This window comes from Mandrillus leucophaeus, unplaced genomic scaffold (assembly GCF_000951045.1).
Source record: "Mandrillus leucophaeus isolate KB7577 unplaced genomic scaffold, Mleu.le_1.0 Scaffold5, whole genome shotgun sequence".
Taxonomy (NCBI): domain Eukaryota; kingdom Metazoa; phylum Chordata; class Mammalia; order Primates; family Cercopithecidae; genus Mandrillus; species Mandrillus leucophaeus.
Genome location: NW_012105364.1, coordinates 11409148 through 11481236, shown reverse-complemented (window position 1 = coordinate 11481236; position 72089 = coordinate 11409148). Strand labels below are relative to the sequence as shown.

General features: G+C 37.9%; 1 protein-coding gene across 4 annotated transcripts; it reads left to right on the top strand.

Annotated features, from left to right (window-relative positions):
- The first annotated feature begins 17751 nt into the window (after positions 1-17751).
- Positions 17752-64134, top strand: SPAM1 (sperm adhesion molecule 1 (PH-20 hyaluronidase, zona pellucida binding)). 4 transcript variants are annotated; one of them, XM_011995940.1, is made up of 7 exons: positions 17752-17872; positions 41965-42075; positions 45433-46592; positions 47065-47154; positions 51574-52017; positions 62895-62993; positions 63732-64134. In XM_011995940.1, exons 3-6 carry the CDS (start codon positions 45639-45641, stop codon positions 62943-62945), a joined length of 1539 nt encoding a protein of 512 aa, XP_011851330.1. In that variant the 5' UTR covers positions 17752-17872; positions 41965-42075; positions 45433-45638; the 3' UTR covers positions 62946-62993; positions 63732-64134. The 4 variants fall into 4 exon arrangements, with proteins under 4 accessions (XP_011851330.1, XP_011851333.1, XP_011851332.1 ...); XM_011995942.1 differs by lacking the exons at positions 17752-17872; positions 62895-62993; positions 63732-64134 and adding exons at positions 18363-18572; positions 39809-39893 and having other exon boundaries at positions 51574-52139; XM_011995943.1 differs by lacking the exons at positions 62895-62993; positions 63732-64134 and having other exon boundaries at positions 17752-18062; positions 51574-52139.
- Positions 64135-72089: the final 7955 nt, after the last annotated feature.

Here is a 72089-nt window from a genome sequence, read left to right as displayed (position 1 = left end):
AGGTTGTAGTGAGCCAAGATCATGCCATTGTACTCCAGCCTGGGTGACAAGAGGGAAACTCCATCTCAAAATAAATAAATAAATAAATAAATAAATAAATAAATAAAACTATCATGCATCTGTTATTAGCTTCTAGCCCTGTCTGTCATTTCTAAGTTTTTTTTATTTACCTATAGTCTGGTCTAAATTCTAGATTTTTAGCTCGCTCTTATATTTAGTTGTGACTTTCCAGACCTACATTTCCAATTTTTCTTCCACCTTTCTGACCTAAAATCACTAGAAATTTTAAAATGTGTTTTGGTTAAAGCCCTACAAACTAAAGCTGGACAACTTGATATGAACTTTGGGAGAAATCACTCTAGTAACCTATATAGACAGATGGCCTTCATGCCTATAAAATATGGACTACTAAAGAATTTCACTGACACACCTGATTCAAACTACAATTTAAATAACTCTGCCAGATTGCAACTTTAACTAAAAATGCTTCAGATTAAAAAAACAAAAAACAAAAAACAAAAAACAAAAAACTAGCTTATAAACCACTCAGACACCTATCTTTATCTTTTGCATTCATAAAAATGTCTCTGAACTTAATACTTGTTTGCCTACACAATATAGAGGCTTTACTTTAATAGAAACCTACCTATAACATCATCTAAAATGAGACACAACTGTTTAAGAAAATTATTCTCAGAACTAAGAGACTGATTCAAGATCTCAGATCATATACTTCAATTTGTTCTTTCACCTGGTTCTATATTGTCTCCCGTGTGGTAGGGTGTTTTTGCATTGGTTTAAAGGAATATCTGAGATTGGGTAATTTATAAAGAAAATAGGTTTATTTGGCTAACAGTGTTGCACGTTGTACAAGGCACTGGCATCTCCTTGGCTTCTGGGGAGGCCTTAGGGAGTTTTTACTTATGGCAGAAGGTGAAGCAGGAGCAGGCACATCACAGGGCAAGAGAAGGAACAAGAGAGTAAGGGGAAAGATGCCACACTCTTTTAAACATCGAGATCTCATGAGAACTCACTCAGTATTGCAAGCACAGAACCAAGTGGATGGTGCTGAGCTAATAATGAGAAATCTGCCCCAGTGATCCAATCACTTTCCAAAAGGCTCCACTTCCAACACTGGTGATTATAATCCAATATGAGATTTAGAAAGGATAACATCCAAACTATATCATTCTGCCCGGGGCCTCAAACCTCATGTCTTTATGACATTTTAAAATACAATCATTCCTTCTCAACAGTCCCCCAGAGTCTTAACTTATTCCAGCATTAACTCAAAAGTCTGAAGTCCAAAGTCTCATCTGAGACTCAAGGCATGTTCCTTCCACCTGTGAATCTGTAAAACAAAAAAAAATCGACTGCTTTACTTTCGAGATACAATGGCGATATGGGCCTTGAGTAAACATTGCCATTCTAAAAGGAAGAAATTGGCCAAAAGAAAGGAGATACAGGCTCCACACAAGTCTGCAACCCAGCAGAGCAATCATTAAATCTTAAAGCTCCAAAATTGCCTTCTATGACTCCATGTCTCACATCCAGTGCACAGTGGTGCAAGAGGTGATCTCCCAATGCCTTGGGCAACTCTAACCCTTGGCTTTTCTAGGCTCAGGATGCAAGCTGCTGGTGGACGTATTATTCTAGGGTCTGGAAGATGACAGCCCACCTCCCATAGCTCCACTAGCCAGTGCCTTTGGGGACTCTGTGTGGGGGCTGCAACCCCATCTTTCACCTTGGCACCACCCTTGTAGAGTACTTTTATGGAGGCTATACCCCTGCAACAGGCTTCTTCCTGGAAACCCAGGGTTTTTTTTTATTTTTGTTTTTATTTTATTTATTTTATTTTTTTACACCCTCTGAAATCTAAGTGGAGGCTGCCAATGCTCCTTCATTCTTGTATTCTGAGTTTCTATTAGCACCATGTGAAAACTGCCAAGGCTGACAGCTTGTACCTTCCAGAGTTGTGGTCCATGCTATGCCTGGGACCGTTTGAACCAAGGCTTCTGGAGGGGCCTGGATGCAAGAAGCAGCCTGCTGGGGAGGTGCAGGGTGGTAGTACCCCAGGCCCAGCCCACAAAACCATTCAGTCCTCCTAAGCCTCTGAGACTGTGATGGGAGGGGCGCCTAGAAGAGCTCTGAAATACCTTCAAAGCCTTTTTCCCACTGTCTTGTTTGTTAACACTTGGCTTCTTTTAGTCATTCAAATCTCTAGCAACTGGTTGCTCCAAAGCTGGCTTGATTTCCTCTCCTGATAGTGCTTTTTGTTTTACTCTGCTACATGGCCAGCCAGCAAATTTTCCAAACTTTTACACTCTGCTTCCCCTTTAAATATCAATTCAAGCTTTTAGGCATTTCTTTGCTCCTGCATCTGAGCATATGTTGTTAGAAGTAGCCAGGCCATATCTTGAATGCTTTTCTGTTTGGAAATTTCTTCCACCGGATACCCTAAGTCATCATTCTTAAGTTCAAACTTCTACAGATCCCTAGGCATGAGTAGAATGCAGCAAAACTTTTTGCTAAGACGTAATATAGCTGACCTTTGCTACAGTTCCCAGTAAGTCCCTCATTTTCATCTGAGACCTTGTCATCCTGGACTTCACTGTCCATATCAACATCAGCATTTTGGTCAAAACCATTTAACCACTCTCTAAGAAGTTCCAAACTTCCCATCATGTTCCTGTCTTCTCTGAGCTCTCCAAACTCTGCTAACCATCATTTATTACCCAGTCTCAAAGATGCTTCCATATTTTTAGGTATGTTTGTAACAGTTCTCCACTCCTCAGTACCAATTTTCTGTGTTAGGCTTTATTAGTTCATTCTTGCATTGCTATAAAGAAATACCTGAGACTGGGTAATTTATAAAGAAAAATAGGTTTAATTGACCCACAGCTCCACAGGCTGTACAGGAAACATGATGCTGACATCTGCTTGGCTTCTGAGGAGGCTTCAGCAAACTTACAATAATGGTGAAAGGTGAAAAGGAGGCCACACTTCACATGGCCAGAGCAGGAGGAAGGAAAGATAGGGAGGTGCCACACACTTTTAAACAACCAGATTTCATGAGAACTCCATCATGAGAATAGCACCAAAGGGATGGTGCTAAACCATTCATGAAGGATGCACCACCATGATCTAATCAGCTCCCACCAGGTTCCACCTCCAACATTGGGGATTACAATTTCACATGAGATTTGGGTGGAGACACAGATCCAAACCATATCCTTCCACCTTGGCTGCTCCCAAATCTCATGTCCTTTTCATTTTATAAAATCCAATCATGCCGTCCCAACATCCCCCAAAGTCATAACTCATTTCAGCATTAACTCAAAAGTCCAAAGTCTCATCTGAGACAAGGATAGTCCCTTCTGCTGATGAGCCAGTAAAATATATAAAAACAAGTTAGTTACTCCCAAGATACAATGGGGGTATAGGCATAGGGTAAGTAATCTCATTCCAAAAGGGAGAAATTGATCAAACAAAGGGGGCTACAGGCCTCATGCAAGTCCACAACTCAGCAGGGCAGTCATTAAATCTTAAAGGTTCAGAGTAATTTCCTTTGACTCCACATCCCACATTCAGGGCACACAGATGCAAGGGGTGGGCTTCCAAGGTCTTGGGCAGCTCTGCCCCTGTGGCTTTGCAGGGTTCAGCCCCTATGGCTGCTCTCAAAGGCTAGTGTTGAGCACCTGTGGCTTTTCTGGGCACAGGATGCAAGCTGCCAGTGGATCTAACATTCTGGGGTCTCGAGGCTGTGGTGGCCCTCTTCTCACAGCTCCAACCACTCATTTTCCCTGCACACACCCTAGTAGACGTTCTTCCTAAGGGCTCCATCCCTGCAGCATGCTTCTGTCTGAACACCCAGGCTTTTTTACACATCCTCTGAAATGTAGGCAGAAGCTCTCAAGCCTTAACTCTTGCACTGTGTACCCACAGGCTTAACACCATGTAGAAGCTGCCAAGGTTCATGGCTTGCACCCTTTGAAGCAGTGGCCCAACTGTACCTGAGCTCCTTTGAGCCATGACTGGAACTGGAGCAGCCAGATGCAGAGTGGTGTCCTGAACCTGCGTAGGGTAGTTAGTGGGGCTTTAGGCTTGGCGCATAAAACCATTCTTCCCTCCTAGGCCTCTGGGTCTGTGATGGCAGTGGCTACCTCAAAATTCTCTGAGATGCCTTCTGGGTCTTCTCCCCATTGTCTTGGCAATTAGCACTTGCCTTCCTTTTAGTTATGCAAATTTCTACAGCCTGCTTGACGTCCTCCCCTGAAAATGGGCTTTTCTTTTCTGCCACATGGCCAGGCTGCACATTTTCCAAACTTTTACACTCTGCTTCTCTTTTAAATATAACTTCCAGTTTCAGTTTCAGGTTACTTCTTTGCTCACACATATGAGCATGTGTTGTTAGAAACAGCATCTTGAATGCTTTGCTGCTTAGAAATTTCTTCTACCAGATTCTCTAAATCATCACTGTCAAGTTCAAAGTTTCACAGATCCCTATGGCAGGGGCACAATGCTACCATGTTCTCTGCTAACACGTAACAAAAGTAATCTTTGCTCCAGTTCCCAATAAGTTCCTCATTTCCATCTGAGAATTCCTCAGCCTGGACTTCACTGTTCATATCACTATCAGTATTTTGGTCAAAACCATTCAACAAATCTCTAGGAGGTTCTAAACTTCCCCTCATCTCCCTATCTTCTTCTGAGCCCTCCACACTGTTCGAACCTCTGCCTGTTACCCAGTTCTAAAGTCACTTCCACATTTTCAGGTGTCTTTACAGCAATGTCCCACTCCTTGATAGAATCTCCTCTGTCACCCAGGCTAGAGCAGAGTGGCACAATTACAGTTCACTATAGCTTCAACCTCCTGAATTCAAGCCATCCCCCCATCTCAGCCTCCCAAGTAGCTGGGACCACAGGCACCTGCCACAATCCATCCCCAACTAATTTTATTTACTTTTAGTAGACATGAGGTCTTGCCATGTGACCCAGGCTGGCCTCAAATTTCTGGGCTAAAGAAATCCTCCTGCCTCAGCCTCAAAAAGTGCTGGGATTTACAGGCATGAACCACCATGCCCAGCCCAGGGTATTTTATTTTTCAGAAAAACAAGTCTGTTCAGGAGTGAAGTTCAAAAGCAATGCAAGAATACAAGGGAAATCATTTTTTCCTAAAGTAATCTAACACTGGAGTTGGCTGTGAGATGTCTCTCTCTTCCAGCTTAATTCTATGTCAAGAATTCTTAACTATTCTTCTGCCAGACATATCTAACATACGACACACTCTTCCTAGAAAAACGCACATCTATGCATGTAATGTAAGGGTATTAATAGATCCTGCTGAAGCCCATCCAAGTGGAAATGTAATGCCAGACTAAAGACACCTTTTTGTAGGGGGTGGGCAGAGGACTAGAGGAGTTGTTAGACTGAGATCCCAATTCACCAAAAATAGGCTTTATTAATGCAGTCCAGAATCATGATAACGCTCAGATTGAGTTTAGGTATTTAGTTTGATAAATTACCTCACAGCCTGCTCCTAGCTGGAATATTACCTATGGTTAACCACATCACAAATATTATAATATGAAAAAATGAACTTAATGCAAAACATTTTGACATTGACAGAAAAAAACTAACACAACAGTAAGATTTAGTAGCTCCTTGGAGTCATTATAGATGACAACTTTTACTGTTTTATAGATAGATCTTTTACTATTTGGCTGTCTCTTTTATGTCATTTAGGATTTCTTGTCATTAGCATTTCATTCATGAAATGAGGATCCACCTTCTGAGAAGTACAATGTGGCTTCTTTTTATAAAAAGCTGAGGCAGGCTTTCTATTTTTCCTTTCTGTTTCAGACCCCATTATTTCTTTTCTGTTTTCAATTTTTAGTCACTGTCTTTATCAGCATTTAATTTTTATAATTCAAAACTCTCCTTATGATTTCAGTCAGTAACAGTGAATGTCTCTTAATGTATGAAATAAAAATGAGTTTCTACTCTATTATTTGCGGTTGTCGTTTTTAAAAATCCTGTCACTTCCTCTTTGAGGAATAAGAACCCCAGGTTGTTGGAGTGGGTTGGCTCTTGATCGTACCGGAGATACTACATACTGATATCAAATTAGTTTCCCTAAAGGTTAATTTCATTCAGCGTGATTTTTTGGTTTATAATGCCACTTGCATGCTAGATAAAGGAAAAACTCTTTATCTTATTGTCCAAAGCCTCCACAATTTGATTCCAGCTATCTTTCCAGCCTTATGTTTCACTATTCAAATACTACACTATTTTCCTGGACTCCAATAAAAAGTTTCCCAGGACTACCCCTTCCTAATCCCCAACACCACTTCCATCTCTGTTGAAATCAAAATTGCTATTTTTTTTTCCTTCAAACGTTTATTTACTGTTTGATTTGTATGCCATATCTTTAATCGGGGGTTTATTTAGCATATTGCTTAATTTTATTTTATAGTTTTATTTAAAAATCAAATTTTGTCTTGTTCTCTATTTTTTATATGTGTTCTAAGAACCCAGCAGTACTCAAGTATGCGGAGAATGTCATTCATCTTGTTTGCCTCCCACTGCCCAAAGAGTTACACTTAACCAATGCTCTAATAAATATTTGTTTAATGTAATAGAAGACTAATCAGTTTAATTCAACAAATATTGTGAAGAATTGACTATGTGGAATATATTTAGTACTGTGAAGGTTACAAAGATTAATAAGATTTCATCTCTTCTCTAAAGGATTTTATCATCATGTAAAAAGACAGGTAATTCAAAATAGATTATTACGACAAGTTCTATAAAAGAAATATGAGTGAAATATTATGTGAGCAGAGGTGAAAGGGTGATTAAATTGTTTTTTAATGTAAGTTTAGGAACTGATTTATAGGAAATGGAAGGGAATGGGCTAGACACGGTAGCTCACGCCTGTAATCCCAGCATTTTGGGAGGCTGAGGCAGGTGGATCACAAGGTCAGGAGTTTGAGACTAGCCTGACCAACATGGTGAAACCCCATCTCTGCTAAAAATACAATTATTAGCCGGTGTGGTAGTGTGCACCTGTAATCCCAGCTACTCAGGAGGCTGAGGCAAGAGAATTGCTTGAACCCGGGAGGCGGAGGTTGTAGTGAGCCGAGATCGTGCCGCTGCACTCCAGCCTGGGTGACAGAGCAAGATCCTGCCTCAAAAGAAAAAAAAAAAAAAAAAAGGAATCAGAAGGGAAAATCCATGGTAGGTCATGTTGTTTTTATGTAAAGTTTTACATGATTGTATTTTTATTATTAAAGTTAAATAATCAGATATGATGTGATAGTTCATTTTGTTTTTTTAATATATTTGACATCCCTGAAAGAAAATATAGAACAGTCCCATGACAATTACACATAGAAATATATAGTCTTAGAATATTACCTTCGGACAATTCAAATGTTAGAACATCAGTCTACCAATGTCTGTTTTATAATAACATTTTTGCATATAATTATGTAATCAATTATGCCATTCTTCTGCCAGTATGTTCCTATCCAGTGTCATCTAGATATTTGTTGAATTCAAATGAAGTGATAAGCACTGGTGAACTAGAACTAGTGACCACAAAATATTTTTTTGCTTTCTGGTGCCAGTCACAAGTATATTATTTACTAAGCTGTGATTTATCAGAAAGTAATATAGACTTGGCATGGGCTTTTTTTTTTTTTTTCCTTTTTTCTTTTTGAGACGGAGTTTCGCTCTTTTTGCCCAGGCTGTAGTACAATGGCGCGATCTTGGCTCACTGCAACCTCTGCCTCCCGGGTTCAAGCAATTCTCCTGCCTCAGCCTCCCAAGTAGCTGGGATTTGGGATTACAACCATGCGCCACCACCCCGGCTAATTTTGTATTTTTAGTAGAGACGGGATTTCCCCATGTTGGTCAGGCTGGTCTTGTACTCCTGACCTCAGGTGATGCACCTGCTTCGGCCTCCCAAAGTGCTGGGATTACAGGCGTGAGCCACCGCGCCCGGCCAGCATGGACTTTTAAAAGTGTCTGACATATACGATGTCAGGGAACATTTGGTGGTAATCTCCAACTGATGTGAACACATAGTTCAGCCATATGCCTTATGTTTGATTTACGTTTTTCAAACCTAGGGGACAACAATTTCAAGGTAACTACACTACCTTAGAAAGATAATGGCATTTACCAAGTCATTTCTTAAAACTTCCCACGAGAAGGCCTGATGAAAGTCACATGAACATACATAAGCTTCAGTTAAGAAAAGCAACAATCCAAAAGTCACTGAGCTAAGCTACCTTTCATACTAAAGGACCCTTCATCATTGGACATTGGCAACCTGATGTGTTTATGCTGCTGATAGAAGCCACAGTGCCATAGCAATTACTACTTCTAGTTGCCCTAGTACCAGACCAGATAAGCTCCATGTACCCTTCATGGAAGACTCTAGAAACCCACAGCCTGTGCAAACTGTTTCTTCAAGTGTTAGCAAACATATATTGAATTGATTTTTTTCAGCATGATATTTACCTTACGAGATAAAAATTTTACTTCACAAGAAGATTCAGAAAGAAGTAAAATTAAAAATGTATTTAGAGGAACCTGTGTATTCTCCAAGAAGATAATACTCTGAGATGCTAAAAAGTCAGTATCAGGGATTATTTTCTAGTTACACCAGAAATAGGGCAAGGATAGCCTTTATTATTAATAGTGCAAGACTACATTCTGTGTTCCTTAACCAAAAATGGATCTTTTCAATCCGCTACCTCTTTTCACAGGTCCCCAAGATCTACATCTACAGTTACTGACTTGGCCTTCAACTTACTGAAAACTGACTTTCTCAATGACTTTGGTACCCTCAGGCCTGACTATGAATATCCAGAAAGAGTTGAGGGAGAGAAGGAAATATTTATACATGACTAATCATGAGTGACTAGGTTAGGGTAGACTAAATTTTCCTGACTGGGTGGATTCCTTCTTCTACTTAGTTTAATAATAAAGCCCAAACAAATAGGAAGAGATTTCCACATTAAAATCAAATGCTAAGTTTGAACTTCCCTATTCTTTCCTTACATTGACTCTTGTCCCACCCTTCATTAAGGGACACTTTAGTGCCCAGGCAGATCCCCGAAGTCCCCTTTTATTGCTTGTTGTAAATTCCTTTCCCCAGGTTCGGGGTGCTTCCCTTTCTCCCTCCCTCCCATTCAGTGTGGTTTTGCCTCCTGCAGCCCTTAATTGGATCCCCTGAATGATGAAGTTAAAGCTGCCTTCTGAAGGCCTTTACATACAATTACACATTTTCTTGTCTTCATCTCCTTCTCTGTCCTATTTTTCTCATTCTCTTGAGTTTTTTCCTGAGAAAACTTTCTTAATAAATCATTTGCACATGAAATCTCATAAAAGGATCTGCTCTTGGGGAAACTGACCTAAGTCCAATTTACTCTCCAAATATTTAGAAACAAATTGTATATAAAAAATAAAGGAGGTTGACTTTTGCATGAAAATGATATCATGGGCAAATCAAAATATAAACTAGAAAAACACGTTTGGAACCTGTAACAAAGTACTAATTTCTTCTATTACGTAAAGAGCTCTTAAGCAACCAATTCAAAATGACCGAAAATCAGCAAAGACAACATGAATGACTCAAATTTTCTGAAAATAAATTATGATTAAATTGACAATGAGATACCATTTTTACATTACTCAGGCTGACAGAGACTTTACAAAGTATTGTAATACAGTGTTTGCTTGAGTGTAGGAAAGTAAGTACTCAATTTTTGAAGGAAGTGGTAACTGGATGCAATCTCTTTAAGAGTCAGCATCATCTATTACGCTATAAAATGGACATTATATACCTTTTCAACCCTAATTGCTTTCTCTGTCATTAAAACGAATTCTGCAATATCAGCTGTCACCCTGAAATTGTTTATTACTTGTTTTCTGTGTCCTCCCACTAGAACACAGGCTCCATGAGAACAGGACTAGCTCCGTGTGGCTTATTACAGTATCCTTCAAGCCCGGGGCTTGGCATGGAATTAATGCTCCATTAACATTTGTTAAATTGCCACATCAATAAATTAAGTAGTTGGCACCTATGGCATAATTTGAGATGCTCCACGACACTAAAAATGTCTGACATTCTCACTTAGACAATCAATGAAAACAGAGACAGTCTATTAAAATGCACTAACATGATCATGTTAATATATAACATAAATATATTTATATGCTTATATAAGTATAAATATGTAATATAAGCTATTACAGCATGTCAATCCTCATAGAAGTAAATTAGCTAAGGAACTGGAGCAAAAGAGAAGTATATTTTAACTGTGGTTTTGGGACAGGAAAGATCAAATAATTTGGTAGAATTTAATTAATTGCTAACAAGTAATTTAATTAATCAACTTAATTTAATGGATAGATGCTAGACCTTGGCTATAGAGTGAAGAGCCTTACGTAGGTTGTAGAGATTATAGTCAAGAAGATTCCTAAAATTAAGATTCTTAAGCACAGAGGCGAAACCAGAATCAAAATCAAGGCAGGCAGAGTACTTGCAAGTGTAGTATAAAGAAGCGAAAAAACAGAGAAGTGAAAACACAGAGCAGAACTGAAGGCATCAGTGCAGTCCGAGCACTGAGCAGCAGGTTGCAGTAGCAACCAGAATACCAGCAAACCCCGTGGCGCAGGCGCACAAGGGACGATGGGAAGTCCACGGCATTATTGCTGGATGAGGAAGGGAGGCGATGAAGGTAGCAGCAGATTTAAAAGGACATATGACAAAAATAATGGATATACCCAATGTTGCCATTAGGAATATAGAAGGGGGTAGAGTTGAGGTGGGTAACAACCTCCGTTCCTTCTGGTAACACCGTTTTCCATTTCTGAGGGGCGGCCGGGGCTGCCCTTGACTATGGATCGCGACGCCACAGGAGACTGAGGGTCCTGGGCACAGATTGGTTTTAGCCAAATCTATGGTATGGGTCCTTGGTTCCAGCCACAACCCTTGTGGAGCTTTCTAGAATTTTCTCTCCCTTAGATTCTGAAACGTAGTATCTTTGAAGATGGCCAGAAACATCTCTCAAGCCAGCATTTTGATGGAACACATGTCTTGAACTGAAGAACTCACGTGGCCTCATCTCCACTGGTTTATTTTCCTCATCTGAACTGCTGAACTAAGGCTCTCTAGGGCTTTGCCAGTGGAGTAGATACGGCTCTGAAATCTGAATCCAAGGGATGAGACCGAAACTTGCTTTGTCTGGGGGTAAAAAGTTGAGTAGTATCTGTTAAATGGGGATAATAAATGTGCCTACCTGATGGAGAAGTATTAGAATTAAAAGTGTTGATATATGTAGAGTGAGAGAGAGAAAAATAAGAGAGGGAAGGAAAGAAAGAAAAGTAAAAATGGTGGTGACTATTCAACTCTCTCTTTAGATTTAGGACTTGAGCTAGATCAAAGCTGGTGCCCTTTGTCCTGGTTCCTCATTTGTGCTTTTTTTTTTTTTTTTTTTTTTTTTTGAGACGGAGTCTTGCTCTGTCGCCCAGGCTGGAGTGCGATGGTGTGATCTCCCCAACCTCTGCCTCCAGGGTACAAGCGATTCTCCTGCGTCAACTTCCTGAGTAGCTGGGATTACAGGCATGCACCACCATGCCCGGCTAATTTTTTGTTTTTTCAGTAGAGACAGGGTTTCACCATGTTGGCCAGGCTGGTCTGAAACTCCTGACCTTGTGATCTGCCCGCCTTGGCCTCCCAAAGTGCTGGAATTACAGGTGTGAGCCACCACGCCCAGCACCCTCATTTGTGCTTTATATCACAACAATTTGTAAGCCAGTATGAGTGGAGGAAGACGTCACCCACTCTTCATTGTGTTTTTCTGAGGAAGTTGTATAATAAGTCTGACCTTTAGTTAATCACTTGGCCAGGTTAGAAGGTACTATAACCAGATGATGAAAGATCTCATAAATAATTCAAACTCATCTTTAACTTAGGTAAAATGTTTGTTTCTTAGTTTAAAGGACTTCTAAGTTCTTCCATCCCATGATGTGAGAAGTTAGTAAATATGAGTACAGCACTTCCATTTTCCTGATCAAAATTGAGTTAAGTCAAAACATGAAACATAATTGCCAGACTGACACTTCTAATTATTTGGAGTAAATGAACAAAAAACAATGGTTGAATGAAAAAAATTAAGAAATGAGGCGATCATTTTGTTAAAGTTATCTCAATCACTGGTTTCGAGAAAAGAGTACTATACTGGGATATAACTAAATGTTTAACTTTGAAGATATTTAGACTGTGAGTTCTAATTCCTTTTTTAAAAAAGTGAGGTTGATTCTATCAGCAAAATATGGTGGCTAATTATACAAGCAGAAAGATTTCCATTATCTACATACTGTATCAGACAATTAAAATATTTTCTCCCTTTTCTAGAAAATGTCTGTGTTTGTTTAATATTTTTATCTTTATAAGATGGTAATTTGTCCACTAGAGGACAAGGTAAAGAGCAACCTTAGAATTAGCTAGAACTGGTTTTTGTAGCTTTGGACTGGTAGACAAGTTATCAAATTTTTTCTAATGCTTATTTCCTCATTTCACAAATGAGGATGATAATTCTTACCCCAGAGTGTTGCTGCAATGTTTAAATGTAATAATTAATTACCTAACTACAGAAAATTGGTAGATGACTTCAAAATCAGTTGTTGATTGGCTGATTTTAGAGATTTGGTAGAAATTACTTTAATGTTAACCTGTCTCAATGAAATTTTAATGCAAGAGTTGCTGTTTTTATTTTAACATTTAAAATTATAACAAATATCACCTTTCATTAAAACAGTTTAGTCCATCAATAAATGTTACTTGCAGCTTAGATTTTTGAAATCGTAGCTATTGCATGTTAAGAGCAAATAAGCCACACACAAGTGAATAACAACAATATTTTTTGTCAACCATAAACATTCATTAAGTAGCTAAAGTACTAATTACATGCAACCTTGGGAGACTCACTACTCTGTAATTATCTTTACAACTGAGCATGTGCCTTTTGAAGTTTCTGTTTAGCCCTCTAAAGTTATTTTGCTATTTGCTCTGGTTCTTTTGTGTTGTTTTTAAGCAAAAGAGTAGATTTTATAAAGAACTTGTCTCCATCTCCCAACCTCATGTTTGGTCCAAACTCTTCAAAAATTCTGAAGTGGAACAGCCCCCAATTCTAATAAATATTCTTGGGTTGTTTTTGTTTGTTCATTTGTTTTTTAAGACACAGTCTTGCACTTTTGCCCGGGCTGGAGCGCAGTGGTGTGATCTCGGCTCACTGCAGCCTCCACCTGCCGGGTTCCAGAGATTCTCCTGTCTCAGCTTCCTGAGTAGCTGAGATTACAGGCATGTGCCACCATGCCTGTCTAATTTTTGTATTTGTAGTGGAGACAGGGTTTCACCATGTTGGCCAGACTGGTCTTGAACTATTGACCTCAAGTGATCCTCCTGCCTCAGCCTCCCAAAGTGCTGGGATTACAGGCGTGAGCCACCACCAGGCCTGGCCTTATTGGGTATTGTTTATAGCTGACTTCCCTCAAAGTTCCTTCTTTTTCTGTGCCTTGTCCTAGTTGATGAGTATCAGGGACACTGCTACCTTGTCATCAACTACTCAGATGCTCAATCGCCTGTTGCTTTAGCATTGAGTTCCTGTTTCTCTTGTCTCAGGTGAGAATCATAGAGCACTCCTATTTTCCTCTGTTCTTGGTGAGGAGGCAAACACAATTGTCTGGTCTTCTTATTCATAAGTGTTAATATGCTTAGGTTATCATGGGATGGTGTAGGGGGACAGAGAGAACTACAAATATTAATACATCTTTGTAATGTCATTAAAAAACTGAAGTTGCAGTTAATTTTCTTTTTGGAGGGCATGTGCCATACATTTGTGACATACGTTATATGTTAGATCTATTATTTAATAATAGCAATAAAAGCAATACTTGTTATTAATGTTGCTCGTAACTTATAGATGTAACAAACATGCTAATAGCTAAAGTAAGTTGGTATGAGTTTGGTACTGAGAAATAATCTTGTTAACTATTGCTCGTTTGATTTTTGGTAACTGTTCTTCCTCCCATTTTGTGCAATGAAAGTACAACCAGTCTGTTTGGTCAGACTAATGTATAACTACCAAAAACTGCAAAAATATCTGGATTCTATATTAATAATGTGCTTTGCCACTACTTGTTTTAAATGTCACTTACTTAAATGTCATGTACTTATTCCATTAATTCAGTTTAAAAGACTGAAAACTTTCCAGATAAATCACACTTTATAAGTCAGAAAAATATTTCAACTGGGTTGAGGGAAGGAAGCTTGAAGTCTGAGTTTAAATAGAAAGTATTTTTAGTTGACTCCCTTACAAAGTTGCAAAGAGGTAGTCAAAATAATGCAATGTACACTAAGGCTTGGGTTAATCTGACATGCTGATAGAATCATGATCCATGAAGACTTCCTTGAGTAGGTTCCTTCTCAGAAGCACATATGTAGTGATACTCACCATCATGGAGGCACAGCACCATCATCAGATCTGGCTCCACTGCAGTATAAATTTGTTGAGTACTTCATTTCCACCAGAACAATTCCTTCATAGTTCACATATTTTGGTTACTTTTTGTCTCTTAACTTCTTAGAAAAGTTTTAATGTTAGCAGTTCTGTGAATTATTAAATGGTCCTGGCCGTGGCCCTTCTTTTTTGATACTTTTTACTGCCTTTCATACAGGAGTGGATGGTCACAAGGGACAATATTATTAATAATAATAACAGGAACAACTTACATTTATGGAATACCTTCTTTTGGCCAGGTATAAAGACAAAAAATTACTCTCTAAGTTCTGGGGCTGGGGTCCATGAAATGAGTTGACAAAAGACAGATTAAGAAAATAAAAGCATATACGTTATATTTAATATTTTTACTGCACACATAAGCCTTTATAAGAAAAATGAAGAGCCAAAGAAGCAACTCAGGCCAAGAGCTTATATACTTTTTAAACAAAGAATGCTAAATTGTAGGGAAATGATAAAACAAAGGAAAAGAGTTTAAGCTTCTAGAGGCAGTAATTTGTGGGAAAGCGGCAGAAAATACACAGGAAAATCTAATGGAAGATAAGGAATATTTTAGTAGTTTTGTTTGTTCTGATCCATTTCAGTATTGACCCCCAGTCTCCAGTGATAAGAATGTTCTCTTCCTGAAACAGGGAGAGCCTCTTTCACATGGAAAATTTTCTGTCATACCTGAGGCAGAAAGAGGTAAGTCAGAGAGCCCTTCTTGCCTCTGCTGTTGCTCAATCACCTTCAACCCAAAAAAATCAACATGCCGGGCTGGGCACAGTGGCTCACGCGTGTAATCACAGCACTTTGGGAGGCCGAGGAAGGTGGATCACCTGAGGTCAGGAGTTCAAGACAAGCCTGGCCAACATGGCGAAACGCTGTCTCTACTAAAAATACAAAAATTAGCTGGGTGCAGTGGCGCGTGCCTGCAATCCCAGCTACCTGGGAAGTTGAGGCAGGAGAATTACTTGAATCCAGGATGCGGAGATTGTGGTGAGCCAAGATTGCACAACTGCACTCCAGCCTGGGCAACAAAGTGATACTTTGTCTCAAAAAATAAAATAAAATAAAATAATAAAAATAATCCCCATACCAAAGTAGCATATTTTGGGGTAGCATGTTCTGAATTCCTTCATTTCCCCCATCTGAAACTTTACATAAGTTTCTCATAATAAAATCTGAATTAATGGCTATGGAGAGAAGAATCAGTTTAGTTGCTGAGTGATAGATCTTCAAAAGAAGAATATACAGCTTAGAATGAGAATAAATAACCAGAAAAGTGCAAACTTAAGCACATTTCTTCATATTCCATTAAACCAATCTCCCAACTGTGGGAATAAGTCAGTCTAATAAAATGGTTGAGCCTCATTGTCTTATGGAGAATATTAATCTTTTTTGTTCAAAGGTATAAATCAGACAATATTCGTACCAACTGATTCACAAAGGGGCAGCATTTTCATCAACCACACAAGATAAAATGATCAGTGTTGTTCATGAACAAAAAGTGGATCCTGTAATTCTCCAGATCTAGTGTGTTCCACAACTGTTGTTATTGGTCATATTGATGTCTCCACACCTTCATTTTCATGTGCCTCTGTCAGTTTGTAAAAGCAGAAAATGTCGTGAAATATTTGACATAGGAGACCTGCAATCTGGCTTTGATAGCTAAAAGGCTTGATTTTGTCACCTGACCAAGTTAATCCAGATTTTTGATCTATTTATATACAATTTCTGGTGTTAAGGAGCCTAATCAGGAGAGCAGCTGAGCTACCCCACCCAGGTTGTGCAAGAGTGGCCTATGAACCAGCCAACACATTTGGTGATTTGGCAAAACTTTGTGCTATAAAAGGTAGTTCTAGAATCACTTATTGTTACCGGATGGAAAGTCTTGACTGTGAGTTTTCCAGGTTCTTGGAGTGTTGAACAAAGAATTGAATAAAACGTGCAAACAAAGCAGCAAAAGAACGAAGCAACAAAAGCACAGATTTATTGAAGTGAAAGTAGCCTCCACAGAGCAGGAGCAAGCTTGAGCAAGTGGCTCAAGAGCCTCATTGCAATGTTCTTCAGGGTTTCAAATTAAACTAAAAGACTTTGGTAACACCCCTAAGTACCCTTTAGAGGCCTCCAATTGTTTATACCCTATGCAAATGAAGGATTGGCCTGTGACCAATCAGAGACTGAAGTGGAGGCTTGGTTTGAGACCAATCAGAGGCTGAAGTGGAGGTTGGCCCACAACCAATCAGAGGCATTTCTCATTTGTGACCTAGGGGAGGAGGGTTTTGTAGAGGGCAGGAACTCTGGCCCCTTTTCACTTGGGCATGGAGAGGTGGGGTTTTCCTTTTGGTCTAATTCCAAGAAGTCAGCCACAGTTTGTCCTCAGGCTTCTTGTCTCCCGACCCTATTCTCCTGCCTCATTATGACCTCCATGAAGGGTTTGAGGATGTGGTGTATGGAGTCAAACTACAGGGTTTGATTGCAATATTGTCTTGGCTTGTTACTTGGGAAGAGATCAGTACCATATTTGTTTTTAATTGGAAAGTTTTTTTTTTTCCCCATCATCTTTACTTGAGCAAGGGACAATTGTTGAGCGTGCACAGAGGTTTTTCCTTGCCCGATGAACTCACCAGAAGTAAAAGTAGAGTGACATTGTTTTTCTGGCCATGGATACCATACTCTTTCATTAATTTATCTTCCATAGTTGGTCTACCTGGTACCCCATGGACAGGAATAAAAACTAATTCAGGTTTGTTCATGCTATACAGATGTTGACATAAGCAATAATTATATTGTTTAGTTGACATGACCAAGGTTTGAGAAACTCGTGCAAGGGTGGTGTCAGGTTTGTGTGAAACCTATGAAGAAAAGAATGAGGTTAATATGAAAGAGGCAGCATTTGAAAGAAAGCCCATAGTGGAGGATCAGAGAGAGAATAGGATAGATTGAGACAAGTAATCTCTAGTGAGCTTCTCAATAAATGGGAGGTTTTGTTGAAAAAGATCCTCCCTTTACTCCCCCCACACACCAGGAAGGAGAGAAACTTAAAGGGGGAAAATAGATGAAAGTAAAGTTTTTTGATCTGTGATCTTGAGGAAAGCTGTTTGCTTTGTGGTGTCATCTTGCTTCTAGAGCCTTGACTCTGAAATCCTTACTATGAGGTCACCTGTAGGGATGGTCTTTCAGTTGTCCTGAGAGTGATGACTGGCTCTACCTTGATGTGGCTCACATGAATTCAGACAGTGTGATAGCAGTGTAGGTGGTTAGCAGTACTTCATAAAGTCCTTCCTAATAAGGTAATAGTACACACTTTTTCTAAAAATCTTGATGTATACCTGATCTCCTGGTTGAAAGAGATGGTTTAATGGATTTTTTCCTATAAGTTCTTTTTATGTCTAGATTTTTATGTTCCACTTGCCCTGATGATTGAGGATGGTATGAAGTAAGAAATTTTAATGAGTAATCCAGAGATTTGGGGAGTGAGTTGTTTATTTCTACTAAAAAATGAGTTTCTTGGTCTGATTCAATCTATAAAGAAATGCCAACATGAGGAATAACCTCAGTTGTTCATTTCTTTACCACTATCATGGTGTCGCTTGAACCTGGGAGACAGAGGTTGCAGTGAGCCGAGATTGCGCCACTGCACTCCCGCCTTGGTTACAGAATGAGACTCTGTCTCAAAAATGTTACAATGGAGGAATTGGTTAATAGGGCCTGTGTACAGGTGGTCTGCTACTGTGCTGAGAGGTGCGGTGTCTTATTAAGTCATAAAAGAATGGACACAGAATGGGGGAATGGGGAATGTGGAGGTAAAGAAGGGAACCTAATATAAGAATACTGAATTTGCCAACTAAGGTACCAGTTGTGACTACTTCATGCAGGAATGGGGACATGCCTGATGCCATAGAGTCTAATTGACTTGAGAATGCGGGAAGAAAATAAAAACTCAGGACCCCAATTCACCATGCCAAAAGAAAAAAAAAATTAAACTGAAATGTGAGTTGCGCAAGAAACTGCCTTTTTTTTTGTTCCTAAGCAGATAGTTAGAGATAAAATGTTAAATAACTCCATAGGTAGTTACTCTGTGTTCACCTTATCTTATGTAAAGTGCAGATTTACTGAGCGCTGGATGAATACGTAATTGACTATTCCCTACCTACTTCTTTTCCCTTGCAACATGTGGATTATCATACCCTCCTTTTTTCCACAATGGCCTGCCTTTCCCCTTTAAATACTGAGGCCCTCAAATTCATTTTTGGAAAAAGGCATGGACCACAGACTGTTTCTGTGATTCCATGTTTATTTCTTCTGGGCATATGCTTAACTTTGGCAAAATAACCTTCTAAATTGATTGAGACCTGTCTCTGATACTTTCTTGTTTACAAGAAATATAGTATAGGATATCTGTTGATGAAAAGAGTCAAACTGTAAAATATTTGAAGAGATTTATTCTGAGCCAAATATGAGTGATCATGGCCAGTGACACAGTCCTCAGGAGGTCCTGAGAACATGTGTCCAAGGTAGTTGGGGTGTAGCAGGACAAACCACAGACAAAACCCCTCAGACACTGAGTTAAAGAAGGAAGGGCTTTATTCAGCCAGGAGCTTTGGCAAGACTCATGTCTCCAAAAACTGAGCTCCCCGAGTGAGTAATTCCTATCTCTTTTAAGGGCTTACAACTCTAAGTGGGTCCACGTGAGGGGGTCGTGATTGATTGAGCAAGCAGTGGGTATGTGACTGGGTGCTGAAACAGAACAGGACAGGGATTTTCACAGTGCTTTTTCACATAATGTCTGGAATCTATAGATAACATAACCAGTTAGGTCAGGGGTCAATCTTTAACCACCCAGGGCGTGACGCCAGGCTGTCTGCCTGTGGATTTCATTTCTGCCTTTTAGTTTTTACTTTTTCTTTCTTTGGAGGCAGAAATTGGGCATAAGACAATATGAGGGGTGGTCTCCTCCCTTATTTATACAGCTTGGTTTTACGTATTTTAGGAAGGCATGAGACATTAATCAAATACGTTTAAGAAATACATTGGTTTGGTTTAGAAAGGCAGGACAACTCAAAGTGGGGGCTTCCAGTCTGTAGGTAAATTTAAAGATTTTCTGGCTGACAATTGGTTGAGGTTGTCTGAAGACCTGGGATCGACAGAGAGGAATGTTCAGGTTAAAGATAAAGGATTATGGACACCAAGTTTTATTGTGCAGAGGAAGCTCTTAGATAGCAGATTTTAGAGAGACCAGGTTGTAAATAGTTTTTTTAATAGGACTTAAAAGTGTGCCTGGCTCTTAGTTGATTATCTCCTGGATCTGGGAAGGAAGAAAGGAAAACAAAAGGGAAAGGGATTCTCTATAGAATGTGGATTCTTCCCACAAGACACTTTGCAGGGCAGTTTTAAGGTATGGCAAGGAAATATATCTTGGGGTTAAACATTTTTTTTCCTTGTCTCATAATGTTATGCTAGAGTCAGATTGAAAAGTAAGCCACAATATATACGGTCCAATAAAACCCAACTGATGAGAATTTACAGTTTGTAGGGCATGACTCCCTAGACCCCTTAGGTAGAAATTTGGGTAAGAAAAAAATCAGAGCTTAGTCCTCATATCCAAGAGGCAAGAGGTTGTTCTGAATACCCCAAACAATCCTATTCTTTTCATGGTAGTATAGGTGAAACGGTGTGCCAAAGTTGGGTAAGCCAATAGCTGGCTATGTGAGAAGTGCTCATTTTCAGGCTTTGCAGTTCAATGGCTCCAAGAGCCAGGAAATGAACTCTGAAGTAGCATCGGGAGGAGGGCATCTATAGAGGTTTAGCATGGGCAGCAAAAGTAGGAATTCATTGGTGACAATAGTTAGCTGCCCCTAGGAATTTATACAGCTGCTTTTTGTTTTTGGGAGAGAGATGGGCAAGGCTGATTCAAGGCATTTTGTGCTATTTTTAGTGCCCTGAGATATCTCATGTCCTAAGCAGGTAACAGTTGTTTGCATCCACTGATGTTTAGATATGAAGGATTTAAGGCCTCATTCAGCTAGTTATTTTAGGAGAATGAGGGAGTCTATAAGATCACTCTGTTTAGTTTGGCTATAAAGAAAGAGGTTATTAATGTATTGAAAAAGAGTGAAGCCTTGAGTAAAAGCTACAGGGTTGAGATTGGTTTTACGGACTTAGAAAAATATTGAGGGGAACTCATAATATCTATGAGGTATGCATCTATGTTGATTGTCTTCCTCTAAACATAAATGCAAAGATAAATTTTGAGTCCCAGAGTAATGGAATTAAAAAGAAAGCTGACCAGAGGTTAATTACTATAAACCAGACTGCATCAGCAGGAATTGAGGTCAGAATAGTGGCTGGATTAGGAATTATGGGGTGATGGGGCATTATAAGAGTTTATGACTCTCAGATCTTGTACAAATCTAAGATGGGATTTGATTCCCATCTAAATCAAATTTTACTTTTATTATTGGCAAGATTAGGGTATTGCAGGGTAAGAAGGTATAAGAAAACCCTGCTATAAAATAGTCGATTATAGGTTCAATTCCTTATTTTTCATCTTGAAAGAGAGAGTATTGGGCTACTTATAGGAAAGGTTTATTACTCTTCCAGGTAACGCCCATTGACTGTGCACTCAGTAGCTATCCAGTCTCATTTATATGTGAGGCCCAAATACTAAGTGGGATATCTTTTAGGACTGCATCCTCTTCAGAAGATTTTAAATTGATATGGGTTTCCCTTAGGGAAGGTAGGAAGCTTGAGGTTTGGTCTGAAGGTAGGAAAATAAAAAACATCTTTATAATTATACTCTATGGTGGCATTAAATTTACATAACAAACCTCTGCCTAAAAGGTTTGCCAGTAAGAAGTCAGAAACTAGAAAGGCGTGATGGATGTTAAGAGGGCCTACAAATATTGGGTGGCCTAAGAGGTAGGCAATGAAACAGGCTTCCCTGGAGTTCCAACAGCTGAATAGAATTAGAAGTGATAGATAGAGATGAATACTTTGAGCCAGTAGTAGAGAAAGTCACGTCAGTGTCAATTTAAAAATTCAGTTCTTGATCTTCTATTTTAAGGATGGAGGATATGCTTCCTCTCTCAGAAAGAGGAAAATGGATCCTCTGAGGAAGTTGGGGTCCGGAGAGATTGTTTAAGCTTTCCTTTCTTTTAAGTGCAGGACAATTGTTTTTTTCAATGTCTGGCTTTGTATATAGTACCTGCAAACATCTTGAAATGAATAGGGGAGGCTCTGGGGCTGGTAAGAAAAATGGGTGGGACTTGAATTGCCCCTAGAGTCATAGGTGTGTTTTTATAAAGACTAAATTTGCAAGGCAAGGACAGTTGATGTTAATTCTTCCCCCCTCCTCTTTTCCTGCAAGTCTTTTTTCAATGAATGGGGTAGAAGCTTCAATCATAATGTTGAAGAGACTGTCCTGCCCAGACAAAAAAGCTACTGTGGATTTGCTTCCTTACTCCAGACGGAGGATTTCCAATAAAGGTGGAAATAATAAGATTTTTCTGTTCTGGGGCTTTGAGGTTAAATGCAGCATGCCTTTGGAAAGTCTGTATACAACATTCCACAAAAATCTTGGCATCCTTTTCTTTCTGAGTGTACTTTTCAACCTTAGACCAATTCACTTTGGTGGGAAAGGTCTCTACTATCACTTTTATGAGGCCCTAAATATCAGCTGCCAGCTGAGTCATTTCCTCGTCATTTGCAGGAAGGCCTGGGAGAAGTTCTGGCTACCTGTTTTCTTCATGTGTGTTTGCTGCTGGGGAGAGGTAGTTGTCCCTAGGGGGTTGTCTGGCTTGTCTGGTAACCACAGTATTACCCTGGGTAGGAAGAGCCAATCAAAATCCCTAGGAGGGGAGTTGTATATTGTCACTAACTTTTCTAACTTCTCTCTAAGTTTGATAGGATCTTCTGAAAGGTGTGCATTTTGGGGGTGGGGTGGGGTGTGGTATAAAACGACTTTTTATTTTAAAAGATCTGCTGCTGTCCAGAGGACATGAATTCTTTGCTGTGGGCACTAAGGATACATCCACAAAAGGAATTTCATGGGAAGACTTGCAGCTGATGGGATCTGATTATATCAGCCCAGAAAGTAGATGGAATTATAAGGGACAATGAAATGAGCCCTGCTGTGTATCCCTGGGGCCTCTGGCAAAGTTATTTTCTGACTATCAGCATTTACATAAGTAACTTGTATTCCCTGGCCTGGAGATTAGGCCAGAGTGCTTTCTGCTATTCTTGCAGGGAAAAAGAATTTAAAGAAGGAAGCTGGGTGTTTAGGGACTTTTTTTTTTTTTTCCTTAGAAGTCAGAGGAGCTTCAGGGATTATAGGAATTTGCTTACGAGTCTGAGCTGGATTTGAGGGAGAGAAACATAAGTCAGGGTCTGGAGATTCAAAATACCTTCTGGAAGGTTAGGGATATGGAATTGAGAGTAAAGAAGAGCACAGTTGCAGGGGAAAGGAACATGTACAGTAGATGTGGATTTTTAACTTTTGTTCTAAGCCTAATTTCTGTTCTTAATCTTGAGGGAATCTCTAAGCCTAGCCATAATGCTCTTTTTTGTCCTACTTCCGATTTCAACTTCCCGTAGGTACCAAAAAATCATTTGTTTAGGATGAGATTTCTCTAAAAATCTTTTCTAAAAGTTTTTCTAAATCCATGAATTCATCATGTAGCCATTGCAAATAGGATCTCCAAGCATATATCCACTCTAACAGCAACTCAATCCAATAAATCTTTTCATGAAAAAACCTGGAGGTAACTTTCTAGGCTTAGAATACATTTTTATCATGAATTCAAGAGGTATCCCCAAAGAGGTGCAGAAGATGCAGCTCCAATGACCCAAAAAACACTCCCAAAAATAGCCTAAGAAAGCAAAAACCCTCATTGTCACAGGCAGTAAGAATAATGTTTGTGAAAATTAGTGTTTCTGGTGTCCTACACAAGTGAGATGCATCCGATTACAGACTCTCTAATCTGTGAGATTGGACAGGTGATGCTGGATGGGACTTCTCGCACTGGCAAAGCAATAAGGGTAGAGACAACAAAGACTCCGTATAGAGTGGGACCTTGAGAGCAAATGAGACATAGGATTTACTGGGGGAACTTACATACAAGGATGGTCTGGTCATGGAGAGCTGGACAGGACAACTGCTCCCATTTGTAAAAAGCATGCAGATTATATAACATTTTTACTTAGCACCTGCCACCTAGCAAGCTCCATCTAACCCAAAGCAAAGGGCCTTGATTCCCTGTATGGCCTATATTCTAAGGGATGGGTCAGGGGTTCAGATGTCCTTCCTAGCTAAGGAGTGAAACTCTGGGTTGGCTACTCCTGGATTCTTAGACTACAAGGTCATTGTCAGGGTGTTCTTAAGTCATAACTTTCAAGTGCATCTGCCATACTGACCCCTCATTAAAACAAACTCTCCTGAAAGCTGGCATGGTTGGACAATGAAAATGCTGCTTGCACACTTCATGTTGTTGGGACTCAGAAAGTAATACCCCATAATGAAGGCCTCAGAAGCAAAAGTTTTTATCTGACCTTCTTCTGCCCTCCTGTCTCTCAGTCCCATTTGCCTCCAAGGCTAGCCATAAAAACTAGAATTTCTGTTCCCCTGAACAGGTCATAGATATCAGAACCCCTTTTACCCAAGTCAGCCATAAAACCTAAAAATATTACTCTAACTTTCCCTCTGTCTTTCTATATAAAAACTGGCCATAAAGGAATTATGTGACCTACCTTGTTTGACTGTAGGTCATAAGACCCCCATTCCAGAGAGATTCCTGTCCCTTACCTAGAAGGAAGGAATGCATGCACAGAGAGGCCAAGAAAAATCTAGACAGGTAGGCCTGGCTGGACTTCTCTCCCTCAGTCTATTAGCATTAGATCCTACCCTTTTTGTGCAGTCATATTACTATATGACTGTTCATACTTTGCTGAACTGAAGCGTAAAAATAGACAATTTCCCCTCTATCCTTGGGACTCCATTCTGAAGGCTCCTGTATGTACACGTTAAATAGATTTGCATGCCTTTTTTTCCAATTAATCTGCTTTTCTCCAATTGATTTTTCAGCATACCCTCCAATGTCTAGGGTTCCTAGCCTTATGGTAGCCACTTGATGCATCCCTGATAACCTGTACCCATCAGCTGGCAGAAACCAAAGAGCATATCCTCACTGGTTACAAGCCGAGATCTCAGAACATAAAAAGTGATGAAAGGAGAATCTCATCTTTTTTAAAAAATTGATGACCCACAGCAAAGTTTGTCCAAACACCTGCCCAATGAGGACAGTAAACCCATCAGTCTATAAAGCCAGTTTTAACAACATGCCTTATAGGACATATGCCTGTGATTCCCTTCCATATGAAAAATTACACAAAAGACAGAGACATAGGAAAACAATGACCATCTCTGGGAGGGAAAGGATGAATTAAAACCAAGAGTACTTCAAATAAAAATCACAAGGAGTCCAGGTTGAAAATGTCCAGGTTGATGTGGTAAAAATGTTTACCTTTTCCTAACTTTGCTGGGTGCTCCCAAGATCTCAGTGGTAACCTCTGGAGTGTGCACGGTGTCCCAGCCAATGATATCTCACTCTCATTGCCAGAACCCACTTGCATTCTGGGCTCCTCGGCTATGGGATCAGTCCAATCCCAAATTGGGGCAGCCACATCAAGTGGTATCTATGGCTAGGAGTGCTCAGCTAGTATGTGGAAGACCCTCACCTACTTCGTTGTGCTCCCTTGGATGGGAGTGAAGATGATAATTGTCTTCTTGAAGTTGCATCATGGAGAGCACAGGAGACCTGAGTTGATTCCTTACCCCCATCTCTGCATTAGATCCAAGTCTTTTTCTTGAGGAGATGGTAACCATACTCTATTTCATAACCTTCATGTGAATCTGTTTCTAACTGCCTGTGAAGATGAATAAAGAGAATCTGAACCATTACAAATCTACTGGGAACCACAGAACTGGTTTGAACCATTACTCTGCACATGGACCAGAAAAAGTGTACAAGACCCTAATCTCACCTTCTTTATTTGTATATAATGATGACCAGTAAACTGATTTGCCATCTCTTTGCTTGTGGCAAAATGTAGCTTAAAGAAATTAAATTTTGATTGGTCACACGCAAAAAAATCATAAGTATCTATACCCAAAGAACTAGTTCACACAAATGGTTTCTCCTGCTAATCTGAATTTGAAAAGGGAAAGACAAGGATAGTCTCTTGCCATTTTCTTTTGACCAGACTCTACAGGCAGAGATTAGGAGGTTGATGTGGTAAAAATGTTTACCTTTTGCTAACATTGCTGGGTGCTCCCAAGATCTCAATGGTAGCCTCTGGAGTGTGCAGGGTGTCCCAGCCAATGATATCCCATTCTCATTGCCAGAACTGTAGGGAAAGAAAAGTAACTTTCCTCTACTCCTGAAGTTCTGTGGGTGAGGCTCATGAATTGAACTGACAAAAACACAGATTAACAGGAGAAGAGCAAACAATTTTTAAAATATTATTTATTATATATAATAAAGGTATTTCTTATTCTATCCTACCTATTTTATTCTATCCTATTCTACACTATTATAGTCTATTTTATGGGCTTTTTAAAAGTCTTATTACAAGCAATTAAATTTACTTCATGACTCACTAATAGGTTGTGACCTTCAATCTGGAAAAAATGCTAGGTATAGGCTTACTTAATATCACTTTCTTGTATTACTGTGTTCTCAATTACTCTCTATTGTGCTTCAAATGAATTGCACTACTTAAGTGAAATTTAGTTGTGGCTTTGCTGTAAGACCAACGGGTTCATATGCTTGCTGCACAGTAACAGTGCAATACACTGAGACAGCAGTGTTTGCAGCAGAGAAAGAGTTTATTGATTGCAGGGCAGCCAGGTGAGGAGATGGGAGGAGACGCTCAAATCCATCTCTTCAAGGATTTCTGGGATGAGGTTTTTAAGGGGATTGTAGAGGACAACGGGCTGGAAGATTGGGGTTATTGATTGGTCGGGGTAAGAGGGATGAAGTCATTAGGATGTGAAAACTGTATTATTTGGAAAAAGGAGACGAGTTAGCTCCTCATGTGGTCCCTAGACCAGCTGACATCAGTAGTTTCACTGGTATGCAGGACTTAAAATACATCTCAAAGGGAAAACTTACATTTAATAATGTTCAAGTTGTCATGTAGAGCAGTTAGGGGGAACTACAATCTTTAACAGTCTACGTGATTCTGGAGCAACAGGGAAACACTGTTGGGAAGTGGGTCAGAGAGCAAGCTAACCTAACGTTTAATGCTGAGTGTGCTGCAGGCTTGGTTTATCTTAGTTCTCCCCCTCCCTTCTTCCTTGATACATTTTATAAACTTTATGAGAATTCTTTCACTCTGTAATGCTCTTTCTAAATAGACTTTAGCCACAGATGGTCTCAGAGTGGAGGGGCTGACTGAATTCTGCTGTGGAAGTGTTGTTTTACCTTTCCAATTTCCCTTTTAATGAGCAGCATGTGATCTCTCTGGAGGCAAAACACCAGCAGTGTCTCAGTTTATTGGTGGAGATAAAGGGACAATTGTAAATACATCTTGCTCTGAGTTTCTACAATTTGAAATGAATTTTGCTATGTATAACCCTTCGTCTTCCCACCTCACCTTTCTTATTAACCACATTCTTTACAGAAGACTTAGATTATTGTTATTACCCCCAAGCATCTCTGTATTGTCTAAATCAGTATCCATGGCAAATATTTCTTTAATGTTCTTAGGGTAAGGGTTTACAATCTGTAAATTTTTATACAGATACCCCTATTTGAATTATATATATTGGTTTTTATGGCTCCCAAAATGTCAAAAAGAATCCTCTCCATACCTATTACAGTTATCTTTCTTGTAGTTTGGAATAAATGCAAATGAGCCATAATAAGCAAGATTTAATAATATTGGTAGTCCAGGGGAAATAACACTACACTTTAGATTTACATAGTTCCGTAAAAAAACACGTCAGGTCGGGTGCGGTGGCTTATGCCTGTAATCCCAGCACTTTGGAAGGCCCAGGCGGGCGGATCATGAGATCAGGAGATTGAGAGCATCCTGGGTAACACCATGAAACCCTGTCTCTACTAAAAATACAAAAAATTATCCGGGTATGGTGGTGGGTGTCTCTAGTCCCAGCTACTCGGGAGGCTGAGGCAGGAGAATGGCGAGAATCCGGGAGGCAGAGCTTGCAGTGAGCCAAGATCACGCCACTGCACTCCAGCCTGGGCGACAGAGTGAGACTCTGTCTCAAAAAAAAAAAAAAACCATACACTTCATACGTATCATTTTACTCATTATCCCAACATTCCTGGAATTTAGACAGATTTAGGAATTACTGATGTATTTTTAAAGAGTTAAGTCATGCTTAAAGATTGAATAATTTGAATCTTTCAGCTGTTTCGTAATAGAACTACAAATGGAAATAAAGCCTCAATTCTTTTCTGGATCTGAGTTCCTTAGTCTTTTTAGACACGTGTTTCATCAGCTTCCACCTCCCATAGGCAAATGGAGGACAGTAAAGACAGAAAGTAAAAGGTAAAAAGTGGATGTAAGAAGACAGGAAAAAAAGTCATTGTCAAGAAAGACATTAATAAATGTTTCTAGTGTTGTTTTGTGGCACAAGTATATTCTAATCTTATACTATATCACATTAGTTAGAAAGAATGGTGGCAATTGGTGCTGGGAAGATATTTGATTATGTAAGACTTTAGTCATAGTTTTGCTATCACAAAATGAGCTTTTTTTTTTTTTTTTTTCTTAAAGAGATGGAGTTTCACTGTGTTGCCCAGGCTAGAGTGCAGTGGCTGTTCACAGGCATGATATTGGCACAGTACAGCCTCAAACTCCTGGCCTCAAGTGATTCTCTGGCCTCAGCTTTCCAAGCAGCTGGAACTACAGACACATACCACCATGCCTGGCTGTACAAAATGTGCGTTCTTAAGGTAGACTTCAGGACATAGCTTTTTAGGAAGATAAATAAAAAGCCACTTAACACTCTGACAAGATTTTTAAACAAGTCATCTATCCCAAGGAAAAATTCAGTCTGCATCCTAAGTGCTCCATGTAGAGGCCTGATATCTCTCTAGGCATCAGATACCTTAAATAGATAACATGAAAAATACTTGTTGCATTATCTTTTGAAGATGAGCTAATATAGATTTATTGGCATTTACCTTCAGCATTGGTTAATATGCTTAGTTACAATTGATGAGATTGGGTCCCTATTACCTTTGGACAAAGGTGTTTTCTGTTTGTGTCTGACTATAGTGGCTATTTGGATCTTTAATACAATCCCATATGTAGAAGATTTAGTAACTATGACTTTGGCAAATCATAGAAATAAATCCCAAAAGTCATCTGACTGGTCGAGAGAAGAGAAACACTGCTTATTGCTAATAGACAGTTAATTGCAAACCCATAGCCCTCATTATGGTTATTATACTTTTGTGAACATCATTGTGCAATGCACCAGTAGTAATAAAGGTGTTTGTCATTCTTCTTAAACTTTAGCCTAACTTGGTACCGAGCCCTTTGCCTTAGTGCTAGGCAGCTGAACCACTGTAATCATAGAACCGGGATTGGTCCTAGGTTTTTTTTTATAGTGGGATGTTGGGTTGACTGAAAGTCAAGTATCACTGATCTCAGCCTGGGGTTTGACAAGAGACATTTGACAGACAGCATCCTCAGCAAAGCTATTATGTTTTTAATTAGCATCTTGCATTTAGATGCTCTTCAAGTCTTTTTTGAGATGGAGTCTCGCTCTGTCGCCCAGGCTGGAGTGCAGTGGCGAGATCTCAGCTCACTGCAAACTCCGCCTCCCGGGTTCTTGTCATTCTCCTGCCTCAGCCTCCCAAGTATCTGGGACTATAGGTGCCCGCCACCATGCCCGTCTAATTTTTTGTATTTTTAGTAGAGATGGGATTTCACCCTGTTAGCCAGGATGGTCTCCATCTCCTGATGTCGTGATCCGCCCGCCTCAGCCTCCCAAAATGCTGGGATTACAGGCGTGAGCCACCATGCCTGGCCTCAAGTCTTTATTCAATTACTTCATTTCAGTCATATTTGGGTGCGTCAGCCTTATGCTTGCCTGCGAAAGACATACTAGTCTTCTGAATAATGCTTGTGTTCTGTGGCTTCTGGATGACATACTTGGTTTTTCTTTGAATATTTTGACTTTAAGTTTCATCATCAGCCATAATTTTGAGTTTACTTAAACTCAAAGGACATCAAATTCATTTAGTTAATTAACTAATTATGCACAAGAGGAGAGACAATGATATTCTGCTAATCAAACTCTAATCAGGCTCATTTGTGCATTATTTTTGTCTAAGTTTCAAACTCTGGGCTTGGGTGTCCTTCCTTTCGGAGTCCAGTTCTAGCAAGAACCTGCAAGTCAGTTTAGCAGGAATTCCCCATCTTCTATTTCAGATTACTCTTGGGGGTTCCTCATCCTCCATCATCCCCCAGGAGATGTCTGATCACCCCGAGCAGCCTTCAGTAAGAATACTGTTAGGTTGTTTTCACCAGAACCTGCCTTACCTGAGATCTTTCCTCTTAGTAATTTTCTATCCTGCTGATCCCCACCCTGCCTTTTGGCTACAAATTATCGCTTTTCCTTGTTGTTTTTGGAATTGAGCCCAGTATTATACTGAGGTTTTGTTTCCCCTATTGCAATTGTTTTTTTCTGAATTAAATCTGTTTTTACTGCTGTAATTACTGCTTAGTTCTCTTTTTGTTTTTGTTTTTGTTTTTTTTTCTTTGGCTTCTGATTGGTGGATTTAGTTTGTGTTTGAACATCTTCATTTTAAAGTGTCACCGTTGGTCATAATTTTGAGTCTAGTGAAATTTAAAGTATATCAAGTTCATTTATATAATTTACTAACTAACTCATTTAGCACGCATCGATTGAGTACCAATTGATGAGTGGCTCTGAAAGTTTAACAATAAACTAATCCTAATATTAAAGGTGTATTATATATATTCTTTAATAAGCTCTGAAACCTACAAAGATATTTTGGACATAAAATGTTATTCACATTTTTTCCCCAAGGGAATTATCTTCCAAGAATAAGATGAATTATTTTCTTATTTTTAATACAGCATAATTAGTATTGACTTATCATACTTTTTTTGTTTTTTTAATTTAAGAGATGGGACCTCACTGTCATCCAGGCTGGGGTGTGGTGGTGCAATCCCAACTCACTGCAGCTTTAAATTCCTGGCTTAGAATGATTCGCCAACCATAACCTCCCCAGTAGCTGGTACTACAGGTTCACACCACCATGCCCAGCTAACTTTTTTATTTTCTATTTTTTGTAAAGATGGGGGTCTTCCTATGTTGCCCAGACTGGCCTCAAACTCCTGGCCTCAAGTGATCCTTCCGCCTTGGCATCTCAAATCTCTGGAATTACAGTCATGAGCCATGGTGGTGCTTAGACCTATAATGCATTTTTAAAATGTGAAAGTACTAATATTTCTTATAATACATCAATAATACTGAGTCATTGCTGAAGGATTCAGTATTTCCAATTCATGTTTAGTCAGACTGTGATTTTTCTAGTCTCTTAGATATATTAATTCCTAATTACACCATTACAATAGGACAAGTTTGCTGTACAAATTGGACATGTGTGAATTATATCTCTATGTTTCCAAATAGTAATTAAATAAAATTTTATTTTGGGAACTGCTCTTGAAGGATTTCATCATTTTATTCTTCTTTTTCTCCCTCCCCTCTTTCTTCCCATCTTAAGGAAAAGAAGCAGGATTCTGTAAACCAAAAGGTATCTGAGACAGGTCTCAAAACATTTAGCAACTTTATTTTGCTAAGGCTGTGGACACACCTGTGACGCAGCCTCAGGAGGTCCTGACGTGTTCCCAAGTTGGTCCGGGTACAGCTTGCTTTTACACATTTTAAGGAGAAGTGAGACATTACTCAGTATGTGTAAGATGTACATTGATTTGGTCTGGCAGGGCAGGACAACTTGAGGTGGGAGCCACCAGGTCATAAGTAGATAAGAGACAAAAGGTGGCATTCTTTTGAGTCCTTGATCAGCTTTCCATTGACTATACAATTTAGTCTGACTCAGTGAATCTGCATTTTTACGTAAACAATAGGGCAAAGGAAGCAATCAGATATGCATGTCTCAGGTGAGCCTCAGTGGGATGACTTTGAATTCTATCTGTCCTTTGTTCATGAGGAATTCCCTTGTGGGCAAATTGTGAGGGAGGTATGTAGCTTTTTATCATTGTAGCTAGCTCATTTAGGAATAAAATGGGAAGCAGTTTGCCTGACATAGTTCCCAGGTTGACTTTTTCCTTGACTTAGTGATTTGGGCCTCCCAAGTTTTATTTTTCTTTCACATTTTCCCCTTTTCTTTTAAAAGTCTTTCAGAAAAAGCATTTTAGAAGAAAATGGGCCTTCGTGTCAGGTTATGTCTCATCCCTTGTGGTTAGGACAGTTTAATCCTAGACAGGTAGGTCCCACATTATTAGGAAAGCTCATTTTTAGCAAGTTGTGAAATCTCACGTTTTACAGAAAGGATATAGGGAGAGGAAGGGAGAAAAACAAAGAAGTGAGCAATACTGGAAAATTGATATAGGCATTATTACTCTGAACTTTGTGAATCAGTAGGCTGGTATGAAAGTGGTTTATGTATGTAAATAGGTTCCTGTCATTTTCTTCTAAAGTTTAATTTGTCTAGCTTCAGTCTGCAGGACTTTAAGAAAGCACAGCTTAATTTTTAGTGATTTCAAATCAGGAAAAATGGGGAAAAAAAGGAATAGAAGAAAAAAGAGAATAGATTATTTTGTAGACCAGTAGTCAGGAAAAATTTTAGAATTCAGTCCAAACTATAAGTTCAGTCCAAATAATAAAAATTGAAAAATATTTGGCAAGACTAGAATCTAACAACAGGTGTACTATAGTTATTTATTTACTGCCTGAGAGACCTTTTTTCTAAAGTGTAGCTTAAAACAAAGGTCTCTGAGATAGTTTGAAACATATTTTTTCTTTCTCCAGTCCTATTTTCACTAAAGACAAGTCATAAGAAAAATTCAGTTGCAAAGTAAGTTTTAGTCTTATTATATTTGGCCGTAAAGGCCTGACAGTATATGCATAAAATCGGCAAGAATAATTGTTTCTTTTTTTAAAAAATTGGCTTTGCTGAAACTTTATTCCATAGGGAATCTCAGATTTGACTTTAATGCCTTAAGCCCAGCCTGTGCCTGCAAATACCTGTATTAATGGAGTGAATTCCTCACCTCTAGGTCCCAAGGAATCTTGGGGCTCCTGGGACTGTCAGAAAGTGACATTCTTTACTTGCCATAGATCAGGAACCTGTACAGGGACTGCGTAGACAAGATAGAAGACCAGCTTTCTGAAGGGACTTTTATTGCTCTTTAATTCAACTTTGATTCCTTAAAGGAGTCTGTATCTGAAAGAATTCAATTCCAGTAAAAAAAACCTTGGTAAAATAACTAGTGTCTACAATTATGTCCTGTTACAAAAGAAAACAGATTCTTATTATACTTATGCAAATAACTATATTGCTATAAGTTAAGCATACTTGCAACTGGTTTCCAAATTTTGGAGAAATCACGTAGAGAGGAATATGCTCCAAATTTTGTTTATAGGCATGTACTTTACTCAATTACTAAAAGCTGTAAATATTGCAAAAGAAAAATTTTTCTTACCTCTGATAAATGAAGGATCAGTAACATTTTAAGCAAAAAGTAATAAAAGGATTTATTTCAGTCTTCCATGGGGTTTAGTCTATGCAGTTAACTCCTGTTCTGCTTGATATTCATGAACATTTCAACTCTCCTTAAGAATCTTGGAAGTTTTTCCTCTATTCTAGTGTCACAATCTCCAAAGTTATCAGAAACCTGCCTTCAAGAGCACCTGTCAGAATCCTGTGCTGGTTATAATGCCACCTTTTGAAAAAGATAAAAATAAAACTGGATGACAAAAGTCTTAGAACAGTCATAGTTAAATACACAATTTACAAGAAAATTGGTTACTTCTGTGAAACACAACAATTTCACGTAATAATCATAATTATTACTGATAACATATGCTTAGATGTATTAGAAGCACAGGAATTTTGTACAACTCCAGAACACACACTAATAACACATTTATATAAATATAATTCAAAGAAGGTTAAACATTGTTTCATATTTGACAATGCTTCCTGTATGATTTTATTGTATCAAATAAACCAAATATCTCTTATAAATTTAGGGAACTAATATCAATAAATTTATGAGGACCAAAATTAGAATTTGATTTTGGAAGGTTTTTCAAGTATAAAATGTTTAGAACACTTCATATCACAAAATAGGATCACAGTCATTATAAAGTAAGTCATTTATTTAGCCAAAATGATAACTCAAAGATTAAAAAAACAAAAGCAGAAACCTTTGTCTTCGAGAGAGGAGACTTAAATTCCCAAACAATAAGCCTTAATGAAGACAGAAGGAGGTCAATTAAATATGTCTCTCAAATCTTATAAACTGCCTATAAAAATTTAATTATCTTGACCATAAGATATGATTTCCATAAGCCTTTTTGTAACCTTTATAATCTTTTATTAAGAAGTGGGTTAATGCTCCAAGAAAACCTTGTTGACCAGGTGCTGTGGCTCACACCTGTAATCCCAGCACTTTGGGAAGCCAAGGCGGGTGGATCACGAGGTCAGGAGATCAAGACCATCCTGGCTAACATGGTGCAACCCCATCTCTACTAAAAATCCAAAAAATCAGCTGGGCATGGTGGCAGATGCCTGTAGTCCCAGCTACTCGGGAGGCTGAGGCAGGAGAATGGTGTGAACCCAGGAGGCGGAGCTTGCAGTGAGCCAAGATCACACCACTGCACTCCAGTCTGGGTGACAGAGTGAGACTCCGTCACAAAAAAAAAAAAAAAAAAAAAGGAAAATCTTGTTACTCTAACACGGGGGTCCGTATTCTGGTCTTGCCTTAGCATGCCTTCAACATTAATGGTTAATTTATAGAGAAACTGAACTTATTTTCTCTCAAAATCAGCCCTTATGATCTCACATGCCTAGCTCTTCTGCTATAGTCCCTGGGACTTGAATTGAATAGTTTTAGTTTCTGGCCCTGTGTCTCATGAACACAGTTTATTTTGATTGGCATCTTCTACTGGGTCTGAAGATGAGGCTTTAACTGCCAAATCTTTAGCAAGATTTGGGGTCCTTTTTTGAGTCAGAAGTCAAAGCCCTGTACTCAATGACACAAGGACTGTAAAAGCACATGCAGAAAGTTACAGGGATGTAATAACCTTAATTAAATAAAAATTTAATCTCAGTTTTTTCCTAAGCAAACCCAAACTTAATAATAATGACAGAGAAATTTTTTTGATAAAATGTAAAATCTGTTTGTTAGGTCCAATTACCAAAAGGCAAAAAAAAAAGACCTTCTGCAATGTGACTGCTGTTCATTTAGACAATTTTCATGTCAGATCTAATGAGAATGGTACTTGAATTAATTAGACATAGGAGGTGCTTCCTGAGCAGTTTAAAGCCAAGAGCACAGAATATTATGTTGGAAGAAAACATTTCCTTTAGACCTTCAAGATAAAACATTATTAGCATCAGGACAAAACAATTATGACCCAAAGAAAAAACCTACAGTAGTTGAAAATGAATTGAAGGACAGAATTATTATTTCAGTCCATTTAAAAGGGGAGAGAGACCTGAAAACACCGAGACGCAGTAAAAGTTGAACTTTGCATACAAAAAATTATAAAGTCTTGTGATTTTATTGAGTAAAGCAGTACCTTAAGAAAATCTCATTATTCTAATCAATTATTTAGCTTGTAAGTGGGGTTTTAAAAATATTAAATATAGACAACTTGATCATATAAAAGTTTTTTCTTTTCATAAACCCTCTTATTATGACTTACACAGACCATTCATGACATGCTTGAACGTGGTTGTCCTGAACATCCCTCTTTCTTTAACAACCAGTCATTTTATTCTAGGACAAAAATTTAGCATACAAGATTGTTTTGCATGTAAAATTATTTTTCTTTAAGCTTTCTTACCAAAAATACTACTTTATTTCTTTAACTTGCTTTACATCTCTCTTATTTCCAGGTTAGTTTTACCTCGTTTTATACATAATCTTTAAAATAGCTTTGAATTAGACAAAAAGTATTCATCTTTGAACAAGAGCACATCTTTTTTTTTTAGAAAGAATGTTTTCCTACTCTACATACTTTTTAATTGGAAAATACCCATTTAATAAAATATCTGTTATTTAATTTAATATAACTTTAGGTTCTAAATTATGATATTTATCTACAAGTATTTATCCCATTACATCTACCCAATTATTTTATTTTAATAGTTTACCTGGGTTATTTATGAAAACTGTGATAGTAATCATTTAAGGTTATTTCCCTGTCATCATTTTACAGCATGTGAATTTCAGGAGTTTACCTAAGTAAGAACCTTAAGATTAAATATGTGGTTATTTTACTAAGTAATTCAAGATTTAGCTGTTTTCATTAAACCAATATTAGCATCTTATTTATAAAAAATTATAAAAGCAAAGATCATTCCATTTTGGGCTGAGTTTATCATTTAATTACCCTTATGCCAATGTTGACACCTTATGAAAGGGATAAGGGATAAGTACGAAATCTCTTGACCAATAAATGCAAACAAAAATATACACTGACAATTTTTAAGACATTTCTAATATTACTTACTAATAATTTTAAAACTAGCTTATGAAAGGTTTTACTTAAGTCATGTGAACTTGAAAAGCATTTGGACTTATTTTTTCATTTATAAGTACTCCTTAACTTTAAACCCAATTTGGTAACTTGTGGCCAAAAACGTAACAAAGTATGTGTACATACACACAAACACACATACACACTCACACACACAAAGATCCTACAGCTTTTACTTCAGAAATCTAGCCATGAGATATTAATAGAAACCCATTGGTTTGCAAAACAATAACAAAAATGTTTGTATGTGAACAGTGGATTTTATCTCAGTAGGAAAGTAACAGCAGACAAAGCAGGCAGGAAAAAAAAACAGAGATAGAGAATTTAGGAACTTTATAGCTGCAGGTTGACCTTAGGGCTCTGAATTTTCCTTGACATAATTTGCCTGTAAGTATAAAATGTGCACAAGAACAGTCCTAATGTGTAACCAGCTTGAGTATTAGAAAACCTAGCATGCCCTTCCATTTATACTGCCCCTTGCAAGTAGAGACATCATAAAACCAAACAGGGTGCCTGAGAGGAGGTCATCCTCCTTGTCTTTCCTTTCTTAGATGATTTGTTTCCCACATTTTTTCTTAAAAGGAGGAACTTAGCTGTGATCTAAGGTTTGGCATGTGGGAGTCCAAGTGTGCTGGTTGTGGGTGGGACTCCACATTGTACCACTGCTGAGTCGTTTCTGCCCTCTTATTGTTGCAGTTTCTGTCTCCAGAGGTCTAGCACCTCTGGGAGAGCTCGAAGTGTGAAGTGGTCAGCTTCCATATGCACTTACTGGATGAGCCTTTTTAAACTAATTTTGTTGGTGGTTCCCTATAAGGCCACTACATGTCACAGGGGGTTAACCCCTAGACACTCCAACTTGGCCCCTGGTACCCAGGGGTGCTTTTTGGCTAGGAACTTGAGAGAGCAAAATGCCCTTTCTCTTCAGAGCTGAGAAAACTCAGTCTCTCATTTATCAATGACAATGACAGTTCAGGTTCTCATGGAAAAGCACAGTCAAGCCAATTTCGATTAATTTTGGGAGTAAAGGTAATGAAAAAGATTCTTCAGAATGCACCTCTGAATTAGAATGAGGATCCTAAACACCAACTTCCTAGGAGGAAAAAAAAAAAAAATCAGTGAAGACCACTTCCTGTAACTGTCCTCAGCCAGCTTTAACTTTGTTAGCTTTTGTCCACCATTACACATGCCAAGGTCAAATCCTTTCACAGTACAAGGTAATCTTTGGTACCCTCCAAAGCCAAAGAGGTCAGGTAATGCAAATACAGGAAAGTAGACCTTTAGACCTAGGAAGAATCTGCCCGTGACTTTTGAAACTCTACCAAGAAAGCAGAACACCCCAAAAAGGGGCAAGTGGTGCCCATGTTCTGAGTTCTTCTAGGGGTTTGAATCATTAGAAGCTTCTTTAGATTTTTCCTGGTATTGAAGATAGTGAAAGGAGAGGAAGGAATGGGGTGAAGAAAAGTAAACGAAAGAACAGTTGTTTTTTTAAGAAAGGAAACAAACACAGAAACCAAGCACTTTTTTCCCCCCTCTCTTTTGCAGTTATGAGGAATTTTAGCCAATCCATACAGGTCTTGTTCCCCATAATTTGGAATTCTCATTCAGATTTGACCAAGTCAGGTAGAGTTGGTCAACTCTGAGACCAGAGAGAAAGACCAGAACAAACAACAAAAAACCCCACAGTATCATTACTGAGCACTCTAATGGTAAGGAGAATTAAGACTAGCTGACTGTTAATCATAACTTTATCCAAGACAAAATCCCAATTCAGCTACTTACCTAGGAGTGGGTCTCAGGCTGAAGACAGCTCTCTACCATCCTAGAAGCAGGAAAAAATTCAAACTGGCCTTCCCTGTTGGAAAGCGAGCTCAAACTCCAGACATGAGTTACCTGCCTTCCATTGTCATGAAAGCAGAAAAACTTGCCTTCCTTGTTGGAAGAAAGTAAAACTCAGAAAAAGAGTTGTATAGCAAAATAAAGTTTAGATCTCAACCCAATTTTGGGTGATTGGGGATTCTCTGGAGGGAGGGAAGCTTCCAGGCCTCAGCAAATTGTCCTGTTGGTTGGAGCCATAAAAATTCAAGCTGGTACCAAGCCAGTTGGAGATTTGTCAAAGGTCAGGGGCCACCTCCATGTAGAGTCCCTTCCACTGATCACCAAATTGTAAACCAAAAGGTATCTGAGATATGTCATACTACATTTAGAAAGTCTATTTTGCAAAGGTTAAGGACATGCCTATGACATAGCTTCAGGAGGTCCTGACAAATGTCGCCAAGTTGGTTAGGGTACAGCTTGCTTTTATGCATTTTAAAGTGACATGAGACATCAGTCAATATGTGTAAGATGTACATGGGTTTGGTCCAGCAGGGCAGGACAACTTGAAGTGGGGGGTTTCCAGATTTTAAGTAGATAAGAGACAAAAGGTTGCATTCTTTTGAGTCCTTGATCAGCCTTCCACTGAATACAAAATTTAGTTTGGTTCAGTGAATCTGCATTTTTATATAAACGATAAGGTAGAGGAAGCAATCAGATATGCATGTCTCAGGTGAGCCTCAGTGGGATGACTCTGAATTCTGTCTGTCCTTTGTCCAGGAGGCATTTTCTTGTGGGCAAATTGTGAGGTGGGTGTGTAGCTTTTTAAACTTTGTAGCTAGCTTATTTAGGAATAAAATGGGAAGCAGTTTTGCCTGACATGGTGCCTATGTTGACACTTCCCTTGGCTTAGTGATTTTGCGGTTCCGAGATTTATTTTCCTTTCAAAACTCTTAAAAGTAGTATTTTTCTATCATAAAAAAATGTCAAACTTGCTTTATCATTTTGAAAATGTTAATTTTAATTTATTTTATTAATTTTTAAAGGAGAAATTACTTTTTCTTTTATAATCAATGCTTTATTTTCTTGAAAACAGTTCCATGAAGTGTATGCTTCATTTGTATTACACTATAGAAATATATTATTAATTTAACCAAAGCTGAGCAATAAGTTCAGGTGCATGGCTCAAGCCTGTAATCCCAGCACTTTGGGAGGCCGACGTGGTGAGATCACTTGAGCCCAGGAGTTCCAGACCAGCCTGGACGTCATGACAAAACTCCATCTCTATAAAAAATTTTAAAAATTAGCCAGGTTTGGTGGTGTGTACCTATAGTCCCAACTGCTTGGGAGGCTGAAGTGGGAGGATCACTTGAGCTTGGGAGTTGGAGGTTGTAGTGAGCTAAGATTGTGCCACTGCACTCCAGCCTTGGCAACAGACTGAGATTGTGTCTCAAAGATTGAATTTGCTGAGATTAAAACACCACACACACACACACACACACACGCACAAACACAAACACACAGACAGGTTTCCCTACCACATTACACAGTAACATTTCAAAAGATTAAATCTTCCTTTAATTGACTGGGCAAAGGGCTGTTTTTTCTCACCCAACAGGTTAAATACTGCAGAGCTAATAGACTGGAGTGACTTCTGACATAATCACATCTTAAAGGAAAACTTTTCAGTTTTTACTTTAAAAGTAAGTTGCCTTTTGTTCTTTCTACTGCACAGCTTTGTAGCAAAAGGCAGTTATGGTTTTGTAAAAAAAAAAGATACAAAGTTCTGTAATGTGCCACATTTTAAGCAGTTTCTTTAACCTCAAGAATCTCTGGCTTGTTCAAAACTTATCTGGGTGATACTGAGAAAGTTAAGATGAGGCTGAAAGAACCAAAGGAGAGGAATAATTATGACAACAACAATAAAGAGGAAAGAAAAAAAGAGTTGATGAAATGCCACCTACAATGGGATTAACTTCTCTTGTTGAATCAGGTTTATGATAATCTATTTCTGGTCAATTTATTTATAAAATACAATAGTTTAAGAAGTTTCCTAGAAAATAATCTTACACAAAAGCTCCTTTCATTCATGAAAATACTTGTAAATATTTTTACTTTAGGAGAAAAAATACGCTTTTGGGGATATTATGCTGGTCTCTTAAAAGTTTCTTTAAAACTCTTAGCTTGGCGTCACTGTTACTTGTAACTGGAGGTATTAGTCAGCCTTTGGGTTGGATTTATGAACTATGTACCTTGGAAATGCCACACATCCTACCAAATGCGATGAGGATACGAGGGCAATCAGCTTGGGACCTACCACTCATGTGGAAATTTGCTTTTCATTTTTCATGTTAAAGAATGATTCCCACAGTATGTACAGAAGTAATTTAGAACACTAAAGTTATCTCAGTATCCTCAGGCTTCCTGAGGCTGGAGGCCATTTTCAGTATTGTAACAAAATTTGGTAGTTTTGAGTGAGGTCTGTAGAGAAATGGAAACTGAGGAGGTGTCTTGTGAATGACTTAGATATGGGACTCTCTTTGCTCCTCCCCCTTTGGTAATGTTATGGTTTGCTTTCACCAAAGTTATAGTCTTGCCTTTTTCAATATTTGTCCATATTTCTGAATTTTAAAAAATATTTATGATCATAATTTATATTCAAAATATATAACAATTTTAATGGTAAGAGGATTTTGTCTAAATTCAGTTCTTAATTCCATTGAGATAATGTATACATAAACTCACAGGAAATGGGAACTCCAAAAGGTAGATTCTGAAGGCAGTGTCTTGACTGACTTCTATATCCGTTATGATTCTCTAGAGAGAAAGCATTTGTCATAGAAATAAAGCGTTTGTTGTGGAAAAGAAAAGCAGAGGACTAAGCCAAGAAATTTGGCTCTTTTTTTCCTGTCTGATACTCTCCTCTCCTTACCTCAAAAATCCTAATCTTCCCATAACATCATGTTGTATACCTTAAATATACACAGTAAAATTTATTCGAAAAAAAATTTCACAATCATCAACTCCTCTTGCTCTTACAAGAACAAGAATCCCCTGTACAAGCATCCTGGTAGATAATGTGTGGAGAGGTTTACGGTTATTTGTCTTTCCTCACTGAAGGGAAGCTGAGATTCAAATTTGTTCTGGCAAACTATTTTCTAACATTAAAATTTTATTCATTTCCACTTTTTATTTGAGAAACAGTATGATAGTTGGATGAAAGAAGATTAGAAGATCAGAAATATATAATGGACACTCAGAAAATAAAAATATTCTTTCACATTTTTGAATAGTTTTAATTCCTTAAGCATGCACATACATGTTTTTGCATACTTCAACAGTGTGTAGTTTTGTGCTTTATTTCACTTCGTATTTTAGGCAAACATATTTACATGTTGCATCATTATCTTTGTAACTAGTTCTGATATCTGCATACATTCTTTCAGGTTGAAATACCATATTAAATCATTTCTTATCATTGGGTATTGAACTTGCTTTTTATTTTTTCTCATTTCATAGATGCTACAATACATAGTGGTGAATACTACATGTGTGAATAACTACACGTAGCTACATAATTTTTATTACAAAATCATTTTGAACTTATCCTTAGACAAGTGATTCCTAGTTCAAAGGATTTAGCTAGCATGTGTTCCAGTGATAAAATGCCTTTACAACAGGAATAAGAGTTTAAGTAGAATTTTAGATATATTCAGAATTTAAAGTTTCTAAATCTATTTTGAGAGAAAATAATCTTTTTTATTTTTTTCAAAGGGATGCTAATGACTAGTCAGTGCTCTAGGAAGACATTGAGACCAGCCAACTTCTTGCCTTGATACTACTGAAGAGACATTGGGTGGCTGGACTTTGAAAGCAGACTTCTGGGTAAGTGCTATTGTTTGGGTTTGGGGGATAGCAAAGACTTAACAGAAGTGCTTTAAGAAGCAATTATCTACACAATGAGCAAGGAAGACACTTAAAAATGCAACTTTAATAGGTATAAATTGAATATAGAGCTTAGGAATACTAGTGGAAAGATAAGGTCAGGCATTATTACCTGGGGTTAAATTAGTTAAGATTTTCCAGGAAGATGAGGTTCTCTATTAGGGTATCTATGTATTTATTTTTATTTTTTTAATGGTATCTTTTTCATTAAAAGATATTTAAATTTAATTTTATTTTAGATTAAGGGTTACATGTTCAAGTGTGTAACATGAATATATTGCATAATGGTAGGATTGGGCTTCTAGTGTACCCATCACCCAGATTGTGACCAATGTAACCAACAGGTAATTTTTCAATCCTCATCCCCCTCCCAACCTGCTCCCTTTCAGAGTCCCCAATGTCTATTGTTTCCATCTTTATGTCCATGAGTACTCATTGTTTAGCTCTCACTTAAAAGTGAGAACATGCAGTTCTGTGTCTGAGTTATTTCACTTAGGATAATGACTTCCAGCTCTATCCATGTTGCTTCAAAGAACATGATTTTATTTTTTTTATGGCTGAATAGTATTCCATAGTGTATATACACTTCATTTTCTTTTTCCAATCCACCAGTGAGGAACACTTAGGTTGATTCCATGACTTTGCTCTTGTGAATAGTGCTACAATGAAGATTTGAATGAAGTTGTCTTTTTTACATAACGATTTCTTTTCCTTTGAGTAGATATCCAGTAATAGCATTGTTAGGATGATTGGTAGTTCTATTTTTAGTCCTTTGAGAAATCTCCACGCTGTTTTCCATAGAGGTTGTACTAATTTACATTTGCACCAAAAGTGTATAAGTGTGTCCTTTTTTCTGCATCCATGACAACATTTTTTTTGACTTTTTAATAATAGCCATTCTGACTGGTGTAAGATGGTATCTCATTGCAGTTTTGACTTGCATTTCTCTGGTGGTTAGTGATGTTGAGCATTTTTCATACATTTATTGGCCTCTTGCATGTCTTCTTTTGAAAAATGTCTGTTAATGTCCTTTGTCCACTTTTTAATTGGGTTGTTTGTTTTCTTCTTCAATTTTGTTTGAGTTCCTCGTAGATTCTGTGTATTAATCCTTTGTCAGTGACATAATTTGCAAACATTTTGTCCCATTCTGTAGGTTGTCTGTTTAGTCTGTTGATTATCCTCTTTGCTGTGAAGATGCTTTTTAGTTTAATAAAGTCCAGTTTGTTCCATTTTTGTTTTTGTTGCATTTGCTTTTGGGGTCTTAGTCATAAATTCTTTGTCTAGGCCAATGTCAGGTTTTCTCTGTAAACAGGTAAAGTTCTCTATTAGATACTTTAAACAAAAAGATGTTATTCTTGATGCTAACTTCTAGGTTTATCCTCAATTTTGTGCCAATTCTCTGTTCCAAGGCTTTGCCTTAGATTTATGCTGAGGAAAAGATATTTCACTGATTAAAATTTTAAGCATAGAAGTGTCCATTCTTTTTTGAAGACTTCTGTGGGTAGAGACATTCTCAACAGGCTCATTCTGCCCCATGTTTTTCATTTCTTTTCTTTTTTTTTTTTTTTTTTTGAGACAGAGTCTCATTCTGTCACCAAGGCTGAAGTGCAGTGGTGCTATCTCGGCTCACTGCAACCTCCGCCTCCTGGGTTGAAGTGGTTCTCCTGCCTCAGCCTCCTGACTAGCTGGGATTACAGGAGCCTACCACCACGCTTGCCTAATTTTTGTATTTTTAGTGGAGATGAGGTTTCACCATGTTGGTCAGGCTGGTCTCAAACTCTTGACCTCAGGTGATCCGCCCACCTTGGCCTCCCAAAGTGCTGGGATTACAGGCATGAGCCATTGAGCCCGGTCCCCCATCTTTTTCTTACATAAAATGAACACGTGTAAATAGATTTAAATGTTAATTTCAGTAGGATTAGCTTACTCCTTCCCTGAGATACAGGGAAAGTTAATCCTTTATTCCATTTTCTTTTCCCTGTCCCTGCCATTCAGGCATTAGTATTGACAGTTGGTATTTAAAAGCAATTCGTTTTTCCCCCTAATATTATTTTAGGTGAAGATTATCTAGGTCCTGAATAAAGAAATTTATGAGTATTTAAGCTACAAAAATCTTTAGGTACTTTGTATGTTCTAAACATGAAGGGAAAAATTCACTATCTTCAAAACATGAGACTATAATAGTCTTTATAATTTTATTTTATTCTGATATGGTGATCTCTTTAGAGTCATATATTTTTCAGCAATGGAAATCACTGGATAATTTGCTATGGTAAGGACACATGTTCCTGGGAAGAATAGTATAATTCTTGTTATACTTTCATAAAGCAGTATACTACTAATCTAATTTAAAAGAAAGTTTCCAATTCCCTCCTAGAATCACAGAACATTTAAATATATCTTCTTGCAGGTAATTTTTGCAAATCCTAAATGCTGAGTATATACATAGTTTAATTTCTTGAGCCCAGACCATTTTATTGTACCACTTTTGTGGTTTAATACAGCCAGAGTATGTGCTATAACACCTTGCTTTGTCACAATCAGAATGACAAGACAATCTTACTTATCAAACACTATAAAAAGACCAAAATCTATATATTGCTTTTCTTAAGTTAGGCTAGAGCCAATCCTTTTAGTAGAAAATGGAAAGTAGTAAAATGTTTTATTAACTTTAGACATGAGAGTACATTATTGTAAGATGTGATTGAGGAGTGTACCAAGGAGCCTTTCAACTTGTTTGGTAGAAGTTTTTGGTTGATTCAATACATTCAGCCAAACTGTTGATTTACTACTTCTGGCAGAAGTGAGTTTGCTCCCCTTTGATAAAAAAAAAAAATGTGAAAAAAGAGAAAAAAGAAGAAAGAAAGAGAAAGATGAAATTTCAGAATTCTATGAAAGGTTGTTTTCAGTATATGGAAGACAGCTAGCAAGTGGTCTTTCAGGAAGCAATAAACAGAATGAGAGGATCAACTTGGAATTTATTTTCCTCCAATGGGCTTTTGCTAAGGCATTGCTTGGTACAGCATTATGTACAGCCAGAAAGGCAAAAGGAAAATAGCTACAGTCTCCTTTCTGTAGGCCCAGTAGTGATTTGGAAAGATGAGAAAAATGTTAACTAGTATAGAGTTTGTATCATACATGAAAGGAAATAATTTCATAGATTCAAACACAGGAGTGGGTCCTCCATCTTCTAAGATGAAATTAAACCCCCTGCACTTAAAGTTGAGAACTTGGTGAAGCTTACATTCTTTATTATGAAATGCATCATAACAATGTATTCTGTATTTCTTTTTTCAGTTATAGGTGACGCAACTTGCAAAACAATCCTGAAACATGAAACAAGAATAATAATATTTAAATGTAACTTAATCATTATACCTCTTTATCCACCAAAGTGAATTCATTCCATTCCCTTTCATCTGTGCTCACACTTTGCATCAAATATTGGGTAAACCAACGTATGTAGGAAGAAATAAATGTTTTCATAGTCATTACTCTTTACAATGGGAGTGCTAAAATTCAAGCACATCTTTTTCAGAAGCTTTGTTAAATCAAGTGGAGTATCACAGATAGTTTTCACCTTCCTTCTGATTCCGTGTTGCTTAACTCTGAATTTCAGAGCACCCCCTATTATTCCAAATGTGCCTTTCCTCTGGGCCTGGAATGCCCCAAGTGAATTTTGTCTTGGAAAATTTAATGAGCCACTAGATATGAGCCTCTTCACTTTAATGGGAAGCCCCCGAATAAACGTCACCGGGCAAGGTGTTACAATATTTTATGTTGATAGACTTGGCTACTATCCATATATAGACCTAACCACAGGAGTAACTGTGCATGGAGGAATCCCCCAGAAGGTTTCCTTGCAAGACCATCTGGACAAATCTAAGCAAGACATTCTTTTTTATATGCCAGTAGACAATTTGGGAATGGCTGTTATTGACTGGGAAGAATGGAGACCCACTTGGGCAAGAAACTGGAAACCTAAAGATGTTTACAGGAATAGGTCTATTGAATTGGTTCAGCAACAAAATGTACAGCTTAGTCTCCCACAGGCCACTGACAAAGCTAAACAAGAATTTGAAAAGGCAGGGAAGGATTTCATGCTAGAGACTATAAAATTGGGAAGATCACTTCGGCCAAATCACTTGTGGGGTTATTATCTTTTTCCGGATTGTTACAACCATCACTATAGGAAACCTGGCTACAATGGAAGTTGCTTCGATGTAGAAATAAAAAGAAATGATGATCTCAGCTGGTTATGGAATGAAAGCACTGCCCTTTACCCATCCATTTATCTGAACACTCAGCAGTCTGTTGTAGTTGCTGCACTCTATGTGCGCAATCGAGTTCGGGAAGCCATCAGGGTTTCCAAAATACCTGATGCAAAAAATCCACTTCCGGTTTTTGTCTATGCCCGCCTAGTTTTTACTGATCAAGTTTTGAAATTCCTTTCTCGAGTAAGTAAATCAAGGTATGAGGGCTATGAAATGAAATTCACAAAATACGTTTATTGAAATTTAATATTATTTTCGAAGGGAGTGAAATCTAGTTTTTAATATTAGGAATGTATACACAAGTAGTTCTACATTATTTTATGAATGCAAAATAAGAATATGCTTAATCTTTAATGTAATGTCTTTATCTCTTAGTAGGCAGGGAGAATTAGGTAGTATAGACAGTGTCTGAACTCAGTTTCTTTTTTTTTTTTTAATTTCTTAGGCCTGCTGTCTTTTCAATAGAAGTGATTGAAACAGTAATAGTATCTTATTTGTTTTATAGTAAGGCAATGGCTGTGTAAGAGATAGAAATAATGGGGAAATATTAAAATTATTATTATTGGGTCAGCATGCTTAGCTTCGGTGTTACTGTCCTATGTATAGCACTTTCATTTCGTTTTTATCTGCTAACTCTTTCTGTCACACTTTCCAGGAAGAACTTGTGTCTACGCTTGGTGAAACTGTTGCTCTGGGTGCTTCTGGAATTGTAATATGGGGAAGCCTCAGTATAACGCGAAGTATGGTAAGTTGAATTGGTAGAAAATAGGTGAAAATATTTCTATGTTTAACGTTTTTGGGGATTGTTTTGGTATTAAATAAGAAAATAAGTAGTACTATGCTTAGCAGGCAGTAATAGGTGCTGAAGTATTACTGGCTGAATCAAAATACATTTGTGTGGTGGTTGTAAGGCAGAAAATAGTATACCCGTTTTCCAGTGGGGAAATAGAAATTCAGTGAATAATTGATTTTCTCTAGGCTACATGACTATTAAGTAACAAAAACAAGACTACAATCTTAATTTTCTGGCATGGTGTTTTGTATCGGAAGATAGATCCTTGTTCCTTTATTTTCATTCTTGTTTAATTCTGTATATCAGATCTTTATCCCCCACCTCATCAACCTTCTTGACCTAAGAGGAAAGCTGTCCTATGGACATTGCTGAGTTGAAGCTGAATTTTTTCTTCTCTGGTGGATGTGGAAACACCAATGATGAACATGCCATGAAGAATGCCAGATGAAGCTCATGGCCCAAGGGTCCTATCTTAGGATTTTAGCAAATAGTCTACACTCTAGTAGTCTAAGAAAGCCTTTGAGAAGCATTGTATTCATCTCTTATTGTTTGGATAGAATAGACATAGTCTTTATTTAAAAATACTTAACAGCAGTTACATTTATGAGAATTTTTTAAGGTAATCGGAGCCCATCTGCCTATTTTGTATAACTCTTTTGCCTCTAATTGGATCTCTAATATAAAGGAGTAACAGAAAATGTAAGTTAAGAAAAGGGTATGTGACCCTTGGTAAAGTATTTTATGTGTCAGAAAATCATTGTAAAATGATAATTTTCTTAAGTAAATTCTTAATTTTTATTAGTTGTTTCCCCAAATCCATAAACTCCCTTCTCAAATGTCCTATTATTTAAAAACTTATACATATTTATAAATTCTCCATACTATTTTCTTTTCTTTTTTTAAAAAAACTGAGAACTCCACTCTTACTCTGAGGAGGAGTGAATCAGGCATTCCTCAATGAATAGGATGACATGACATACTATTTAAGTGTCACACTTGTTTTTTAGTGGCCCTTTAAGCTTAGATTCAAATTCTACTACTATGTCTCTCAAATCATCTTCAGTATTATCCATACCAGAGACAATCCTTCAACTTTTATATGATTATTTTCTTCTTAGTGGCATTGTCCCAAAATTGTCCCTTATAGATTCTGTTGTATATATTTCTGCTACCTTTCTCAACTACTGATTATTTTAAATAATAGATCTATCATTACTTCCCCTTTTTTCTATGTCATTTGCAATCAATAGTCATGGATTACTTGTCATGTTTTCTCTGATTCATTGACAACTTAAGAAACCGATAATTGCAGGTTTACTTGCAGTTACTGGAATTGACATAAAACAAATGCAAATGAGCCATTTCTTTTCATTCCATTTTATTAGATCTGGTGGTGTGACAGAGTCAGCCCTACTGGTCCCAACTGAGACCTAATTGTTAAATATTCAGGGATTTTGTGAGCCAGTTGTTAATCACTGCCATTATTAAAAATTAAATGATAAAAACTTACAATAAAAACTATGTTAAAAACAGGTGACACATTTCAATATATCAATTATTTTACCTCATTTTACCATGGTCCATGCTCTTGAGATTATTTACATCTTTCATACCTTTATAAATGGAAATACTATGTAATAATGTGCTACTTCATGGCATGCTACCATAATGTGTAATGGTGGTATACTTGATTCCCAGATCTGCATTCAGTAATGTTTGGGAGGTAGCTTGAAATTGGCCATGGCAGGAGGATTTACACCATGGAGATATATATATATATATACACACACACACACACACACACAAATGATAAGAACCAGGTCTTATCTGTTAGAGAGCCACTTTTAATGTATTTCCATAGACTACAAAGTAGGCAGGTTAACGATTCTCAAGTCATTCTCACCCTTTTACTCCTCTTTGTGTAACCCTTGTCTCTGTGGAGTTGAGAAAGCAGCTGCAATGTTATTTGAACTTGGTATAAATTCTCATTTCCCTTGTACTGGGAACATTGTGTTGAAGAATATTGAGAAAGTCTATGTACTCTTGGAACTTATGAGTACTTAAAAAGTACACAAGTAAGAAACATTTTTGATATGGTAAGTGCTACACAGAGAATTAAAACAGAGATGTGGAGAATTTAACAAGGAAGATATCAGAGAAGGGCGTTGTCTAATTTGAAGCTGCCATCTGAATGACAGGATGAAGTCAATTGTGGTAAAAATTAGAGGAAAGACCATTCCAAGCAGTGGGAACAGTAAGTGCAGTTTGAAATGAACCTGCCGTGCTAGTGAAATAGCTACTATGTCTAAGGTAGAATGGATGTGGGAAGGTTGTACAAGAGGAGGAAAGGATTATACCGTGTCACATTGTGCACAAGTCAAGAGAAGAAGTTGAATTTCATTCTAAACACCATTCAAAACTATTGGATTGTTAAGAAGATGGATGGTGTATTAGTTTTCTATTGCTTTCATAAAAATTACAACAAACTTAGTGGTTTAAAAAAATAAAAGAAATTTGTTATCTTATAGTTCTTAGATCAGAAGTCCAATATGAGTTTCAATGGACTAAAATCAAGGTGACAGCAGGGCTGAATTCCTTTCTAGGAGAAGATACTTGCTCATTTGGGTTGTTGGCAGATTCACTTCCTTGTGCTTGTAGCAATGAGATCCCCATTATCTGGCTGGCTATTGGCAAATGGCTATTTCCAGCTTTTAGAGGCCAGTACATTCCTTAGCTCAGGGCCCTCTTCTATCTTGAAAGTCAGCCAAGGCGCATTGAATCTCTCTTACACTTTGAATTTCTCCTTCCTTCACTTCATCTTTCTAACTCAGCTTGAAAACTTTCTACACTTTCAAAGAGTCATGTAGTTACATTGAGTCCATCGTGATAATTCAGGATAATCTCCCCTTCTCAAGATTCATTCCTTAATCACATCTGCAAAGTCTCTTTTGCCATGTAAGCTCACATTGTCACAGGTTCCAGGGAATTAGGATGCAGACAATTTTGGCAATCAGTTATTCTGCCAACAATAGATGACATCATCTCAAGGAAGATGAAAAGAAATATATTCAGATGGAAGCTGCCGAGATTCCTTCACATGCCTGCATATCTACCACCACCACTTCCTTTGGCCTGAAAAAGGACTAGCACAACTACCTCATTCAATGGAACTGTTGAATATGAAAAAAAGTGATCAACTTCAATATTTCTTAGAGGATAGTGTCCAGGGTTTAGAACATGCCAGTCTCAAGATGAATCATTTTAGTTAGTCATCACTCATAGTCTGCCAAATCTGTAAAAGAGTTGTCATTATTCACCCATAACTTGACTATACAAAACATTTAGTAGAAAGTATACTCAGTTGAACCTGTTTAACGTATTTGAACCAGCAATTTATAAGCCAAATTATAAGCCTTTTCCATGCTATTTAAACTTGTCTGGCAGGCGAGGCATGGTGGATCATGCCTGTAATCCCAACACTGTGGAAGGATGGGGTGGGAAGATTGCTTGAGCCCAGGAGTTCGAGACCAGCCTGGGCAACATAGTAAGACCTCACTTCTACCACAGAATAAAACCAAAATTAGACAGATTTGGTGGCATATGCCTATAGTTCCAGCTACTCAGGGGGCTGAGACAGGAGGATTGCTTGCATCCAGGAGATCAAAGGTGTAGTGAGCCAAGACTGCACCACTGTACTCCAGCCTGGGCGACAGAATGAGAATTTGTCTCAGGAAAAAAATTGTCTGACAAATGTAGTGTTTCTTACATTTATTTGTAATTTATTGAGGGTCAACTGAAGATATGGTATGCCCCTGTGTTCAGCACATTTATATGTATTGTTCTTTTAAAATCTATTTTCATAACAACTTTATGAGGTAAGCATCATAATTATCCTTATTTTCCAGATGATAAAGCTGAAGCATAATCAAGTTAATCAACTTGCCCAAAGTCACCCAGATAGGAAACTAAGACTTAGAAAGCTTAAGAAATTCCCAAGTTCCTACAGCTAGTCACTAATGGAACTGGGACTCCAATCAGGGCAAATGGATCCTAGAGACCATACTCTAACATACTGTAACAGCTGTAGCATTCTATCCCCGGATAATGTTATGAATTATGGAGGAAGAGCAAGGGAAAGGAATATTAAGCCTCAATTAGTCAGTAATTCAGTGGAATGAAGTGGCATGTGAAACTTGTAAGTCTTACAAAAAGCAATTGGAATAATCTTGTTGGTTAAGGTAAAAAAGAAATTATCTTCTACTTCTTGCTACCTCTGGTTTTGCATTCTTCTGTAAAAAATTGCTTAGTACACTAAATTAATTCACATATCAACTAACTTGTCCTTTGATATTCTGTCTTATAATTTTACAGAAATCTTGCATGCTCCTAGACACTTACATGGAGACTATACTGAATCCTTACATAATCAACGTCACACTAGCAGCCAAAATGTGTAGCCAAGTGCTTTGCCAGGAGCAAGGAGTGTGTATAAGGAAGGACTGGAATTCAAGTGACTATCTTCACCTCAACCCAGACAATTTTGATATTCGACTGGGGAAAGGTGGAAAGTTCACAGTACATGGAAAACCAACAGTTGAAGACCTGGAGGAATTTTCTGAAAAATTTTATTGCAGCTGTTATACCAACTTGAGTTGTAAGGAGAAAGCTGATGTAAAAGACACTGATGCTGTTGATGTATGTATTGCTGATGGTGTCTGTATAGATGCCTCTCTAAAGCCTCCCGTGGAGACAGAAGGATCTCCTCCAATTTTCTACAATACCTCATCCTCCACAGTCTCTACCACAATGTTCATTGTTAATATTTTGTTTCTTATCATTTCTTCTGTGGTGAGTTTGTGATTGCACAGGTTAGCTGAAATGAACAATATGTCCATCTTAAAGGGTGCTTTTTCAACTAATTAAATCTCGGAAAAGAACAGCTCTTGTTGAAAGATCATTTTTGGAAAGTTCTGTCTGAATAACTATACTTAGAAAATGATAATTTCCTTTGAACTTGACAAACACTGCTATATTTTATGAATTCTCAACCATGAGTTCAGGGATTTGTATTCCAGGAATCAATAGCTTATGTAAATACTACAGTTTAGAGTGCAGAAACTCATATTATGCGTTTCACCTGCAAAGCTGCCAGAATTGTTTCAACACTATCATTCTGCACAAGACACTGACATTTTGATAAATAAAACTTGATATAGAGTGTTTAAGAACTTGAAAGTGAAAACCCTTTCAATACAACCCATCAATAAGACTTAGAGTGCTTGGATATTTATGTTTCTCCTCTGCTCATAATACAGAGAGAGAGGGAGAAGGAAAAAGGATGGGTGGAAAAGAAATCAAAAGGAGGGAAGAGATAAGAGAAAAGAATTAGTATTTTTTTGCTTTCTCTGGTGCCATTGAAGACTCTAATTTGCACAGGAATGAAAGGAATATCTTCAGTGTATACAATTAACCTTCGACTCTGTTAAAGCGCAGAGCAGTTGTATTTGAATTTCTTGCCTAGTCTGATCTGTACAAATATTACTATCTCCTCCTTCCTTTCCACATGCCTCCCTAGAAACAAAAAGAGATGAAACCACATATTCCAAATCCAGTTGTCTAGATACTCTCAAATGATGGCACAAGTTTTCAGGATCTTAGTTTTTTTGAGGCATTACATTTTTCATGAGAAAAAAGGAGAATGTTTTACTTGTTACAGATCTCATTTCTTTATTTTTTTATTTTTATTTTTTTTTTTTTGAGACTGAGTCTGGCTCTGTCGCCCAGGCTGGAGTGCAGTGGCCGGATCTCAGCTCGCTGCAAGCTCCGCCTCCCGGGTTTACGCCATTCTCCTGCCTCAGCCTCCGGGGTAGCTGGGACCGCAGGCGCCCGCCACCTCGCCCGGCTAGTTTTTTGTATTTTTTAGTAGAGACGGGGTTTCACCGTGTTAGCCAGGATGGTCTCGATCTCCTGACCTTGTGATCCGCCCGTCTCAGCCTCCCAAAGTGTTGGGATTACAGGCTTGAGCCACCGCGCCCCGCTCTTTATGTTTAAGCTTTGTTTAATATCTGAATTGAGACTGAACTCTAAAAAGCAATAAAAATAATTCAAATGATTATGCATTTTTTAAAAATTAAAAAAAATTATGCATTTTTAAGCTTGAAGTTTTTAAAACTGAACCACTTGTACAGTTTTTTACATTAGATTAGCCTAAAATCTTTTTTATTCTTTTTTCTCTTTTAATTTTAGTTGACATGTCCTAATTGTACATATTTATGGCATAGAGAGTGATATTTTGATACATGCATACAATGTGTAATGATCATGGTAATAAGGGTAACCAGCGCCTCAAACATTTCTTTGTGTTGGGAACATGTAAGATTCTTTCTTCTAGCTTTTTGAACACACACAATGTTGTTGTTGATTATAGTCACCCTGAAGTGCTATAGAACACTAGGATTTATTCCTCCCCTCTAGCTGTTTTGTACCCATTATCTGGCCTCTCCCTATCCTTCTCTCCTCCCATCTTTCCTATCCTCTAATACTCATAACAATAATTCCGCTGTCTATGATTTCAATTTTTTTAGCTCCCACATATGAGTGACAACGTGAGATACTTGTCTTTCCATGCCTGCCTTATTTCACATAAGATAATGGCCTCTAGTTCCATCTGTGTTGCTGCAACAAATGACAGGACCCCATTTTTCTTATGACTGAGTAATATTCCATTGTGTATATATACCACATTTTTTTTTAATCCATTCATCTGTTGATGGACGTTTAGATTGACTCCATACCTTGGCCATTGTGAATAGTGCTGCAATAAACACGGGATGCAGATATCTCTCTGATATACTTATTTTTTTTCCTTTGGATAAATAGTGGGATTGTTGTATCCTATGTGTATTAGTCCATTTTCACATTGCTGATAAAGACATACCCAAGACTAGATAATTTATAAAGGAAAAGAAGTTTAATGGACTCTTAGTTCCATGTGGCTGGGGAGGCCTCACAATCGTGGTGAAAGGCGAAAGCCATTTCTTACATGGTAGCAGCAAGAGACAGTGAGAGACAAGGGAAAGGGGAAACCTCTTATAAAATCATCAGATCTTGAGAGACTTATTCACTATCACACGAACAGTACGGGGGATATCTGTCACCGTGATTTGGTTATCTCCCACTGGATCCCTCCCACAACATGTGGGAATTATGGGAGCTACAAATCAAGATGAGATTTGGGTGGGCTCACAGCCAAACCCTATCACTATACTAGTTCTATTTTTAGTTTTCTGAGAAATTCCCTATCTTCATAATGTTTTTCATAATGGCTGGTCTAATTTACTTTCTCATCAAGAGTTCCCTTTTCCCACATCCTTGCCAGTGCTTGCTATTTTTTGTCTTTTGATAATAGCAATTCTAACTGGGGTGAAGGATATCTTATTGCGGTTTTGATTTGCATTCTCTGGTGATTAGTAAAGATGAGTATTTTTTTTCACAGACCTCTTGTTCACTTGTATGTTTTGAGAGATGTCTACCCAGATCCTTCAGCAATTTTTTGATTAGGTTGTTTTTTGCTGTTGAATTATTTGGGTTCCTTGTATATTTTATATATTAGTCAATTGTCAGATGCATAGTTTACAAATATTTTCTCCCATTCTACAGATTTTTGCTTTATTCTGTTCATTGTTTTTCCTTTGCCATGTAGAAGCTTTTCAGTTTGTTATAGTCCCATTTGACTATTTTTGTTTTTGTCACCTGTACTTTTATAGTTTTACCCATAAAATCTTTGCCTTAACCAATGTCCTACAGTGTTTTCTCAGTATTTTCTTCTAGTAGTTTTATAGTTTTGGGTCTTAATATTTAAGTCTTTAATCCATTTTGAGTTGTAATTTTTTTTAATTCTTATAAAGTCATTGCTGCTCTTTATGAAACAATACAAAGTTGAAAACTAAATGTTTCCTTCTCTCTTCCTTCTGCGAGTGGCAACTCCTGGTTTCAGTTTTTTTGTATATAATTCCGGAAATTTGCTAATAATATGGAAGCAAATGTGTGCGTATATATACGCAAATAACAAATTGGGCTCTGGTGCCATAATTTTTGGTAACTTGCTTTTTCCATGTAGCAATATATTTTGGGTGTCTGTCCATATCAGTACATTTTTGTACTGACCACATCATGCTGTGATACCACTATATGACAATTTTAAAGGAAATTTCTTGTTGGTGAATATTTATTTTATGGAAATTTTTTTCTCTACCAAAAATTTTATAGTTAATATCATGTACATATATACCATGGCATACTTTTGCCAGGATTAAATGGAATTGCTGATGTGAAGGGTACATACATTTTAATTTAGATAGATATTGCAAAATTATCTTTCAAAAACTTTTGTTCCAATTAATGGTCTCACTAATAGAGATGAACAACACTGGCCTTTATAGAATTCTGCAGTCATTGTTCACCTGATGGGTGAAAATGACATCTTGTTTTAACTTGGTTTATAATCAGTAATGTTGACATTTTTTTCATAGTTTATTATGGGTATCTTTTATTTTTCTTTTCAGAGCAAACTTTGTTTTCTGATTTATACTTAAATTCTATTTTAGTAGACTGTTACCATTTCTAAAATTTAAGATACGACTTTTTAGACACCTGTAGATTATAGTATGAAAACAGAAACCAAAGTTTAGCATTAAAAAGAACATTTTATTTTTTATCCCTTTTTATTTTATATGTGGCATTTGTCTATAAGAATCATCATTATATTTTTAATGTACGTCAGTTACAAGGAATTACAAATTCATCTATCTACTGACTCTTATTGCTTTTATAAGGGCATAGGGCTATACAAAGTTTTGGCAAATTACTTTTTTATAAGAAATGTCATTTAAACAAAATTCAAAAGTTAATGAGCTGTTAGTTTTTCATGGGAAGCCTAATTCTTGGCAGCAGGATATAGGGGGAAGAGCAAGCTAATCCCAGTTTAGCAATTTGCAAGCCGCTGACTTTGGGAAACTTGACTTCTCTAAGTTTCTTTCCTCAACTAGGTCAATTGTTTAGAAGACTAGAAAAAGTAAACAAAAGTTAGCTAGTACAGTGCTTGTTATAAGAATGGTAGGTGCTCAATACATAGTAATGGTTATTTATTTGAAGAATGTATCTATCTTCCAAAATTTTTCCTCTATTAGATGATTTAAGGTTTACATTTGAAATATAAAATTGACAATATTTTTATTTTGTAAGGTAGTATATTAAGTAAAATTTATTTATAACATCTTTAATTTGACTGAAAACTACAAATTATCTCATTTAAGCACTATGTGCCATTTTTTAAGTACTATATTACATGTACATGTCAATTATCAGAAAAATATTGGGACCTCCGTGAAGGTGTTTATCTTATGACTGATGTGTTACATCTGTAATTAGACTCTATAAATGTTTAAAACATTATGCTAATACAACTTTGTTCACTTACTTGCTTTCTAATCATTTCAATACAGGATATATTTAACAATAAACCTCAAAGTAGGTAGAATATATAATTTTTATTGAAGTATATCACTTCTTTTATTCTAATTTGCTAATCCTAGATAACAGATATAAGGACAATGATGGGTTTGGATAAATATACAATTATGTAATTTTTAGACTATATCATTATAAATGATTTTATTTTTCTCTGCTAGGTTTTAAATTTTTGACTTTTTAAAAATGTTTAGTTTAAGAGACAGGATATTTTGCCATTTGACTGTGTTGCTCAGGCTGGGATGCACCAGCATGGTGATAGCTCACTGTAACTTTGAACTCCTGAGCTCAAGTGATCCTCCCGCCTCAGCCTCCTTAGTAGCTGAGAGTGCAGGTGTGACCACAGCTGTGACCCATCACATGTGGCACTGCTAGGTTTTAATTAAAGACTGGAGGTAAAGACATTTCTGGGTTCAATATACTGTGCTTATAACTTTGTAAAAGTAGGAAAAACCATTAAAACTGCAATATGTATTATACAAATGTTTTTGAGGGCTGAGCAGCCAAAATTAAATATATAATTTTTGTATCCTGTAGAAACCTTAATTCCCGAATAGTTAGGGTTGCCTTTAGTGACGAATACTTTTAGTGATGTTCTGTTTCCACGTGATGCTGCCAATTAGTCTGACTGAAATTGTTAATCACCACTTTACAATTCTTCATAAATAAGAAGAGCTTCTGTTTATTATACAACAATCACATGCTTTACATACAACTTCTTATTTAATAATTTTTCTTCCAGTTGAAATAGCTACGCCTTAGATAAGTGACTTGCCCTGGGTCAGACAGCTAATAAGTCCTGGAGGCTGAAAGAAGATCGGAGTGGGTGACTTTGACTCCCAAGCCTGTGCATTCCACCATTATACAATACTGCTCCTGCAAGGATGTGAAGTCAAGTAACATTATAACACAAAGGAACTAGTTCTTATTTCTTTTCACTCCAGGCTTCAGAGTAGCTTCTGACCATGGGTAAAACAAAAGAAACGAATTTTTCTTTTGTTGCATTCGCTTTTGGCGTTTGGGTCATGAAATCTTTGCCCTTGCCTATGCCCTGAATGGTATTGTCTGGATTTTCTTCTAGGGTTTTTATAATTTTGGGTTTTGCATGTAAGTCTTTAATTCATGTTGAGTTAATTTTTGTATAAGGTGTAAGGAAGGGGGTCCAGTTTCAATTTTCTGCATATGGCTACCCAGTTCTCCCAGCACCATTTAAGAAATAGGGAATCCTTTCCCCATTGCTTATTTTTGTAAGGTTTGTTGAAGATCAGATGGTTGAAGATGTGTGGTCTTATTTCTGAGTTCTCTATTCTGTTCCATTGATCTATGTGCTTGTTTTGTACCAGTACATTGCTATTTTGGTTACTGTAGCCTTGTGGTATAGTTTGAAATCAGATAGCATGTTGCCTCCAGCTTCACTCTTTTTGCTTAGGATGTCTTGCCTCTTTGGGGTCTTTTTCCATTCTTTGTGAATTTTAAAATAGTTTTTTCTAATTCTGTGACAAATGTCAATGGTAGTTTAACTAGAATAGCATTGCATCTATAAGTTACTTTGGGTGATACAGCCATTTTAGCAATATTGACAAATGGGATCTAATTAAACTAAAGAGCTTCTGAACACAAAAGACACTATCATCAAGTGAACAACCTACTAGAATGGGAGAAAATTTTTGTAATCTGACAAAGATTTAATGTCCAGTGTCTACAAGGAACTTACACAAATACACAAGAAAAAAACAAACAACCCCATTAAGAAGTGGGCAAACGATGTGAACAGATATTTCTCAAAAGAAGACATTCATCTGGCCAAGAAACAAATGAAAAAAAGCTCAACGTCACTGATCATTAGAGAAATGCAAATAAAAACCACAATGAGATACCATCTCACATCAATCAGAATGGCAATTATTAAAAAGTCAAGAAACAACAGAGGTTGGGCTGGGTGCGGTGGCTCACGCCTGTAATCCGAGCACTTTGGGAGGCAGAGGCAGGGGTATCACGAGGTCAGGAGATTGAGACCACCCTGGCTAACACGGTAAAATCCCGTCTCTACTAAAAATACAAAAAATTAGCCCCGTCTCTACGAAAAACACAAAAAATTAGCGGGACGAGGTGGCGGGTGCCTGTAGTCCCAGCTACTTGGGAGGCTGAGGCAGGAGAATGGCGTGAACCCAGGAGGCGGAGCTTGCAGTGAGCCGAGATCGCACCACTGCACTCCAGCCTGGGCGACAGAGTGAGATTCCATTTCCAAAAAAAAAAAAAAAAAAAGAAACAACAGATGCTGGTGAGGTTGCAGAGAAAAAGGAACACGTTTACACTAGTGCAAATTAGTTCAACCACTGTGAAAGACAATGTGGCTATTCCTCAAAGATCTAGAAGCAGAAATAATATTTGACCCGACAATCCCATTACTGGGTATATATCCAGAGGAATATAAATCATTCTATTATAAAGACACATGCACATGTATGTTCATTGCAGCCTTATTCACAATAGCAAAGACGTAATCAACCTAAATGCCTATCAGTGGTAGACTAGATAAAGAAAATGTGGTACATGTACATTATGGAATACTATGCAGCCATTAAAAGGAATGAGATTATGTCCTTTGCAGGGACATGGACGGAGCTGGAAGTTGTTATCCTCAGCAAACTAACACAGTAACCGAAAACCAAACACCACATAGTCTCACTTATAAATGGGAGCTGAACAATGAGAATACATGGACACATTGGGAAAAACACACACTGGAGCCTGTGTAGGGGGAGAGCATTAGGAAGAATAGCTAATGGATGCTGGGCTTAATACCTAAGTGACGGATTGATCTGTGCGGCAAACGACCATGGCGCACATTTACCTACGTAACAAACCTGCACATCCTGCACATACACCCTGAAACTTAAAGGTTGAAGAAAAAATAAATATTTTTTTTTCTGGGTGCTGTATCATAGGGAATAGGTTATCAAGGGTCATCTGTTAATTTTTTACATGCTTTCAATATGGCTTTTATGGATTAAAAGAGACACTGGCAATTGAGAAAAGAGGAAGCTTAGGTTATTAGAAGGTTGCATCACTTTACAATTTCCTGGGCCTCATTTATAACACACAATAATAGCAGCAGGGGGCAGTAAGATAACGGCATCAAGTCCCCTGTGCTTTTTCAGCAGTAACATTTCTGTGTCCTTGAAGCCTTTTGGTTTCAACAAACAGAAATAATAGCTAGTCACAGTGCTAGTCACAGTATGTATCCTGAAGGAAATCAGTCAGCTTATATTTCAGATAAATCTGGTATTACAATGTAAAAACAGTATATGAATAATGTTACTGTTTGGTGATTGTCTGCAAGTTCTTCAGTGTCCTTGAAAGATAATTTTTTAAAATTACTTATAAAACTGATTTAAACTTTTTTCTACAAGTAAATTAATTTTGTGGTTATTTTGTCAGTGAGGGAATTGGTAGGGTAGGAAGTAAGTGATTATATATTCCCTGTGATTGTTTTATATATTCTTAGGAGTTATGCTGATAATTTTAAAACACAGACTCCAATATAGTATTTGTGAAACAGCACGGTGTCTGTGCATGTGTGTGTGCATGTGTGCACATGTGTGGGTGTATGTGTGTGTGAGAGATGGAGAGAGTGTAAGAGCCTCTGGAGATTGCTGAAATGCAAGAAGGAAGGGGGACATGGTGCAAGATGGGAGTTGGGGCTGGAAAGGTAGGTGTCAGATATGAAGTGTCTTCTGGATGATGTTAGTGAAACAGCAATTAATCCTTTAGCCCAGATTGAAATGCTCAGATTTGTATTTTAAATCTGCAGAGAAAGTACGTTGTGGAGAAATTGGGTCTTTGAGTCTAGAGGCAGGAAAACTAGTTAGAAGGCTATTGCCATTATCTAGGCCAGAGAGGATAAAGTCTTGAATTAGGGAAGTATTAGGGATAGAGAGAAAAGGATAGAATTAGAAATCAATACTTGGATGATTGGATATGGGAGGGTCAAGGGAAAGCAAGGAACCTAATTTTTTGCAGGGCAGGTAAGCCCCCAAATTGGGTCTTAGCCTCGGAAGGTTCTTGGCTTTGCTCAGGAAAGAGTTCAAGAGTGACCCAGTGGCAGAAGAAAACAGCTTTATTGAGGTGGCAGTGTTAGAGCTTCATGACCGCTACTGCCGAGCAGGGCTTGAGAGTAGCTGCCAAGGGGCAGTTCTGCAGTCATATATACACCCACTTATAATTATATGCAAACTGAGAGCAGGTTATTCAGAAGTTTCGAGAAAAGGTGTGGTAACTTCTGAGCTATTGCCATGGAAAGAGAAGGCAACTTCCAGGTGTTGCCATGGCAACAATAAACTGTCATGATACTGGCAGGTGTGTCTTATGGAGAATTGCTTTTGGTGCCTCTTTCATGTTTCAGCCAATCTTCAGTCTGGTCTGGAGTAAAGTCTTGCCTCCTAACCTCAATCTGACACCAAGTCCCTTGCCAGGACAATGTCATCGAGTCCTGAGAAAGGAGCACAGGTGGAGAAGCAGGTTTGGGGGATTAGGTTTTGAGCATGTTGTATTTGAGGTGTCTGTAGGGTATCTTGATAATTTTTTTTTCAAAACCATGTGATTTCAAAGCTCAAGAAAGAGATAAAGGCTGTGTCTTTAACAATGGATAATAATAGAGATAGTATGTCTAATAGTTTGAAAATATGGTTTCTAGAGCCAGACTACCTGAGTTTGTTCTAGGCCCTTTGTTCATTGGCTGTGTAAACTTGAGCAGGTTACACAACTTGTCTGTGCCTTTGTTTCCTCATCTGTATGGGAATGAAATTAATTGATATGTGTAAGTTCTTTGATCAGTACTTGGTACATAGTAAGCACCATATGCTTGTTTGTTGTATTGCTGTTATTTTTATTTTAGCTCTTATTTTTTGATTACTCGCTCTGGGCCAGGCCTGTGTTAAAAGATTATAGGCATTTTCTCATTAATCTCCATAATACCCTGTGATGGTGACACTGTTATTATCTGAAGAAATTGAGATTTTACTCTGACCAACTTTCCCAAAGTAACCCACTGGGAAACAAGGGCTAGGGTCAAGATGCAAACCAAGGTTGGAGTGCCCATTTTTAAAATGGGATTATTTGTTTTTTCACTGTTAAGTTGTTTGAGTTCCCTATATATTCAGGATATTAGTCCCTAGTCAGATGAACGGTTTACACATATTTTCTCCCACTCAGCAGGTTATCTCTTCACTCTGTTGATTGTTTACTTTATTGTACAGAAGCCTTTCATTTAACATAGCTCCCTTTGTCTATTTTTGGTTTTGTTGCTTGTGTTTTTGAGGTCTTAGCCATAAATTCTGTACCCAAGCCAATGTAGTGAAGCATTTCCCCTATGTTTTATGCCAGTAGTTTTATAGTTTGGGGTCTAATGTTTGAATCTTTAATATATCATGAGTTGATTTTTGTATATGTTGAGAGATAGGGGTACGTTCTCATTCTTCTTCATATGGATATCCAGTTCTCCCAGCACCATTTACTGAAAAGGGTGTCTTTTCCCCAATATATGTTCTTGACGCCTTTGTTAAAAATCAATTGTCCATAGAAACATAGATTTACTTCTGGGTTCCCTATCCCGTTGTTTTGGTCTATGTGTCTGTTTTTGTACCAATACTATGCTCTCGCTTTTGGTTACTATAACCTTGTAGTATATTTTGAAGGCAGGTAGTGTGATGCCTCCAGCTTTGTTACTTTTGCTCAGGATTGTTTTGGCTATTTGGACTTTTTTTTTGAATTCACCCACATTTTATGATTGTTTCCTCTATTTATGTGAAAAATGACACTGGTACTTTGATAGGGATTTCATTGAATCTATAGATTGCTTTGGATAGTATATCTAATAGCTTTCATGTATGGTGAAGAAACTGAAAACTTGGAACCTCAGAGCTAGCTCTGTATTTTAAGAGAGGTTTCTTCTTTCCCTAGGGTGGTGGTCAGAGGAATTAATACATCATATCTTCTTCTGTGCCCCAGCTTAGTGCTTCCTCAAGTCCTTTAGTCTGGGTTCACTTTCTTTACCTGGAGTCTCCTGGGATTTATTCTGTATATCTCTATTAGTTTGCTAGTGATGCTATAACAAAGTGCCACAGACTAGATGGCTTAAACAACAGAAATTAATTTTCTTACAGTGGAGGCTGGAAGTCTGGGATCAAGGTATTAGCAGAATTGGTTTCTTCTGAGAGTCATGAGGGATAAACGTGTTTCAGGCCTCTTCCCTTGGCTTGTAGGTGACTATCTTCTCCTTGTGTCTTCCATATGTTTCTGTTTGTGACCATGCTTCTTCCCCTTTTAAGGACACCAGTTATGTTGGATTAGACAACACTCTAAAGACCTCATTTTCACTTAATTACCTCTGTAAAGATCCTGTCTTCAAATAAGGTCACATTTTAAGCTACTAGAGTTTAAGGCTGGGTGCAGTGGCTAATGCTTGTTATCCCAGAGTTTGGGAGGACAAGATGGGAGGATTGCTTGAGGCCAGGAGTTCAAGGCCTGCCTGAACAACACAGAGAGACCTCATCTCTACAAATACTACTACTACTACTACTACTACTACTACTACTACTACTACTACTAATGATAATGATAGTAAGCTACTAGGGTTTAAGAACTTCATCATATGAATTTTGAAAGGACACAGTTCAGTCCATAACAAAATCAGTACCTTTAGGATGTTTATTTTAATTGATAAAGACTTTGACTTTGATGAACCCAGTATACAAATGCTTGCACTACAAGTAAAGAAACATATTCTATTCCATAATTTTGTGGTAGCAAACAAAGGAAATACATTTTTGTTTTACATCTTCCCAGTCTGATCTTCCTTTTCCAATTCATAAGATACTAAATAAAGAGGTTTTCTTCCTTGACTTTATAAGGAAGACAGTTTTGAACTCAGTTTTAAAATTAAAATCCATATATGTTTCTGTTTACTCAGCTAACTCTGTCTCATGATCAATATCCTTTAGGAAATGAAAAAACCATGATTATCATCACTAACATCCTTGAGTATTAAGTGCGGTCACTCTCCTAGATTCTGTGGGGAGAAGGCAAGTTACAAAGATAGACTTTTCCTCAAGATAGTCAGATTTTCATGGTATTATCCTTAACCTTTTTAACATCATGGAGGCTTTCGAAATCTGATGAAGCCTATCGATTTTCTTCCAGAAGATATTTATATAAGATTATAAGAAAAATTACGTACACAGCTTATTTTATTGCATTGGATCAAAATGCTGTTTATAAAGAATTACACCTTTTCTGTCAATTTTAGCATGGAAAAGTAATTTCAGGCAACATGCTTAAACATTGGGGAAAGAAAAAAAAGTCTATAACGTGAAAATAAAGTTAAAAATAAACTTTGGTTTTGCTAAAAAATAAATTTCAATGAGAAAGCATCTCTTCCTTATCATTTTTTTTTTTTTTTTTTTGAGATGGAGTTTCACTCTTGTTGCCCAGGCTGGAGTGCAATGGCGTGATCTCGGCTCACTGCAAACTCTGTCTCCCCGGCTCAAGGGATTCTCCTGCCTTAGCATCCCAAGTAGCTGGGATTAGAGGCATGCACCACAACACCCAGCTAATTTTTGTATTTTTAGTAGATATGGGGCTTCACCATGTTGGCCAGGCTGGTCCTGAACTCCTGACCTCAAGTGATTCGTCCGCCTCGGCCCCCTGAAGTGCTGGGATTACAGCTATGAGCCACCACACCAGGCCTCTTCCTTATTTTGAATGAGAATCTGAAATTGGAGAATGGTTTTTGACGTGGCAGTATGTGTACTTTCCTGCAGACTTTCTGTTTTGATGGTAACACATTCTAAAAAGCTGGGCTCAAAACAGCATGTTGTAGCAAATAGAATCAGTTCAAGCTCACAGATGACACAATGGGCTTGTGACAAGGGGACGACAAAATATTTCAAGACTATCTGAATTAGATTTGCATCCTTTAATTTCCATTGGCTTCACATCACTGAGTTTCATTTTCAGCAAGGGGAGGTTGATGTCAACAAAGGAAGAATTAAGAGCCCGGGTTTCAATTTTAGGGTTATCTGAGCAGAAGTACTTTAAAAAGAGTTATGCTGAGTTTTGGGTTGTCTGCATATTTCTATATCATAGATTAAAAAAAAAAGTTCATGTTCTGTTTTCATTTTCTGACAAAACATATTCAAAAGGCAATGATTCAAGGCCCTAGCATTAGTGGACACTTCGCTATAGACAAGCAGGACCATAGAAAGCAGTGAGTCAGATCTACTGCGTGAAGATACTTCCTCCTCTAAAACTGTGAAACTCCAAGATGTGCTACCCTGCACCACAGGAGTTCTGTTTGTTCACAAAGCGTCCAGTGAGGTTTATGTGTAACAGAAACTTATCAACATTCCGAAGATGTTGATGGATTTTAAATTTCAAAAAGGGCTTGTTAAATAGGAAATCATCTTTGAAGGCGTTAGCCGGCTGCATAAAGAATCTTCTAATTCCTTCATCACATGTCTCACAATATTAATTTTAAAACGTCAGTCGTCACGTAATTATTTTATTTTATTTATTTTTTGAGATGGGGTCTCAATCTGTATCCAGGCTGGAGTGCAGTGGCGTGATCTTGGCTCACTGCAACCTCTGCCTCCTGAGCTTAAAGGATCCTCCCATCTCAGCCTATGCAGAGGAGCTGAGACCACAGGCACGTGCCACCATACCCAGGTAACTCTTTGTATGTTTGGTAGAGATGGGATATCACCATGTTGCCTAGGCTGGTCTTGAACTCCTAACTTCAAGTAACCCTTGTGCCTTGGCCTCCCAAAGTGTTGGGATTACAGGAGTGACCCACCGTGCTTGGCCAATAATTTCATTTTAACTAAGCACTACTTTTACCTGCTTCTTCTGCTTCAAACCACACAGTAAATTATTTCTGGGGTACATGGCTTTTACCAATTACCTTGTTTCTATTTTGACACTATGCTGCTGCCTAGTGTCAAATCACATCAAATTTTGGCGAAGTTTTTCCTTTTCAACTCCAGCCTTCCCTTCTTAAAACAGATCTATGCTAATATATTTTTGGAAGAAAAAGTATGAAATGACCCTTCAGCATTTTTGGCTTGATGCTCCTTCCATTAGCAAGAATGTTGTCATAAACAAAGCACTTGGGCTTTGGTGTTCTATCATATATAGTAGAAAGCAAAGGCAAAGGATATTTGATATTTTTTGTTAGGGTTTTTTTTTTTTTTTTTTTTTTTACATTTTTCTAACTTAAGCCAGTCCTAAAGTAAAGATAGGTGCTCATGATAATCATCACAGGACACAGATTCACTAATTCCTACCAATGGGAAGCTGTTGTGACGTATCATGACAACACTGATGAGTATACAGTGCTTGTCTACAGGAGCAGCCCTTAATAGACATGAAAATAATGTGTACAGCAAGATAATTTTGCAAAATAGAATAAAAATCTCTGCTGCGTATCTGTGTGCATTTCTGTTTGTGACTGTATATGTGCATGCAGGTACATATCCACATGCCTGATTCACAGACCTCCCTTCGATGCCCTTCCGCAGACATCAGGCTAAGATCCCTGCTGTAAGGGAGTGGACAGCCCCTTCAACTGACCCCAAATTAAATGTGATGACAAAGAGCCGTGCGAGCCCAATGAAAGGAGAAACCCCCTTTCCTGGTGGCCTTAGAAAAGGCTTCACAAGGACCCGGTAGATAACATTTGAGCTGCAACTTCAAGGTTGGGTAGAAGTTTATTAGGTCGAGAAGAGGAGAAAGGATGTTCCAGGCAGAAACTAAAAAGGGAGATGTCATAATCTGGGAAATGTCGGGGAGTGTGGATGACGCTAAGAAACTAAAAGGTTGTGTGGGAATGTTTAGATATCGAGACACAGCTGACTGCTCAGGCTTGAATTTTAACTCTGCTATTTATTTTTTTGACCCTGGACAAATTATTTAATCTCTTTTTTGCCTCCGTTTTCTCATTTTTAATATGGGAGAGCAGTTGGGGTCAACATGTGCTAGGCATCTTGTGTTTGCCCAGGTAGGATTTCTTTAATCCCTCCTTGCCACACTAAATGCATGAATGCCCTATGAATATGGACACAGCGACTCTCCTCTTTGTTAAGGGTGAGCAAAAATAACAATAATAGTAGTAATTCTAGTAGATGAAATATAAGGAACCTCTACCTTATGCCAAGTATTCTAATTAGTGCTTTGCATGTATCTTCACATTTGTTCCTCATAATACTTGAGATAGAAGCTGTCATTATGTCCATGATGAGGAAATTAAGACTTAGATATGCTAAATGACATAGCCACAATTACACAGATAGCAGTGAGAGAGCTGGGGCTGAAATCAGATTTTTTCCTCTCTGCTGTGTTTTAAATTTCCTCTGGTGGCTGATTTTCAATTGTATTCTGTGAACTTCATGCTCTGCCCCACAGGTTGATGCCTCCCTTGGATGGTCTGCTCACATCTGATTCGCTTCTTTCCATGCTTCTCAGATCATCCTCTCCTGCTGGCGGCCCACACCTCAGTCTGAGTGCAGGTAACACATGCCCCTACTTGACCTGGAATTGAGGGAAACAGCTTCAGCTACAGCCCAGGGGTATAAGACCCTGCTTGTCTGGGAGAAGAAATTTGAGGGAATAGTGAGCTATTGTCAGGCCCGAGTAAAATACTTTTGGCCATTGAAAGTAATGGCCAAAACCATAGTAACTTTTGCACAAACCCAGTAGTATCCCTGATAGGTCTGTGTGGCATGACAGTGTATTGTAACTGCCTTGGATTTCATATGTATGATCAGGAAACAAAACACAGAGAGGAAAGAAAAAGAACACCAAATAATAACACAAATTCTTTTAAAAGAGGCGCATAGCATCGGGGCATGGTTCTTTTCTGGGGTCCATACAAACACGTGCTGTTCCTTTTCATTCCTTCTGAGGAATTCTGTCAGGCTACAATCAATGGAGGAGCCTGTTCTGCCTGGGGGAAATTATTCCAGCTGGATCGAGCTTCATTTATCTGTTGTTTATATTTTTGAATTTCCTCCTTCATATCTTTTCCTGTAAAATTATCCATCTGGCTTAAGGTTATAGAAAGGGAGTGTTGATTTCTGCCATTTTTATTTATTTAGGTCCATTCTGTGAAGTAGCATGGTAAAGAGTAAACTGGGACAGAGCAGAAAATGGGGCTTGCCCCCTACTCTATTACTCTCAGGAAGATTAGGGCTAAGGGTGCAGTTGTCCACAGCCCTGTAAATCCCCTGGACTGCTTTCTGATTCTGATTCTCATTCTAAAACAATGTTTGAGGCTTCCCGCCACAGTGGATGGAATCCGTCCTCCTGCTTAAGATAGTTACGTTGAAAGTCACACAGATGGACTTTCCGGGTGGCATCATCTGCTTCTCTTAGTATCCCTCACCCACATTTTGATTATACAATATATTTTGAGCTAGATTGTTGTCACTTCAAAGGCATATTTGTAGATATAAATTAGCAAGGGATTTCATTCAGTCAAGTAACATAAGAGAAACTTTGGCCTGAAACCTCTCTCCAAGATTACCTTCTTTACCACAAAAAAGTATTACTACATATTCTTGCATGTATTAACCATTGGGTCTCCCACATAAAAGCCTCTAAATGAAGAAATCAGAATAAAGAAAATATATCTGAATCACTTTGAACACAAAAAGGGGTGCTATACAAATGGATACTTGCATTAGGGTTGCATTTGAAGTGATGGCTGGTCACACTGCAGTTTCATTTTAGTCCATTCCTACCTTGAGGAAGTTGCTCCTAAAAGCCAGACATGTTTACAAGGATCCCGGCAGCCAGGCTGTCAAGAACTTAGGTTTCCTAAGAATGGAGCAAGTTCTCAAAAGACTTCAGGAGGTTTTAATTAGTCCTCACAACTCTCCCATGAAGTAGGACATTTTTTACCCGCCTCCAAGCAAGCGGTAAAACATCTATTTGATTTAAGGTCACAAGAGAGAGGGGGAGTGCCAGAGAAGACCAAAACAAGAACTGAGTCTGATGCGAAGCCTAGCTCTGTTAGCTCAACAAAGTCAAGGAGATGAGCACAGGGGCACTTGGCAGTGCAGTTGGTGTTTTTCACAGTGATGATGTTACAATTAAGCAGACAAGGATGCTAAATGTATGCCTTGTGCGTTTCCTTAGACTGAAGAGACTCAGAGAATGGGGTGGGATGAAGATGAGCCAGTGTAGGTGAAGAGGAAAAAGCAGAGATCAAAAGTCCTTGTGTCAGGATAAGCAGCAGGTAGAGAGAGAAACTGAGGCTGAATGTAGACGTGATGAGGATGGGGAGAGTGGGATAGAAAAATCCATCAGAAATAGATCTAGAAAGATGGTAGAAGAGATTTGATTGGCCTAGGAGTCAAGGTAGAAAGGTCGAAGTGGGTAGGTATGTGGCTTAAGATCATCCAGACTATGATGCTTAGAGACTACCATACCAAGGGTAAGAGTGGGAAGTTATTCGCCAAAGACTTGGACTCACATTCTTTCCCTAATGTAGATGTGCTCTATCTATCATGAGGGTTTTGCTATTTTGTCTGTAGAAATATTTGCTGGCTTTCTTGGGGGTATAACGGAGTTTATAATTCTCAGTGTGGAGAAACTATAGAAAGATTCTATCTTCAGCCTACAAAAACTACCACTTTACCCCTTCTCAAATCTGATTTAATTCTCTAGCACCAATTTGATCTTCTCTTTAGTTGGGTCTAGATCTTGCTTGTGAAATCCTCTCCATCCTACCTGTCTTCTCCTCATTCTAACCATCATTCCCAGAGCTGTCCATGAAGCCTCTTTAGACTGCCCCAGGCTTTACCTCAGGTGTCTGCCTGTATTGACTGACTTGGTTCTACTCCCTAAGTCTTCCTTTCCCTCTTGTCCTTGGAGCATCTATCTTGAAGTGCTTGTCTCCTCCTTCTCTGTCTTTTGTCTTAAACTCCAATCCCAATATTGTATTGCCTTTGTGTGTGAATTGTTAAATGAGTTTCCCCATCTTTCATATGGAAACCAGGTAAACCACCATCTTGCTTCTTGCCAATGGATTTGGTATCTGGGGTATGTGGGGATGGAAGAAGTGGACATGCTCCCAAACCATTCTTTATTACACTCTCCCCACTAGTGCCATAAAACAGTTGCAACAAGTCTCACATCTCCAGAAAGATTATTTACAGTGTGACCACATAGCAAAAGTTTTCAATTCCTTTTTGAGTTAAGATAATAATAACAGTAAGAACAATAACAAAAAAAGAACTAATCTTTATTTAACATTTACCAAGCCCCAGACATTGTTCTAAGTGTTGCACATACAGTCATGAGTCACTCAACAATGGGAATACATTTTGAGAAATGCATCACTAGGAGATTTCATCATTATGTGAACATCATAGGATGCACTTACACAAACCTAGATGGTATGTATATTTGCATTTACTTATTTAGAGACAAGACCTTACTATGTCACCCAGGCTGGTGTGCAGTGGCACAATCATAGCTCACTGAAGCCTCAAACTCCTGGGCTCAAGCAATTCTCCTGCCTTAGCCTCCCAAGTAGCTAGGACTACAGGTGTGTGCCACCACCCCTGGCTAGAGACAGGGACTTGCTATTTTGCCCAGACTGGTCTTAAACTCCTGGCCTCAAGTGATCTTTTTGCCTCTGCCTTCCAAAGCTCTAAGGTTATAGGTACGAGCCTTTGCACCCGGCTCATATTTATATTTACATGTTTTTTTTCATATAAAAAACCAAATGTTCCAATGCCACTTCTGAATGTCAGTCATTTCCACACCTTGGTCTGCAATGCCAATATCAAGTGCTGTATATCACGTTTCTATATATGCTCCATTACAATTTTGTGGAACCTCCTCATATACGCAGTCTTTCATTGACTGAAATGCAGTCATGTGACATATGACTATGCTTAACTTATTTAATCCTCACAACCATCCTATGAGGTTGGTATTATTATCAGCTGCAATTTAAAGCTGAGGAAACCAGGCCTACAGGGCATTGAGTAACTTGTCCATGATGGCCAAAATACCAAATGATGGTGAAAGTATAGAACAACCAGAACTCTCACACACTGTTGGTGGGAATTAAAAATGCTACCACCACTTTAGAAAACTGGCAGTTTCTTATGAAGTTGAACATATATCTACCATACAATTCAGCCTTTCCAATCCTAGGGATTTACTGAGGAAAAAGTGAAAAAACATGTTCCCACAAAGACTTGTTGTGAATGTTCATATTAATTTGTGTTATGTTATGCTTTATGCATAACAGCAAACAACTCTAAACAACCCAGATGTCCATTAACCGATGAATGTATAAGCAAGTTGTGGTACATCTGCACAACGGAATACTCTTCAGCATAAGAAAGAACAAACTTCTGATACATGTAATAACTTGGGTAAATATCCAAAGCACTATGGCAATCAAAGGAAGGCAGACACAAGAAATTATAGAATATGGGATTGTATTTATATGAAATTCTAGAAAAGGCATAACTCTAGTGACAGAAAGTAGGTGAGTGGTTTCCAGGTGTTGGGAGTCAGGAGGGGAAATTGACTATAGAGGGTAAGAAGGAGCTGTTTTTTTCTTAATTTTAGTGATGGTCACACAGCCGTACGCATTTAACAAAACTCACTGAATTATACATTTAGAATGGACGAATTTTCTTACCTGTAAAATAAAACTTAATAAATCTGCTTTTAAGGAGAAAAATAATGCACAGTTCACTTAAGAAATAAATCTAACTATTCCAGTCCCAGAGATAGAACCAACATCCTCTCAGACTCTAGGGAAATCACCTGAATATTTATGGCAACAATTTTCTTCTCTAACATGAGACTGCTAATAAAAGTCTTATCTAACACATGTAATTATTGTAAGGACAAATTAAGATAGTGAATACTAGATGAGAAAATAACTTAAGAATGAAAGAATGTCACTTTCTGGAATAGGACCTCAAGGTCTCCCAGAAAGTCCCCTCCTCTACCCTATTCTGTCATGAGGAGGCTCTGCTCGATATAAAGCAGCCCTTTGGTAGCTATCACATGATACTGGAAAAGTGACCACGCCAACTCAAATTAACACTTTCTATTTTAAGATGTGTTTATGGAAAATGAAGCAATATGAGAAGAAGAGATAGACATACCTAATTCTAAATTGTTAAACTTATTCTTGCAGTGTAACTAACTAGCATTGTTTGTGGAACCAGATAGATGTAGATTTAAGATCTGGATGCACGCTTCTGAGCTGTGAACCCATCCCTAAGGTTTTTTCATTTGTACAATCAGGAAATTGTAATGAAGTTTACATG

Bases quoted from the DNA above. Each gene is read 5' to 3' on its own strand.
- SPAM1 (XM_011995940.1), top strand. From the start codon at position 45,639: ATGGGAGTGCTAAAATTCAAGCACATCTTTTTCAGAAGCTTTGTTAAA. The intron at 46,593-47,064 runs GTAAGTAAATCA...CACACTTTCCAG, and splicing joins TTTTGAAATTCCTTTCTCGA to GAAGAACTTGTGTCTACGCT. The intron at 52,018-62,894 runs GTTAATATTTTG...ATTTTCTTACAG, and splicing joins TCTCTACCACAATGTTCATT to TGGAGGCTGGAAGTCTGGGA.